Genomic DNA, 67,511 nt, shown 5'->3' on the forward strand with positions numbered 1-67,511 from the left:
CCTATTTCCAAATAAGATCACATTCACAGGTACCCCAGGTTAGCATTTCAGCATATTTTGTGGGAAGGGGTACATATTTCTACCCACTAAGGCTAATATATATTCATTTCTTTCATTTATAGAATACTTTCACATTTTTTTTTTAGTGTGCAGTCTTTGTAGGCAGGGTCTCCTTTTAAAATGTTATGCTCACATTTTGTTTAGGAGTGCATATTGCCTGTGCACGAGAAATCTCATCGTGGGAAGCCCCACAGTCAATGATTTGGTGAGCCTTTTTTGTCACGAATAGCATTTGTGTGCATTCTATTCCCAGCTCTCTCTGTAGAGAGTCTTGCAAGGGATAAAGAGTATCTGGGTGTCTTGCTCTGTACCACACTCAGCAGAATGCTTCGTGCACCTGGGCTTTTATTATAAATGTTTAACACAATGATGATAAAAATTAGTTCTAACAAGGCATGTAATTATCTCTCCCTCATCTTCACCCCATTTATTCAGCACTTTGAGCTGCAGGCATGTTTCTTATGCTTCTGTTGATTTAAACTTTCTTTGCCTTTCTGCATTTTACCATGTTGGTTCTTACTTTTTTCTCCAAATCTGGCAATGTGTCACATCCAAATTCATACTGTGCAATGGACACTTTATCTCATTTACATAACTGACTGCTATCTTTACCGGCAATTCCATCATAAGCTTTATTTGAGTAAGGGGTTGGGAGATAAATTCAAATTGGACTCCCAGCCCCAAATCCCAGGTGGGCATCTGTAGTGACCTGCGACTGGCTCACAGAGCATAGGCCTTAGTTGCTTTCAGCTGTAATGACCGAGCTGCCTTACAATTCTGTTTTCCCCTTTGTCTGTTTGGACAGAGAGTCTTATGCAGAACAGAGCATGACAAATTGTTTTTTTACTATAAATGCAAGGAGATGATCCTCCATGCTTCTCTCTTCCTTTTTCTCAATAAGCGGTATTTTTCAGTGTTTACTGCATGTGTTTTTCACTAAATTCTGGTAGAGTGCCTTTTGACTTTTCACTGCCACTTCAGCAGGGATCTGCATTTGGCTTTGGGAGTGGTGTTCTCCTACCTCTGTCTTCCACTTCCTCCCTCCTCTCTCCTCCCCGTATGATTTCACTTGCAAATGTTCACCGATATGCTAACTGCAGTGGAGCTCTGAAAAAGCACGGGGCTGGTATACTGTGCTGATCCTGAGACAATCTAACAGCTTGCTTATGCATCTATTTGGCTTGGATGGAAAATTAGAACAGCTTTAATCTGCTACCAGCATCAAGCAGGGAAGCACTCCCTGGAGTGAGGAGTTGGGAGCATCACAGCAGGCTCTGATGAAGGCGGCTGCTGCGGTGTCAATCCAGGCAGCAGAGCTCCAGAAGCAAGGAGGGTGCTAGCTTGTTTTAAAGAGAGCGTATTATATTTGAGGGGGGAATAATCATTATACTGAACTGTCCCAGAGCTGAGTAGCTGCATCATGGAAAAATACAAACAGGGATTTTTTTTGGTTTGTTTTCGTTTTTGTTTTTTCCTGGGTGCCCACATCAGTGAGGATAATGGAACTGAGGTCTTTAAAAATGGACACATAGTGCAGTTCGGTCAGATGAGCATTTTAGATGTTAGTAATTAGTAGTTAAGGCTTGATGAAGTGTAGGAGGTAGGAGGGAAGCAAGCCTATTTTAGGAGATTAGAGTGATAAGGCCTTTGCATGTTTTTATCAGTTCATGTAGAATTTGACATATGGTAAACAGGAAAAGATAGTATTTTAAAACCCCATAAATACACAGAGTTGGAAAAAAAAAAAGAAGAAGAAGAAAAAAAAAAAAAAACAAATTAGAGAAAGGAATACCTGCCAGCAGCACTCCCCCTTGGCTTCAATAGTGGGGTAGCAGGAAAGGGCTACATATCATTGTGTGAACCGGATCCAGCAATACAGAAAGTCAGCAACGTGAGGCTCCTAGATGGCAAGTTAATTAATTCCAACCAGTTGTGCCCAAGTTCGCCAGGCTCCATTTGGCATCGCCCACTGGTCTCTATATTTGGAATTATGAGCTTCAATAATACTCCCCACTCTCAGGGAAGCCAAATTTTAGGTTGACTTGATTTGTCACATTCCTTTGTTTTATAGCTTTCTGTCAAAACTCCCCAAATTAATGCAACGCTATGTTGACTGTTTTGTTTCTTAATGCAATGAAACTGTCTTGAAATTACAGTTGGATAGAGCTTTTTAGAAATTTACATTGACATCATAATCAGATCATAATAAAACTGTAATTGAGTCTCATAGCTTTGCATGGACATATCTATTGTCAAGGTATGGTATTAAAAGTCTTTTATGTGATTTTTAATGTGATTTTTCTACTGAATTATTTTTTAAAGTGTCAAGGCATACACAGGCATCATAAACAAATGACATTCGCTTCTGTTGCTTAAAAAAATCTAGTTAGATATTGGGTGAGCCTAACTCAGGCTTATTGTAAGGCCAAAAACGATATTTAATGAGAAAGTGCTTTGGAAAGTTAAAAGTATTAAGAAAATATTAAACCCAGAACAAAGTATTTTTGGTAAATGAGTAATAATGGCAGTGTAAAATAGTTCATTTTGACTGGAGCTAATTCAGTATTACAGGAAATTCTAACTATATATCTTCCAAGTAAAAGTTTCCATATTTCTTTGAGACAGGAAATTGTACCACAATGAAATATGGAAAAGAAAAGATTTTATTTTTAGTATAACCAAATCATGTTAAAGTACTGTACTAAAATTCAACAATGTCTTTATATGTGTGTGTATATGAAAATAGCTCTACTAAACAGCGGGTAAAAAACACATACTCACTATTTCTTCACCTAATATAATTGTAGCCAACAGGATCTTTTGTTACTAGTTTCATTTTCCTTTTCCTCCTTTGGAAGGCATTAGCCGCATTTTCTTCGGCGAAAATGGAAAAGAACCGTCCAGTAAATTGTGCCGTGAGTCTAATGCTGTTTCTGGAGCAGAAACTGGCTGGCGACCCTATTTGCTGTCATCCTTGGGCCTGATGGTGGCTGATGAGAGGCTAATGACGCCTGTAGGAGTGTGGAGCTCGGCCTTGGACCACAGGACCAGGTGGGGGTGTTCTAGACAATTCCACGGGGCCTCATCCTCTGTACATGTCTCACGCGTGCTCCAGCTGTGGCCGTTTCCCCAGACAGTCACATCTGAGGTGAAATGGAGGGGGAACACGCGGCTTTCCTCATCTAACGTCCGAATGTTCTATATCATTATAATCATGCAAGTTATCTAGTTCATCTAAGTTGTCCATCACAGTGTGTAAGAATCAGTTTCTATCTTCTTAAGATAAATGATTTGGATCCCGAATGATAAAAAGAAATCCCTAGTAATTCTGAAGGCCGTGTAAACAGCGAACGAAAGGAGAGAGGGAAAATAATCCCGGCTGCCTGGAAGCGAGAGGCGGCCACAGACACACCGTTCCGGAAACCGCGGGATGTGACCGGGAAGCCCCAGAGGCGGCCACAGACACACCGTTCCGGAAACCGCGGGATGTGACCGGGAAGCCCCAGAGGCGGCCACAGACACACCGTTCCGGAAACCGCGGGATGTGACTGGGAAGCCCTAGAGAATGACTGGAACCGGAAACCATTACAGTATGTAAGAATTAGTTTCTATTTTCTTAAGATAAACAAATGATTTGGATCCTGAGTGATCAAAAGAAATCCCCGGTAATTCTGAAGGCCGTGTAAACAGCGAACGAAAGGAGAGAGGTAAAATGGTCCCGGCTGCCTGGAAGCGAGAGGCAGCCATAGACACACTGTTCCGGAAACCGCGGGATTTAAGTGGGAAGCCCTAGAGAGTGACTAGAACCGGAAAGGGGGTGGACGCTTTGAGGGAGGCAAGCGCGGGAACAAAAGGGCTGCAGCCAGCAGGCTGGGCTGAGGTTACGGGGGTGATTTGTCTCCGGTGTTGAAGCAAGCTGGCTCCTGGCTGCTTACCTAGCATCTTGTGAACTCTCACATGGCATCATCAGGAACAAAGCACAGCCATTCAGTCAAAGCGGCCGGCTGGAGAGAGAACAAACAGGTGGAGCTGTAGCCATAATAAGGACCCTCAAGCTCTGAATGATTTGCTGGGCTATAGAAATATATATCAAAATAGGCCTGTAATCCCAGCACTTTGGGAGGGTGAGGCAGGTGGATCGCCTGAGCTCAGCAGTTTGAGACCAGCCTGGGCAACATGGAGAAACCTCCTGTCTAGTACAAATACAAAAATTAGCCGGACATGGTGGCTGCTGCCTGCAGTCCCAGCTACTAGGGAGGCTGAGGAAAGGGAATTGCTTGAACTCGGGAGACGAAGTTTGCAGTGAGCTGAGATGGCCCCACTGTACTCCAGCCTGGGCCACAGAGCGAGACTCTGTGTCAAAAAAAAAAAAAAAAGAAACGAAAAGAAGTATATATCAAAATAGGGAAAATAGGGAGATGAGTTGATTTAATTTAGGGTAAGTAGGTAGAAGTATTATTTGACAATTATTTAGCAATAATAATAGCATTAGGATTATTGTCAATAACCCAATTATTATTGTCAAATAGTTTTTATTTGACAATAATTGTCAAATAATACTTAATTTTAAAATACTTTTAATTGTGGCATTGTCAAATAATACTTAATTTATAATGGACAACAGTTTTTTTGCCTCCAAATTAGATGAATTGATCAGCATTGATATTTTAAGATATAAATTACAATCTCAGGTCATAGCTACATGACACGCAGCAACTGGTTAGTTCCACACATTCAGATTGATATGATATTACAAACAATTAGTCTAACAATTTATTGTGACCTAACTAGTTTGTCAGCTGTTTTGAAAAGCACCGTTTTTGTTTTGGAAATCAATTAATTGATTCAAAACACTTAAAGCAGTTGTTATCTCCCCCCCCATAAGGAAATTTGCATTCCCTCAAATTAACGACATTCAATTACTCACAACAGTCCTATGAGGTATATGGCCAAGCGCAGATATTGGAGCATTCATTAATTCAATAAGCAACCTCATATTGAGAGTTCGTCGTATGAGGCACTGAGAAAAGCCCTGGATAATTTTCAGGCATCTATGCTTATACCATCATTTCTAAAACTAATATTCACTTGGCAACTACGCTACTGATCTTGTCCTTCTAAACTTAATTCTGTGGCATTGTCAAATAATACCATATAATTGGAAAAAGCAGCCTATCCAACTACACATAAAATTATGTTGAAGCCACAGCCCGTGCAACTTGTTTCCCAAGGACCTAGTCTTCATTAATTGTTCTGTTAACAAGAATTAACAAAATCTACTGATTCCTTGATACAATCTTTAAAGTGTCTGTATATTTGATTATGTTTCTGAATATTAATATATTTAAACCTAATCAAAATAGAATCTTGTAAAAAACTCCATGTTTATCTATCATTTATCTTCAACAATTATCAAATTGTGATCCAACTCATTTCATCCATATCTTCTACCTACTTCCCCACTCCAGACTTTTTTAACTTGTAGAGAATTATAACATTCACTGTTTACTATCGTCTACAACGTTTTTGTGCTAAAATATCTATTAAAAAATTTCTATTGGTGACATACACGATGTTTTGCAACAATCTCAGCTGTCTAGTTCCAAAACTTTTCATCTCTCTAAAAAGAAGCTCTACAAGCATTAAGCAATCGCTTCCCATTCCTGTCCACCTCTGGCCCTCGGAATAACAGATATGCTTTATCTCTATGAATTGGCCGCCTCTGGATATTTCGTATGGATGGAATCATACTACATATAGCCTTTTGTGTCTGGCTTCTTTCACTTAGCATAATGTTTTGAAGGTTCATCCATACTGCAGCATATATCAGAACTTTCATCCTTTTCATAGCTTAAGAAGGGTTCCATGTACTGTGTTTCATATTTTGTTTATTCATCAACTGATGAACATTTGGGTTGCTCTGAGTTTTTGACTGTTGTGATGAATGCTGCTGTGACATTTGTGTAGAGACTTTAGTTTGAACACCTGTTTTCAATTATTAGGGTATATACATAAGAGTGAAACTATTGAGTCATATGGTAATTCTATGTTTAACTTACTGAGGAACTGCCACACCTTTTTCAACAGTGGCTGCACCATTTTACATTTCCATCAGCAATGGACAAATGTTCCAGGTTTTCCACGTCCTCACCAACATTTATTTTGCATGATTTTCTGTTATTCTAGCTATCCCAGTGTGTGTGTAAAGTGGTATCTCATTGTGGTTTCGGTTTACATTTTCTGATGGCTGATGATATTAAATCTCTTATGTCATTATTGATCATTTCTATATTTTTCTTAGGGACTTGTCTTTTTATTATTGAATTATTAGAGCTTTTTTGTATATTCTGGATACCCTTGATCAGCATTGATATTTTAAGTTATAAATTGTTATAAGACACAGGATTTGCAAATATCTTCTCTCATTCTATCAATTGTCCTTTCACTTTCTTGTGTGTCTTTTAAAGCACAGAAGTTTTTAATTTTGATTAAGTCCAATTTATTTACGTTTTCTTAAGATACTGATGTTTTTGGTGCAATATCTAAGAAACCATTGCTTAATACAGGGTCATGAAGATTTATGCCTGTTTTTTTCTAGAAGTTCTATACTTTTAGCTCTTACAATAAGGTCTTTGGTTCATTTTGTGTCAATTTTTGTTATATGTTATGAAGCAGGGATCCAAACTAATGCTTTTGCATGTGGATATCCAGCTCTTCCAGCACAATGTTTTGAAAAGGCTATTCTTTCCCCTTTGCACAGTCTTGTCATCATTGTTAAAAATAAATTGACTACAGATGTATTGTTGTTATTTTTTTCTGGATTCTTAATTCTATTCCGTTGATCTAATCCTTTTGGGGTGAACATAGCTATAAACGTGTATTTTCTTAATAAAATATATCATGAGCTCTTATTAATACTTTCAATTTAAGTTCAGGACTACAGTGTTCTCACTCAACCTCATGGGCAGCATCTATCTCTTTTAGCCTATGCTGACAATTCCAGTTCTTAATGACAACAACATAATTACTTACTTGCTGTATCTGATATACGCATACAAAAGCTTCAGAATAACGATGCAAAATCTACCACCAACAATATAATAACTAAAAAAGTTTTTGAAATATATTTTCACTAAGAACCCTAGGTTGACACTTTTAACCTTCAGTATTTTGAAGATGCTATTCCACTGTCTTCCAGCTTGCATTGTTGTCAGTGAGAAATCTGCTGTCATCTTTATTTTTCTTCTTATTTATATAATGTGACATTTTTGTCTGTCTCATTTGAAAACTTTATCTCTGGTTTTAAGTAATTTGATGATGATGTGCCTTGATGTATTTGCTTGGGTTTTCTCAGATTCTTGGGTCTATAGATTTATAGTGTGTATCAAATTTGGAAAATTTTCATACATTATTTTTTCAAATATTTTTTCTTCACTCCTCACCATCTCTTTGGGAACTGAAATTCCACAAATCTTAGGTCACTTGAGGTTGTCTCACAACTCACAAGTCTTTTCTTGTTTTTAAATTATTTTTTCTCTGTGTTTCATTTTAGATAGTTTCTATTGCTATATCTTCAAGTTCACGAATCTTTTCTTCTTCATGTGATAGGTTGTTAAACCTATTCAGCATATTTTTAATCTCAGGTAATATGTTTTCATCTCTAGCAGTTTAATTTACATCTGTTTTACATCATTCATGTTTCAACTTCAGATGTTTAATTTTTGCTATAATATCCTGAGCACATGGGATAAAATTTTAATTATTGTTTTAATGTTCTTATCTACTGACTCTATCATCTGAATAATTTCTGGATTAGTTTTTCTTGATTGGCTTTCTCCTAATTGTGGGCTGTGTATTTCTTATTCTCTGCACACCTGGGAACTTTTTATTGGATGCCTTTCATTCTGATGTTTTGTTTTGTTTTGTTTTTTGTTTTTTGTTTTTGTCTTTGGCTACTGGGTATTTCTTTATACCAAAAAAATTCAGAACCTATATTCTGGGAGGTGGGCTACTGGAATTACTTTTATGTTTATGAATCTTGCTTTTAAGCTTTGATTAGAAGGACTAGAGTAGTGAAGTGTTTAATCTAGGGCCATTTTGCCTTACTACTGAGGCAAACCCTTCTAACTACTCTCCCCAATGTCGTTGAATTAAGATATTTCTTCTTAGGCTGATAGGAGAGCAGGTACTACTCTCAGCTCTGTGTGAGCCCCTAGGCTTATTCCCTCTTATTCTATTGATTTCCCCTTCAGTTTTGGAAAGTTTCCTGACATGCATGCATTGATCATCACTTAGTTGAATACTCAAGAGGACTTTTCTGCTGCATACTTGCAGGGCTCCCTCAGATCTGTAGTGCTCTCACTCTGCAACTTTCCTTGTTCTGTCTCCTCTGCTCCTGTGCCTGCAAACTGTAGATGCTTTGGCTTCTGTGACAGGCTAAATAATGGCCACAAGCTCCTTTACCATGCAAAAATGTCCACATCCTAAACCCGGGAGCCTGTAAATATTTTACCTTAAATAACAAAAAAAGCACTTTGTAAATGTGACTAAATTAAGGATCTTAAGATGAGGAGATTGTCTTGGATTCTCTCATACTATGTAATGCCAATATAATACTATGGGTCCTTGTAAGAGGGAGAGAGGCTGGACAGTCAGAGACAGAGAAAGGGATTATAAGGTGCTATGCTGCTGGTTTACAAGATGGAGGAAGAGGCCAAGAGAAAAGGAATGCAGGAACCTGCTAGAAGCTGCAAAGGACAGGAAAACAGGTGCTTCCGGGGAGTCCCTGGGAGGAACACAGGCTTGCTGATACATTTTAGACTTCTTACTTCCAGAACTGTAGATTATAAATTTGTGTTTTTTTTTAAGGCAGTAAGTTTATGATAATTTGTTACCACAACATTAGGGAACTAATACAGTCTCTTTGATCTCCCTGGCTTATCACCTCAGTACATGAAGACTGTTGGGCTCCCCTTCCCTCCCTTAACTTGAATGACTGCCTGGAGAGAGTCTCCAGGCAGTAAACTGGACAACTATAGGGCCTGTCACTTGGTTTCCCATTTCACAGAGGTCAGTGTCCTTTGCTACCAGATGATGTCCAGTGTTTCCAGAATAGTCAATTTCTAAATTGTGTCCAGTTTTTTTCAGTTGTTTCAGATAGGAGGGTAAATCCAGTCCCTATTACTCCATCATGGCCATAAAAGGGAAGCCACCTGTAATAGCCACACAGAAAAGGTGTGGGTGTATTAGTCCATTTTCACACTGCTATAAAGAACCGCCAGAGACTGGGTAATTTATAAAGGAAAGAGGTTTAATTGACTCACAGTTTCTCATGGCTGGGGAGGCCTTAGGACACTTACAATTGTGGTGGAAGGGGAAGGAGAAGCCAGTGCCTTCTTCACAAGACAGCAGGAAAGAGAGAAGGGCAGGGGAAATAGCCCCTTATAAAACCGAAAGATCTCGTGAGAACTCACTCACTGCCGTAAGAACAGCATGGGGGAATCCAACCTCATGATCCAATCACCTCCCACCAGTTCCCTCCCTTGACACATAGGGATTACAGTTTGAGATGAGATTTGTGTGGGGACACAAAGCCAAACAATATCAGTGCCTGTGCCACAAATTTGATACACAGTGAGATACACATTGAAATGTTACTTTATAATGTTCATTATTTTTAAATTGAATTTAACTTTCCTATGTTGTTAAATATTTTTAAAGTTATTTGATTTTCTAGCTTAGCTTTCCTTGTACAAGGTTAGGTCTCTGAATGCAAGAAAAATACTTATTCTCTATCAGATGCCTAAATATCTAGATCAAAGAGGGTAATTTTCTATTGCTGGAAAATACTGACAACATAATATTTTGCTAAAATCTGAACTTGGGAACAAAGACCATCCCTTCACAAGAGGTTCATCATTATTATAGCTGTTGAGAAATATACATTTCTGAAAATTTGGGGTGTCTCCTTGACAAAATAGTTCTACATTAATAATAGCAGATTTGACTCTCTTTTTCAAAAATGTCAGTATTGGGAGTCTTTTGTTTTCTGCCCTCTACCACCCCAGCATCAGTTTTGTTAGTCTTCCTTTCCTTAGTCTCCATCTACCTTTAGATGCCTAAGAATACTTCAGCCACTTTGGTGGAATTATCTAGCCTCGTCAGTCCCAGGATCACATTCTCGACTCTGTCACTAAATAAAGCAACACCCTTATGCTGAATAAAGCCACTTACCTACTTATGAAGGTGGCCACAGCCCTCTTGGTTTAGGTGTTAAAGACTTGTAAAGGCAACACCAAGGCATTTGAACAACTGGTTCATTCTACATCATGGTCCTAGGCTTTAGGAACTAATGGATTTGACAATTATGATGTTAAACTCCATGACTGGGTAAGGAAATAAAGGCTGATTTAGAAGCAAACACAAGCCCTAATCTCCACATGATTTCAAAAGCCAGGTTGTTTCACTCATACATTTTTATTGGTATTTCTTTTCCCCACACAGGTTTTTTCTAAGTTTGGAATATTTTCTGATAAAATACATGCCTGTCTATCTTTTATGCTCCATCTAATTTTGGAGAATAGACAGGACCCTCTTGAAGGTACTCTGTTTAAAATTGTGTGTAATAAGAATAAAGAGTTAATGCCATTTTTAGCACACTAAAAAGTTTAAAATGTCCTCAACAAGGCGCAGTGGCACATTCTATAATTAAATGCCAGAAAGCAGTAAAATGCATTAATTACTGCAGTTGATATAACTGAGAATTTGCTTGCCATCCATTTAAAAATATGGACTATTCATTTATGCTTTAGGAAGAATTAAAGGAGAACAGTATCGTTTATGGAAAAGAAGTAACAGGGAACCACAGTCTCTGTGTCACATATGTTTACCTGTATGCCTGCAAACTCCAGTGCAACTGTTTGGGGATCCCTTACGCTACAATGAGCTTTATTTATAATCTGATAAAATCCTTAGAAATTAGCCATTCATGCTTTTGTCTTATCATGTGGTTCCCACTCTCATCTTGTTTGAAAGTCAAAGTCAGACCTTCATGGCACGAGAACGAATCTTTGATCTATGCAACTCTTAACTGATGCTGAGATGCATGATATTAATTTCTTTCTTGCATGTGTTTTACTATTCCTGGAAATTTGTTTGACAAATTGTTCTAAGTGTAATTTTCAACCAGAAAGATAGAGTCTTATGTAAGCTATTGGATCAGTCTACATACATTTTTTTGCAAGATCTTAATAAAATATTGTCAAGTGTTATTTTAAAATGCATATTCAAAAATATACACTTAACCTTTTGTACTCTTATTTGGAAAAGGACCAATAAGAGTACTCTCCTTTTTCTTAAATATATATTTTAAATTATTCATTACTCTTTTTATGTTTTTGTCTCCTATGATGCATTGACTATATTGCTTTAAAATGATTTTTATTTTGGTGTATGATAACTTCTTGTGTTTCTCACAAACTTAAAGGCAATTATAACACTTTGAGTTTTTTCCCACCAAGTTTCTGCAAGCTATTTACACAGTATTCAACTCGTATTACTTTGATTATCAAAACAGAACTTGGTCTGTATTGTATTACACATCCTCTTAGCATTAAACAACTCATTTATTACTACTAAAAATTTTTGTCTTTCTGCAATTTCTAGATTTTCACTTTTGTATCATAATACTGAGTTGTGTTCTATGTAAAAATGTGAAATTGAAGAATTTAGAGGAGAACCATAAATATTACTTTTTGATTAGGACTTCTGTTGAAAGCTAAAGAGTAGTGTCATTTTGCATATTAAAGAGGGAACATTAAGATACCATAACAATTCTGTTAGCACTTTGTTCACAGTCCCACAAATCCACTCCTGTATCATGGCACACACACTCACCAACAGGTTCTCCCTTGTTCCTGTGCGTCAGTGCACACAGCCAGAGCCTGGTATGGGTACAGCCCTGGCATCTTGGACAATCTGCCATAATTTTGAGTTCCTTTCTGCTACCTTTATTTCCCTCCATAATTTCCTCATGATGCCTTTTTTTCAGGAATTATTTTAATTACATACTGACTAATTTTACAATGGTTTCATAGGTAAAATAGAGATATCCACTAGCTTCTGTGAAGAAAGCAGAACTGGTTTAAACAACTGAATATAAATTTTAAGTTATTCGCAAATAAATCTTCCACCCCAGAAGTGCTTTTCTTCCATGTCCTTTGGGATTTTGTTGGCATCCACTCTTATGTGATAGCACATAATTGCCAATGGAGGATGAGAATAAGTTTTCCACCTCATCCTCGAAATTTCCTTTCCAGTTCTTAATTGATTAACTTATCGTCTTGTCCTTGCATTATTCTGGAAATAGGAGAATCAGGGCTGCTGAATCGTAAAATGTCATTAGAAAATGACAGCTGCTCACACTGGTGGAAACTGGACAGGGGCAGTCCTCCCTCTACAATGTGGGTGTTGCCACAATAGCAACAGGGTGCTCTGCTCACTGAGGACAGCGAGAGGCTCTATTTCAGCCCCCGCCTCTCCTCCCCAGGGTACCCGTGTTCAGAGCACAACCTTCACAATATGTGGGAAGTACGGTTTTTTCTTGTTCTTAATGAGTTTCTATTTTTATGGGCCCATTTTGCCTAATTTATTAATTATAAATAGGGCCTAAATCCAGCCATGTCCCAAATTAAGGTAAACTTTGCTAGTATTGTTCTAGCAATTATTTCCCTTTATTCTCTTCTCCTTTCATGCCTTTTTCCCTGTGAGTTATTATCAGCAGCTTTAACCTTGGGCCTATGGAGAATTGCATGGAGAAGCTGAGCTGTGATCATCCAGCATACAGTGGGTCTAAAGTGGAAGCCCTCCACCCTGAGTCCCACATCTGGATTTCTATTTTCATTTATTTCAAGGGCGAAGAGGCACTAAATTAATCCTAAATCCCTCATTTAAAAATTATATGAAGGCCACACCATTACATCTATGATCGTTATGTTATTGTTGAAGCCAAAGTTTGAGTTACAAAGAATAGTATCCATGATCCTTCACTCTCTACCTAGGGTTCGTGAGGGTTACACCAAGGAAGAGAAGAAGGAATGCACAGAGCAAGGACAACAGCCGTGCTCAAAATCTGAAGCTTGGGAGCTGATGAGAGACATTACATGAAATATTTTGTTGACCTTTGTTTTTTCTTCCATTGGAAGTAACTTCAGCCTGTTTGCTAAAAATATGTAATGGTTCAAAAATTCAAACAATACAGAGAAACAAAAAGCAATATGTGAGATTAAAATATATCACATGTGAGACTCTGCTGCCGTGAGATGACCACTGTGGACAGCCAGGTAGACATTCTTCTGGACCTCTCTGTATAATCACACACATACGTGCTCATATGCATGCCTACACCCGCAAACACACGCACACACACTTACTGAAACGGAGTTACACCGTACATGCAGAGTACATGGACACAACTTTAGGTTTTCATGTCAATAAGTACCTAACTCCTTGAGTTGTGTAATTATCATATTTACAGGTTTTTTAAATGAAAAGGATTGATCTGTCTATTCTTATGTCATTATTTTGCTATTTTAATCACTAAAGTTTTACAACCTATTTTAATAACCTCATTTTTTTCGAGGCTCTGGATTTTATTAATTCTAAGAACAGGTATGGCATAATTTTATGTAAAACATCTACTTCATTTGCAATAATCTTAGATCCCTACAAGTTGCACACGGGAACTAAGCATATCTTCAGAAAATGGATCTGTTCCTCTTTTGTCAATATAATATTTCCAATCATTCTTCCTCTATAGACTTCAGAATTGATTATTGCATTTTCTCTCTTTTCTAAGTTTCTGTAAAACCCGTAATAATAGAAGATGAATAAAATGGCAAGCAAACAACCAAAATAATCAAACCAAACTAAAATAATGAAAACAAAATATGACTGTATTGTTACAAGCGATCATTAATCAATAGTTTTCTTTTTCTTAGTTGCAAGAACTATCACCTACTTTAACGATATTTTGTAGTCATTAGTTTAAGAGTGGATTGTATGCCAAAAATAAAAAGCCCAAAGTGATCAATACAGGTGTATAATAAATAACTTACCAAAGCTTACAAAATTACATAAAGTCAGGGACAGAACACTTTTATCAAATGTTTTAAGAATTGAAAGCGAGTCACACCATATACTTTCCTGCCCTTTTAACAGAATGTAACATTCAGACATACCAAGGGGTTCTAATTTAAGCATAGATATATTTGGTATAAGAGATTTATTTAAAAATAAAGTTGTGTCTGTGGGGCTCAGTGATATCTGCTCTGTTACAAAAGGTGAAATACCTCCCAAAGCAAAGAAGAGATATTTCACGCCTCTGTGGAAATCAGACTTGGAAGTTTCCTTTCACTATTGATACTGGAAACTGACTGGGGCCATGCTCATATCTGGGATGTAGTGAGAATGTGAGGGGCTGAGAGCTCACATTCCTCTTCTCCTAATCTCCTTGTTCAGTTCTGACTTTGGTCTTGGGCTGAGCACACACAGGAGACATGATGAAAATTCCCAAGGTGCACTTGAATCCTGTGGATTGGATACGAATGTCAAAGGATTCATATTCTTTTCATATGAATCCTGTGGATGAATGTCTGACCCCTTTAAGATTATCAGACAACCTAGGGTAAGAGAGACTTATGTAAAACTTCATAGGGAACCTGAAGGCATTTTTCAGGAGATAAATTAGAATTGAGGAGTCTATTGTCAGTCTGAATTCCCATTCTTACTGGTTGCATTTGTTGCATTCTGCTTTAAAATCACAAAGGGGAGCAAAATTAAAGAAACTATGCAAATATGAAGACAAGTACTCCCATCTTGCTGTCTTCTACATTGCATTCTTCCTGCAAAACTCAACTCATATTCTGATCTGCCTCAAAAACTACCCTAATTACTATCAATATGACAGAGTTTGTCCAAATCTGTTTTCCAACTGTTTTAAGTACATTGATTTTATTGCTCCACCTGGATTATAAACTTTTAAAGACTGCGACTATGAGGTTTTTTTTTAATTGCCCAGAATGCTCAGTGTAGCACTAGGCAAACAGAGCTCCTTAATATATACTCATTAATGGAAAGATGTGTAGAAACTCCAAGTGTTTATACTTAATGGATACTGGAAGTTCCCAATCATCAAGAGAAAAAAATCCCAGAAATAACTAGAATCATTTGATTGTGACCAATCAACTAAAATCTGTGCCCAAGACAAATTAATTGATCAATGATGAATTCCTTGGGAAATGCTGTAGCCAGTGGACTCTGTTAGACCTAATTATAAACTGCACTGGTTACCTCTCCTACAGTACTTCTGTCTTCGCATTGAGAGTTGCTACCATTTTTTCGGACCCCAAATATAACTGTCAGGCCACACTGAGATTGTAGGTGAGACTGGAGAATTTGTGTTTAGAATGACTTCTATTAAAATGTTAGATTTCTTCCAATAGTCAACAGCCCTATTATAAGAACAGATAAAGCAGATTTCTGAATTGATTCAAATTTTTTTATGGGAAAAACTGGCTAGCCATATGTAGAAAGCTGAAACTGGATCCCTTCCTTATACTTTATACAAAAATTAATTCAAGATGGATTAAAGACTTAAAATGTTAGACCTAAAACCATAAAAACCCTAGAAGAAAACCTAGGCAATACCACTCAGGACATAGGCATGGGCAAGGACTTCATGACTAAAACACCAAAAGCAATGGCAACAAAAGTCAAAATTGACAAATGGGATCTAACTAAATTAAAGAGCTTCTGCACAGCAAAAGAAAATATCTTCAGAGTGAACAGGCAACCTACAGAATGGGAGAAAATTGTTGCAATCGATCCATCTGACAAAGGGCTAATATCCTGAATCTACAAAGAACTTAAATTTACAAGAAAAAAACCAAACAACCCCATCACAAAGTAGGCAAAGGATATGAACAGACACTTCTCAAAATAAGACATTTATGCAGCCAACGAACATATGAAAAAAAGCTCATCATCACTGGTCATTAGAGAAATGCATATCAAAACCAGAATGAGATACCACCTCACGCCAGTTAGAATGGTGATCATTAAAAAGTTAGGAAAAAACAGATACTGGAGAGGATGTGGAGAAATAGGAACACTTTTACACTGTTGGTGGGAGTGTATATTAGTTCAACCATTGTGAAGATAGTGTGGTGATTCCTCAAGGATCTAGAACCAGAAATACCATTTGACCCAGCAATCCCTTTACTGGATATATGCCCAAAAGACTATAAATCATTCTACCATAAAGACACATGCACATGTATGTTTATTGCAGCAATATTTACAATAGCAAAAGCTTGGAACCAACCCAAATGCCCATCAATGATAGACTGGATAAAGAAAATGTGGCACATATATGCCATGGAATACTATGCAGTCATAAAAAATGAGTTCATGTCCTTTGCAGGGACATGGATGAAGCTGGAAACCATCATTCTCAGCAAACTAACACAGGAGCAGAAAACTGAACACTGCATATTCTCACTCATAAGTGGGAGCTAAACAATGAGAACACATGGACACAGGGAGGGGAACATCACACACCAGGGCCTGTAGGGGGTGGGGGGCTAGAGAAGGGAATGCATTAGGAGAAATACCTAATGTAGATGACGGGTTGATGGGTGCAGGAAACCATCATGGCACATGTATACCTATGTAACAAACTTGCATGTTCTGCGTGTGTATCCCAGAACTTAAAACGTAAAAAAAAAGAGAAAAGGATATACAATATTCAAAAAAGAATACAATCCCTTAAACTGAATAGCTTTTTCTAAAAAAAAAAATTTTATTGTATGTGTGTATACATATATGTATGTGTGCACACATATTTTGCATATCATATACTTGATATGCAAAAACATGTATATATGATATGCAAAAACATATATATGGTATATATATGAAATATATGTGATATAAAAACATATATATATCTCTCTCTGCCTTGTGTAGGCGCCATAGGTGAGAAGATGAGGAAGGAAGGGTAATCAAAGAAGTGGACGTTTTAGAGATGTTAAGAACAGGTAAAGTCAGAGCAAATGATCTAAAAGGAGGAAAGGTTGTGGTCAGTGGGTGGAACATTTGGATTTAGGCTTTCAGGGATGGAGCTGGTCCGGGTGAGGACATGATCCGAATGTGGCAATAGAACAAGTGAAGGCTGGTGGCTGACAGAGTTCCTGGGGTGGAGATCCTAACCTGGAGTGGAAGTGTTCCTGTAGTGGGGACAGAGGATGGTGACAGCAGTGTGTCTCTCTCATGCGAAACATTCTCCCTGCCATCCCCAGGCTCCCAAAATCTGATTCTGTACTGACAACAAGCTGGAGGTCTCCTTGTGGTCCAGATTCAGAACCTCTTGATCTGCTGACATGACCCACAAAAACTAGGTCCTTGCTGGCCCCTCCCTTGCCATTCCAATAACAAAAGGCGGCAGAGGGATAAGATATGCATAATAAACGCTCCCATACAGAAAGGAGAGGGTTGGTCTTTAGTAAGTCAGTAAATCTTAGCCTAGCTCGCTATTTGAGAGAGATTCTGTAACACTCAAAGGTCACTTTCAGACTCCAAATTCTTTCAGATATTTCAAACTAAAATACTGCTGCTGAAAACTTCCTACCCTCTTGTGAAGTCTTGTGCTTTAAGATTTTTTTTAAAACAGTTGTGTTTGATGATTACAAAGCAAATAATCGGTCCATTTTGACCAGGAGAAGTCAGCTGACAGTGTGACTATCCCCGTGGTCTTTTCCCCCAGGGAAATCTATTTGTTTGTCAGTATCTATTTGTTTTTATAATGCAGGAAACATGCATACACACACTCTTTTTTATAATCTTTGATATAAAAGAATTTTGTTTGATACAGAAGTTGCTAATGTAGCTATAAAATATGTTTTAGGAGGAATCTTTAAGATTGAGTTTAAATAGTTCACCTTCAGCTCACTCTTGGGATGGCCCTTGCCTGTCATTTACTTTTGGTTGGAGGAACAGTCATTGCTTGGGAGAAAACAAAGTCCATGGGGTCAGTGGAGAGGCAGAGCCCTGGGTCCTAGGGAGAGGGCACAGTCTCCATCCCGGCCCCCTTGTGTCCTTCTCCCTGTTTTCCTTTGAGTATCTCACTCCCAGCACCTCTGCATGTCTGCATGTAGGGAGGGTTTGCACTGAAGCTCAGAGTAAAAGGTCATTAGAGAGAATGGAAAAAAAATCTGCTAAAGCAGATTTTGTTCTTTTCAGATTTATTTATCTCAAATTTCTGATTTGGTGGTAAGTTGTGGCAAAATTTAGGTCTTCCTTGGTAAATGTGTTTTAGTCTCTCCTGGAAATTGGAAACTCATAAAGAATGTGTTGAAGTTCTGAAGAAGGGAAGATTTCTCCCTGTTTGATCTGGTGGAAGATAGCTATGAAGAGTTGACATAAACAGTCTACAATGACGAGGACTAACAGTAGCTTTGGAGTGAGGATAGGTCATTTGTGGTTCAGTGGAAAACCACGGATTGTTTAGACGCTAGAGAAGTTTAGAGGCTCATGGAGGGGAACTCTGAGTTAGTAGATCTTTATTCTGCACGGATTATTTTATAACCTTGCAAATTGTAGGTAGTTAATAGCAATGTGAAATAATTCTTGTTTACCGACAAGCTTTGGAGTAAGGATAGGTCATTGCTTTTTCTGACTAGAATTTCCCTCTACAATGCATATTTGAGACAGGTCTGGTGAGAGAGGCGAAGGAGGAACTTTTGGGTGATGAGCCCGAAGGCTGTAAGTTGATAAAAGAACCCCATGTATTGACACAACAAAAGTTGTTCCCTGGAAGCTGCAATGTGCCCTTGGAGATTCACAGCAGAGCTGAGGTTTAAAAACAGGGTAATGAAAGTTGCTGAACGGTACAGCTCCCTTAGCTTCCACCCTAGTGGTGAAATAATTGGGCCCAAAGGTGCTAGGGGAAGGGAATGAGGTTTTGGCGGTTTACAGGGAATGTGGCCTTTCTAGCCATGAAACATAATCCTAATTGGAAGAATTGTGTTGGAAAGTTGGCCATATTGGAAAGAGCAGGATGCTTAAGAAAGTGGGCACTTTTTAACAGCTCTGTCTACAAATGGCTTATTTTCAAGGGGAATAGAAATGAGTAATAGACCCCATCTCTCAAAAGCAGCAACACGTCCTTTTCAGACAGGGATCTTGAAAAAGCAACGGTCTGTTTTTCTTTTTCCCTCCAATAAAGACTCTTCTACCCTAAAAAGGTTTTCTCAAAACTTATCTGCTTATGCTGTTTGGGAACTTTCTTCTGCCCAGCTCCTCCTTGGCTCCTGGTTGGTTCATGGTGGGAAGAAAAAACAGTGGATAAGCAGCCATGTCCCAACCTAGGTATAGCAGGTGGAATGAACTTGCTTCCCAACTCAGAGCTAGTGTTCTCGGCTTCTTTCCTCGCTGCGTTCCCTCACTCTTATTCCTGACTCCAGGTTGTTCAGTGTTCTGAGCAACCTTAGTGATACTTACATGGATGACATGTTTATGATATTTCTTATTGCTGTTCAGTCTGCAACCTGCACAACTGTACTATGACAGTCTGGGAGGCAAATTTAGGAATTTCCCAACTCTATCAACTGTCCAGAAATAGAACTTCCCTGAAAAAAAACTTTCATTTGGACAATTTTAATTATAAAATATATACATTTACCCTTTCTTTAAGTAAATCGTTATTAAGTGGGCCTACTTTTGACCAAATGAGTTTACAGCTCTGGAAAGAGAGGTGAACTAAATGGTGTAGGGGAAAATGTGTGGTTCAGTGGAAAACCACGGATTGTTTGATGCTAGAGAAGTTTAGAGGCTCATGGAGGGGAGCTCTGAGTTAGTAGATCTTTATTCTGCATGGATTATTTGATAACCTTGCAAACTGCAGGCAGCTGATAGCAATGTGAAATAATTCTTGTTTGCCGGCACACAATTCTGTCAGTAGAGGTTCGATGGAACGCTCTCCTCTCCCTGTGGAAAAACCAGTTTTACGTCCATTTGGGCATCTCTTCCTGCGTTTTATTACACGGTAAAAATTTGTTCTTTTTTTTTTAACTTCTCTTTAGAACTACTTATGACATCCTTTTGGTTCTCTCATTGCTTGAATTAAATAAAATACTCAACGTGTCTTCATTTGATATCTTTATATTTCACTTTATAATAGCAATGTTTTGTTATAATAGTTATGATGGCAATTTTCAAAAAATTGCTTTTTACATAGACGATGTCCTCAAGCTTAGAAACAGAAAACTTATAGAACAAAACAAAGCAAAGCAAAAAGAAAAGTAAAAACAGATATTATTTATAACCCTACCATCCACAGGAAAGCTGATAATAAATCAGGGTTCCATTGTATTTGAATGAGTGTAGTTTTTTTTTTAATTGAACTTATTCCATATATGTAACATGTTTTATTTTTATTTTGTAATATAATGGGTAATAAGCATTTAAAAAATATCCACAAGCAGGTCTAGTTCATCTGAACAGCAGTTTGCTTTAGGAATCAGCTAAAATAATTATGAGCATTCTGACAGGCTAAAAAATTTAACTGTAAACCACAAATGTGGTGTAGGCGTCATAGCAGCAAAGGGGGACCTGGATACAGAATTAAAAGCATCTAACAGGGCACAGTCAAGACAAGAAGTCTGTGTAGGTAAGTGTGGTCTTAGAAAAGATACCAGTAACAAAGCCAGTACTCACCTAGGGGAACCACGAAGACTGTTTTCTCTTTTGATTTTTAAAGAGTTGTCGATTGTGTCCACCTGGAAACTGGGCTTACTTTCTTGTTCTTCTTTTAGGATGAATCTTGACAAACATATACATGTGTGTTATATGTGCAATAGATTCGTGTGCATAGGCAGTTTAGGAGTTTCAGCATGTACCATAGTGATTGTTTTATTGTCATTCAAAATTGGACATCTTGCTTCCAATCTGATACCCACTTGCTATAATGTCTGCTCTGGTAACTACCAATGCAGTAGGGTCCCAGCCAGGAGGGTCTAAACCTGCAACCAGGGGTCAGAGCTGTTCTCTGAGTATTCCTAGCTTGCTTTCTAGACACTAACCATAACATATTTGGGCAGAGCACCCATGGTTTATTCAACTTGTGGGATAATCCAACAGTGCCTGTTCAATTAAAGGGCATGATTAGGTTCAAGTCTTTGACTTTCTTAGAAAACTAATGTGGATATGTTGTTCAAATAGATCTGCTCTGTTGTTGAAGTTGTTTTCAGCTTTTATTACCTCTTGGAGTCATTGGTCTACATAGTTTACTTACTATCCAAAATAATATCACTTTCTATTTTCTCGGCCATTCTTTCAGATTCAACAAATAGTTTGATGCTGCAGTTTTTTGAATTTAGAGAGTAATCTAAGTTTACTTATCCATTTCTTTTATAGCTTCAAAAATTACATAGTATCCTGTTTTAATCCCTGTATTTTATCATCACTCTTTTCTTTGTGTTAGTGAATTGCTAAGATGCAGATATCTTGAGATTCTGTGTTCCTAGAGGGCAGAGGTCACAACAATAATCTGGAATCTTCTGTAAAATTTACACTGACTGCATATAATAGGTGCACAGTGAAGTCTTGTTGATCCATTCAATAACAAATATTGCAAATCTATCTTCCTCTTTCCTCAAATGTTTAACTCATTTTCAGAGATGTTTGTTTTTTAAAACATACCTGTCTAAATTTTGCCACAGGCCACAGTCTGATGGTCCCTGAGGAGTTCACCTCATCCTCATTCCAGTCATTTTTTTTTTTTTTCCAAGAGAGAGTCCCACTCTGTCACCCAGGCTGGAGTGCAGTGGTGTGACCTTGGCTCACTGTAGCCTCCACCTCCCGGGTTCAAGTGACTCTCCCGCCTCAGCCTCCCCAGCAGCTGGGATCACAGGCATGTGCCACCGTGCCTGGCTAATTTTTGTATTTTGAGTAAAGATGGGGTTTCACCATGTGGTCCAGGCTGATCTCGAACTCCTGACCTCAAGTGATCTGCCCACCTTGGCCTCCCAAAGTGCTTGGATTACAGAAGTGAGCCACTGGGCCCAGCCTCAGTCATTCTTTATACACGCTGCAGTAGGGTAGTGGGCAAGGCCACCAGAACCCACTTCAGGCCTTCCCTGTCTGTGCCCAAGCAGAGAGAACCAGCATGCTTGGTTGTCCTGGGTGCCCCTGACAATTCACTCCGCCTGCAGACTACAAAAGGTAGGGCTTGGCATAGTGCAAAACAAAGCATGCTTAGTTCCTGGTTTCTTTGCCTGTAATCCTGCCTTGCAAAATCCTAAAAAGCCTTAACAAAGAACAAAATTATTGGGAATTATCCTAGTACCTCTACAGAAGATTGTTCAATAGACTATTTTCCAAAACAGGAAGATTTCACTGGTCCTAGTCATGCACTTATTTGAAAAGGATTAGTTTATTTGGAAAGACAGAAGAGAAAACATGAAAAGAATTTAGATTAACTGTTTCTTTTTCTTTTATGTTAGAAAATGATGTGACTACATTTGTTATCTGGACACGAATGAGTGGAGGTCTAAGAATCCCAGGAAGAGACACATCGAGAAAACTTTGTTGTGATCTATTGCTGTTGATAAACACACTTCTAGTTCTCTTAATTGGAATTCACCTTTTTCTGGTGCCTTTGTTGGCTTCTCCACCTGAACACGCGGGGGCCTCTTGCTTTCACTGGGAATTGGTAAGACGCAGACAGTGGTGGGTTCCAGCCCGGGTTTTGGCACCTTGACAGCCTCTGGGACCATCCCCATCTCCTCCCAATGTGTGAGCATAGGTAGCCCCAGACAGTGTGCTTCCTAAACCCTTGGAACACGGGGATCTCTGACACTCTGGCAGCTCTTCTCATTAGTGCACTTTGCAGCTGTGGAACAATCATTTGGCCAAGATGATGCAGACGGAATATCAAACTGTGTCTTGGAGGGGCAAGGCCTGACGTGGGGAGTAGCCCTGTCCAGCACAGCATCAACAGGCCAGGCACCAGCATCAGGCACATCAAATGCAGTCACCAAAATCCCCTGAGCTGGGCAAGAGCGCTCATTTCTTTGTACTGATGCCTGGGCTGAGAGGAAATGATTTCCATCCTGACTGGTCAATTTCCCCTTTAAGTATTTATGACCTTAAGACCAAACATTATGCCCCAGGCATAGTATGTATATTTAACAGATATATTTTGAACATGTAATAGCACAATCCTAAATCTTCACGGGCCATCCAAGCTTTAGAACTCTGAAGACGCACTTGGCACATTGCACCCTGGAAAGTTATGGCAGATGCAGGCTCCTTGTGGAACCCATTAACTCTAGTGCCCTGGATTCACGTGCTGTCTCCCAGTTGCCTTTCAAAATTCAGCTGCAAAGACCTTTCTCTTGTCTCTTTTCCTTCCAGTCACATAAGGAGGTCACTGGTCCCCACTCTCTTCTTTCCTTATGGACTTCCAGAAAAAAGAAGGATGGGAGGCAACTGGGTCGTTTGGAAGACACACCCTCCGATCACATCTATCAGCGCCCTGCAGACTGAGTACTGAGCGCAGTCACCACTGAAAGCCGCTTTCCTCCCCTCTTTCTCTCTCTCTCAAGTTTTAAATTTCCCCAGCTAGTGCAGAACTTAATGAAAGCCCTGGAGTATACAATAGCATTTTGAAAACAGGAATTTGTGACTGCTGTGAATCATCCCTCACAGCAGGGACCCAGAAATGTGAATTGTGGGAGGAACACACGAGCCCCTCTCTTTTTTACTGGGAATTTATTACAGGCGGGTCATTATTTACAATGCGCCATTCACATCCTCTAAAGAGCCAATAAACTGGCTGCTGAATATGCATTTTCCTCTGTGGTGAGCACAGATGTTTCCAGCTCATACCCATTTCATTTAATTTCTTTTCTCCTTTTTTTTTTTTTTTTTTTAAATTCTATCTTGCTATTTCTGTAGCAGCTGGGTAACTATTTGCCCGTCTTCGGTTTGGGAATCACTCCTCATATTTATTATCATTGGTGCCATTCACGTTGCTATACTTAAGAGTCTGTCAGCATTTCCATTAAAAGCTGCTGTTTCTGTGAGTTCAAAACCAGGCTGGGAAAGGTTTCTGAGGGTTAAACGTTGGGCAGATGAGGTCCCAGCTTGGGATCACATCACTTTAACAAAGTGTAGAAATAAAATCAGTTAGGGTGTTTTAGTGTTATGGGTTTACAAGCTGAAAAAAAGGAGATGGAAACATTGATTTCAAAAGCTGTTTTGCATTTCTGTAAATGAAATACTGTCTTTTGCAACTTAACTTTTTTTAACCATTAATCTTTGAATTTTTCTAATGTTTGCTGGAGAGAGGAAAATTAGCAGTGATCATTTAGTGATTCACCTTAGAAGCAGATTTTGCATTATTTAAACTTTGGTTGACAATGATCATGCTCAGTGGTCTCCATCACCTTTGCAATAACATGATGTAATAGCATACACATCATATCTCAATATGGTCTTCAATCTTGTGTCTTCAATATAGTAGACAGTCAATGTACAGTGATCCAGTTGAACTCAGTCGTGATTATACTGTCTATAGTATATAGCTTAGCACTTAATTTTATCATTCTATCGTGTATATAATTCTAGTTTGCATATATATGATATATATGTATGTGTGTATATATACATGTACGTATATTTATATATGTGCATATGTGTGTATATATATGTACATGTGCATATATGTGTGTGTGTGTATGTGAGTATATATACATATAAGCACTACTATCCCATACGTGCAGTAGTATTTTTCCAACTGACCTGAAACCTCTTCCTGGTAAATACTGCAAAACAACAAACAAACTGACAACAAGTTTTTAAGCACTTGTTAGGTGCCAGCTTAGACTGTGTTTTGTGTTTTCATGAGTATTTTCTCATTTAATCCTCACAACAACATGGTATGATAAATAAGATGACAGCACTCTACTACCTGTTATAGAGACTACCTTCCGCCAGGCTGAGCAGAGCTGTTTGTAAATATTTTGAATTATTATTTCAAAAGTTATTTGCAGGTTATGTGAAGCTATGTCCATTACAAAAAGCAAGGACTAGCAACAAAATTAGTGTTATGAAAACTCTTGTTTCTGAATTAAGAAGATATTTCCCTTATTTCTGAAGTTTTCTTTTCTTAGAACATGGCTTGGAGCAAGGGGTGGTGTAGAGAATTCAGCCAAAATGAAATACACATCCAAGGATGAAGCCAAACAGTCTGTCAGAAAAAAATTTAGAAAACCAACTCATCTTGCTGGAGGTGAATTAGTTAAGGAAAATATAGATTTCTGTTTTCATGTAGTTTCCATACTTTATTACCATTTCATTTCCTAATACAAACACCACTTAAGGTTGTCAGTTTTGGCATGAATTCCCTGAGTTCTAAGGTCATCTCTATATGAGTTTGGTCATATTGTATGAGTTCTGGGATTATTAATGAAGCATTAACAGAGGATTAATGGAGAATGGTCAGGCTAAATACTTACTGAATAGGAAGAGTATATTGTGCAAATTTAGATGTTCAAATTATTCTGGACTTAAGATCATCTTAACATGCATTTTCATAGAAAATTGAAATAGCTCTTTTAGCTTGATTAAAAATGGTCAAGCTTATATTTTAAAAACATTTAATTTATAACTTTCTCTGATACTCATTAACCTTGAAAAAGACTTTCAGATTGAATTACATTTGTGGAAGGTCCTCAAGTGTATGTTTCTGTGATAATCAGGGCTTTTAAAATCTCTCTTCCATTTGAGCGATGGCCTCTAACTTCTGTCTTTGTATCTTGGATGGTCTTTTGAGCAGAAATAGTCTTTTGTCTACACTGCCTCAAATGTCCTCCTCACCTCAGGAAAATTTCTCATACTCTGTCTTTGTTAAGTGAACATCAGAAATAAATGAAAAAAAAATTCACTCTTATGCCAAAAATAAAGTTAACATAACATTAATGAGGTGGCTTAAACCTCTAAGTCCCAGGCCATTCATTGACGCAAAACTGAGACTTCATCCTTCACCACCAGTATGTGCATGGACATTTCCCAGGATGGAGTTCTCTCAGCTGAGGGTAACTTCACTTCTGGAAGGAAACTTGATATTGCAGGGTGAGACCTGGGAGATCCTCTTTCTTTCCCTCCCTTCCATCCTTTCTCCAGTTCTTTGACCTTCCTTCCTTGCTACTCTTCTTCCTCTTTGCTGGATCTTTTATTTTCTTTATGTTCAATTTGTCAAAAAGAGAAAATATGTATTCTGTGACTTTATTAAAGTGTAGATAAAGTGTTCAATGATAGTTTTCCTTGGATTTTTTTTATTCCTTTACACCTTAAACTGATTGGCTTTTAAATTTTTTTCACTCTATAAGCCAATAATTAAATCTTAGACTGAATGGCAATAACAACAATGTTTGTTTTAAGAACATTATACTTATGTAAAAACTCAGTAGATGGTAATTGATGGGTCTATTTTAGTCTACCATGTAAATAATATAGAATTTCAAACTATTTTCTCTAAGTTATCTTCTGGCAAAACAGAATGACTCATCTGATTTGTATAGTGTAAACAATCATTGTAACAAAAACAGAGTTTACTAGCTCCTTTAATTGTTCTATTGTTTGGTGAAATTGATTTCAGTAACAGGACTATTTTTTTAAAACCCTGGGTTCAGCTGGGCTCAGTGGCTCACACCTGTAATCCCAGCATTTTGGGAGGCTGAGGCAGGTGGATCACCTGAGGTCAGGAGTTTGAGACCAGCATGACCAACATGGAGAAACCCCCGTCTCTACTAAAAATATACACACACACACACACAAAATTAGCTGGGCGTGGGCGCACACCTGTAATCCCAGTTACTTGGGAGCCTGAGGCAGGAGAATCACTTGAACCCGGGAGATGGAGGTTGCGGTGAGCCAAGATTGCATCATTGTACTCCAGCCTTGGTTACAAGAGTGAAACTCCATCTCAAAACAAAACAAAAAAACCCCTGGCTTCATAGAAGCATAATGCAGTATCATAGTGGCTGGAGCTGGAATGGAGACCAGGTTGGAATGGGGATCACTGCCAACTCCACGTCTTCCATTATGCTGCTGAAATTCTACCAAAAAAAAAAAAAAAAGAAGAAAAAAAAAGAGACAAAACCCTAAAACACCAAAATCTAATCAAGTCAGTGGAATATTATCCAGCCCTAAAAATGAAGAAAATTCTGACACTTGCTTCAATGTGAATGAATCTTGAGGATGTCATGCTATGTGAAATAAGCCAGTCACAAAAGGAAACACACTGTCTGATTCCATTTATATGAGGTACCTAGAGTAGTCCAGGTGATAGAGACAGAAAGTAGAAGAACAGGAAACCAGCAAGCACATAAAAGAACTCAAGAACACCACTAACCAACAAGACCTAATTTATATTTATGAAATAATTCACCCCAAACCAGCAGAGCACACGTTGTTTTCCAAGGGCCTGAGAACATACAGCAAGATGGGCCATGAAAATCCAAAGCAAATTTAAAATAATTGCAGTCATATGCAATGAGTTCAACAAGGTTTCAGGATACAAGATCAACAGACAAAGATCAACTGTATTTATGTATACTAGCAATACATACTTGAAAGGTAAAATTAAAAATATAATTCCTTTTATAGTTTCTTAATACAAATGAAATACTTGGTAATAAATGTAAAAAAAATTAACACAAGCTTGTATTCTGAAAACTACAAAACATCGATAAAAGAAACCAAAGAAGATTGAAATAGAGAGAGATACTGTGTTCATGGATTAGAAGACGATGTAGTAAAGAAGTCAATTGATCCATTGACTAAATTGATGTATAGGCTTCATAAAATTTACATTAAAAACCAAGCAAGATTTTTTTTGTAGAGACAAGATTATTCTGAAATTTGTTTGGAAAGGCAAAGTAACTAGAATAGCAAAAACAATGTTGAATACAAAGAATACATTTCAAAGGGTCACTCTACCTGAATTCAATACTTCTTATATAGTGACAGTAACCTAAACTCTGTAGTGCTGATGGAAAGATGGACACATAGATCAATGGAACAGATCAGAGAAAAAGAAATACCCCTAAACATACGCCCAGCTGATTTTTGACTAAGACGTAAAAGCAGTTCAATGGAGGAATCACTTTCAACAAATGTTACTGGAACAACTGAATTTCCGTAGGCAAAAAGTAAACTTCAGCCTGAGCCTCACACCTTATACAAAAATTAACTCAAAATAGAGAAAAGATTTAAATGTAAAAATAAAACTAAAATTTTAGAAAGGCACAATTCAAAATCTTCAAGATTAAGACTTGGTGCAGAATTCTTAAACATGGCACCAAAAGCACAATCCATAAAAGGAAAACATCCATAAATTGGACTTCATCAAGATCAAAAAGGTTTGCTCTGCAAAAGACCCTCTTAGGAGGATCAAAAGACAAGCTACAGACAGGGAGAAAATATTTGCAAATCACATGTCTGAGAAAGGACTCACATCCAGAATACATAAAGGACTCTCAGAATGCAACAGTAAAAATCAAGCAATTCAATTAGAAAATGTGCAAAAGACATGAAGAGACATTTACTATACAGAGTGTACCTGGGTCAAATAAGCACTTGAAAAGATTTCCAACCTCATTAGCTATTAAAGAAATGCAGATTAAGACCACAATAAGAAATCACTACGTACGTATTAGAACAAGTAAAATAAAACAGAACGGCAACACCAAATGCTGGCAAGGATGCAAAGAAACTAGATTTCTCACATATTGCTGTGCAACGTCAAGTGGTACAGCCACTCTGGAAAGCAGTTCGACAGTTTCTTAAGAAACGAAACATATATTTATTATATTTCCTAGCAATCATACTCCTGGGCGATTATCTCAGAGAATTGAAATCTTATACCTACACAAAAATCTGCAGTGGTTGTTTATAGCAAGTTTATTCGCAATAGCTAAAAACACTAAAATTACCAACAATAGGTGCATGGTTAAACAAACTATGGTACGTCCATACCAGAGAATAATACAGCAATAAAGGAAAACAAACTGCTGACATGTGCAACAACTTGCATGCATGGCAAATGAATTGGGGCAAGTAAAACAAGCCAGTCTCAAAAGGTCACATACTATATGATTTATAGAACATTCTCGAAACAACCAAATTAAAGAGGTGGAGATCAGATCAGTGATTGCCAGTGTTGAGGGATGGTGGGGCTGGATGGCTTGACTTTAAAGGGAAGCACAAAGGATATCTTTGTGATGATGGAGCAGTTACATATCTTGTCTGCGTGGTGGTAACAGAAATCTACACATACCACCAATGACACAAAACTATTTGCGCAGAGTCTGTACCAGTTTCCTGACTTTGATATTGTAGGGTAGCTACATAAGATGTAGCCAACGGGGCGAACTGGGCAGAGGATTCATAGGATCTCTCTGTACTATTTTTGCAACTTCCTGTGAATGTATAGTTATTTCAAAATAAAAAGGTTAAAAAGAAACAAAAGTCAACATTATACTTAGTGGTGACATGCTGGAAAAATTCTCATTAGAATCAGGAATAAGGCAATTTTATTTGTTATCAACATCATCCTCCTAATTAATGCTGGAAGTCTGGCCAGTGTAGGGGAAGGAAGAATTATTATTAGAAAGAGACCTAATAACTCTTTGAAGTTTCTACAATTGTATGCTTCTAATACCAAATGAATCTAAAAGAGTTAAATTAAGCAAAGTGATAGAAGGTTAAATAAATATAAAAATATTTTTTTCTCTACACTGTAATAATAGGCTGGAAATATTTATGGCAAAAATTACATTAATCAAAAGAAAGTGAGTGGTCTCACCTTAAGAAAGGACTTAGCTAATAAAAATGAAGAATGTGACTCTAGTAACATAAAGACAGTTTAAGAAATAAGAATGCACATTATTTTTCTTGATACTAAATTATTAGTGTAAATATAAGTCTTCCTCAAATTTTAGTGGAATAGTGATTTTGGAAAATTCAATGAATGATCCTAAAATAATCTGAAACAATAAGTAGTGAAAATGACTTTGAAAGTTGTATTGAGGTCTAATTTACATGCCACAAAACTCTCTCCTTTTAAGTGTGCAATACAATGATTTTTAGTAAATTTACAAAATTGTGCAATCATCACCACGATCTAGCTTTAGAATGTCTCCATCACAGCAAAAAAAAGTGTCATCCCCATATTCAGTCACTGTGTGATACCACCCCAGCCCTGGTAACTACTCATCTACTTTCTATCTTTATACATGTCCCTATTCAAAACAATTTGCATAAATGGAATCAGGCAACATGTGGCCTTTGTGTTTGGCTTCTTTTACTTCGCATACAATCTTACCCTGTTGTAATAGGTGGGAAAACTTCATTCCTTTAGATAGCTGAATAATGCTCCACTCTGTAGACAGACTGCATCTTGTTTATTTATTCTACTTGAGTGGACAATTGGGTTGTTTCCATTTTCGGCAATTATGTGAAATGGATGTTTTCATACAGGTGGGAGAGAGGAGACAGCGTAGGAAGGTTTACTCTCTTTAGATCAACAATTTCATGCCTAAGAAAATATCCTAAAGAAATGATCAGAAATGTGCTCAAAAATTTATGTACAGAGGGAGTCATTGGAGCATGTTCACGAGAGAAAATTAGGAACCTTCTGAAGATCCAAGAATAGAGAAATGGGAAAAGAAATTGTGATACACTCCTTAAAAATGTTCTGTAGCTATTAAAAATTATGCTTTCAAAGACTACTTAGTACCATATTAAAATTCTCACAACATTACTTTAAATAAAACAATATGCAGTAGTACATACAGTGTGAAACCACCTTCATACAATAAAATTGTATTCATATTTACCTCGATTGTTCTTTTGGATCAACTATAATAAACATACAAATACATTTTCTAGAATACAACTATGGTTGTTTCTGGGAGGAATAATTGTGGATGGTTTTTACCTTCTTTATATTTTTCTGTATTTTCCAAATTTTGCACAAAAAAGTGTTGCCTTTATAATAGAAATAAAAGAGGCCGGGCGCAGTGGCTCACGCCTGTAATCCCAGCACTTTGAGAGGCCGAGGCGGGCGGATCACGAGGTCAGGAGATCGAGACCATCCTGGCTAACACGGTGAAACCCCATCTTACTAAAAATACAAAAATTAGCTGGGTGTGGTGGCGGCGCCTGTGGTCCCAGCTACTCGGGAGGCTGAGGCAGGAGAATGGCGTGAACCCGGGAGGTGGAGTTTGCAGTGAGCCGAGATCGCGCCACCGCACTCCAGCCTGGGCGACAGAGTGAGACTCTATCTCAAAAGAAAAAAAAAAAAAAGAAATAAATAAAAGATTATTGTGGGTACAAAGAAAAATGTTCACTTTGCAAGTTCTTTTTAAGGTATGTATGCTTTTTTCCCCCTCGCAACTTGTTGGAAAATTACAAAAGAAAACAATATCCCTAAATCCTGACACATAAAGAAAGGTTTAAAGCATGAATATAATGAAAGGGCCAGCTAAGCTAAATGGAAGACTGACCAGAATGGTTCGGAATGAGAAGGCAGGAAGGAGGGACTGATCTCAGTGTGTCTGCAGGTTATACCTTGGGGTATTATGTTATCCCTTGTGGCGTGTGTGTGTGTGTGTGTGTGTGTGTGTGAGAGAGAGAGAGAGATTTGTGGCTGAGCCTTCCTTCTTTGCTGTTCCTTACACACTTTCCTTCCTTGCATTCCTCCCTGGTTTTATGCGATCCAGGTGGTTAGAGATTCTTGCTGCTGGCCGCGTTTCTTTGGAGTTTGTTTTCACGGCCATTCCCGCGCACGCTCATGCCTCTCCTCTCTATCAGCTGGTGACGTGAGCGTTGGAAACACACTGAGCACTGGTTTCCATGGGGAAGAGATGACTTCCTCTATGGATCTTCCTTAGTTCGCAGGGGCTGGTGTTTTGCGCAGTTTGAGTGCTGACCCCACGCCATCAGAGCACAGGCTTAGTCCTTCCCTAAGCTAGTCGTACTTAACAAGTCCAGAGCACATAACTTAACCAGGTCCCCCAGCTTGCACATCATAGGAACCCCAATAATTTAAGAGGAGGGGTAGGAGAAGCATGCAGAGAGTGGGCTGTGCTTGACACAGGCCCAGGTCGCCCAGCCCAGAAACTAGCCAGTGGACTCTCTACGTTTTTCTACAGAAAACCAGGCTCTGGCCCTGAGAGGACCGGGTGTGACTGCCAGGGCAGGACAGTGTGATGCGGGATGAGCCCTGTACTGTGTCCACTCTCTGAACAGATGCTCCTGGCAACCGAACGCACAGCGTCCTGCCTGTGTCCTGAGACTCTCCAGTGTGTGGCCTGGCCTTCAGCTACAGGTGGGGGGTGCATGACTCCCACCGAGGGCATCTTTGATTATTTTGCGTAGCCAGCAACCATGAGGCCGAGCAGAGTCAGAGCTTGATCTAGGAGCCGTGGAGGTGCGTGTGGGAGCTTGGGGGAATCTCCTGGAAAGGAAGTGAGGGAGAATTCCCCTGGGGTTTGCTGCCCCCAAGGAAACCGGCCCTGCAGGACTCATCCCGGGAAGCCCACAGCATCTCCCCTCCACCTCCCTCACTCCGTTTTCCATCTTTAGGGCTTGTACCACGCAGGCGTTGACGTTAGGATGCGAAGTGTCTGATTGGAGGGTTTCCTTGTAGCTGCAGTAACAATGGAAATACATTTTGAAAAATCAGTTTTAATAAAGCCCAGGCACTGACCCCAGCCACGTAAGTATTTATATTATTGACTTCTGTATGAGGTGATTTGTTAGGAGAGAAAAAAGTCTTTCTGCTCTTGTCTTGAGACCGGAGGAAAAAAATTACAAAAATTAGAGAAACTGGAGATAAAAACGCAGTGAGTGGAATCACGCCAATGCCCCTGGGAGGCTCGCCTGCCGTGCTCATGCTGCTTCTCATCCGTTATACGAGTGTGATAGCTCTTTCCCGTTTGATGGTGTCATTACGTAGACTCTACACATTCGATTCCATTTACAAGTCAATGGTGTGAGATTTTATGACAATTCTTTTTTAGTGAGTCAATTCTGTACGATCCTACTCAGTTAAGAAAAAATATATGAAAAGAATTCCTAAATAGTTGCCTTTTGGACCTCTCCCCAGAAAGTCTCAACCCACTAGGCATTTTTTACTGCAGGCCTTTGGCCTTCTGTTCATGGGAAATGGGCAGAAACCAGGTCCAGGTAGCCTTGCCTTTGAGGCAACAATATTTCATAAATGTAAAGGCTGGAGCTTGCCAGAACAAACATTCTGGATATCATGTAGAGGAACTTTGGATCCAATTTTGAAACCAAAAGGAGAAGTGAGAAGCCTGGAAGAAAATCTGGGGGTGGGATACTCACTAAACCCAGGATGTGGTTCCCTCTGGGGCAGGGACAAAGGATCTTACCAAGGTGTTTAGATATGTCTAACAGACGGACCCAGGTATGGGGACTGTAGGTCTCAATGGTGAAAGAGGCATGAGGTGGCTATTAGAAGTTGGATTGTGTCCCTTCCCTAAATCCGTAGGCTGAAGTCCTAACTCCCAGGATCTCTGAATGTGACTCTATTTGGAGACAGGGTCTTTAGAGAAGTCAGTTAAGTTAAAATGAGGTCATTAGGGTGGGTCCTAATCCCATATGACTGGTGTCCTTATAAGAAAAGATTTGAACACAAACATGCACAGAGCGAAGAGGATTTGAGGAGACACGGGGAGAAGGTGGCCACCCACAAGCTAGGGAGTGAGGCTGGGGACAGACTGCTCCCCCAGAGCCTCGAAGGAAGCAGCCCTGCGGGCACCCTGATCTCAGGATTCTGGCCTCCAGAGCTGTGAGACATTGCACTTCTGTTGTTTAAGGTCCTGGCTTGTGTACGGTGTTATGGCAGCCCTAGCAAAAATCATAGAGTGAGGAGGGAGATGTCTCTTGGGAAGCAGCATGACATCGGAACCCGGCTTTGAAGACAAGGCAGGGCTTTGCTTAAGTGGGGATGTTCACGGGAGGAGGCAGAGAGCGTGAAGGCAGCCAGGGGAAAGGCTGTGCGCAATTGGTTTGACTGGAAATGTGCAAGAATGTTTTGGGTGTAGTCTGAGTTGTAGCGGGGCACTCAGTAGCCATCCAGCAAGCGCTGATCGGGCATCTGCCCTATGCTTTGCAGCGGGGACAGACACATGAGAAACATGAGCTTTGCTAAGTTCACACTCTCAGAAAGGGCAGGCATGGGAGGGGGTGGGAATTCAGAGTGGCAGGAGCAGCGACTGTGAATTTTCAGAGAAGGGCGTGGAAGATTCCACCTCGAAGATGGGACAGGTGACCAGCAAGGGTGGTTGCTGGAGGAATGGACAGGGATAGATGGAAAATGGAGGGGAAATAGGAGTCCAGAGAGAAGGAAGGATGAAAATGAAGGCAGGAGTGCTTGGAAAGAGGAAGTTCCAAGCATGGCCGAGTAGAGGGGCACCCAGGAATGAGGACGGAAAATGAGGGTGAAGATCCCAGAAAGAGGACCCGAGGGTCCAGGCACAAGGACACAGGATTCACAGAGCTTAAACTTCTAATGATGGACAATTTCCATAGTGTTTTCATTTCTCTTCATTGACAGCATTGGCCCCAACTTTATTTTTGTGACGTTTAGGTACTTTTTTAGAATGGAAAGAAAATTACATCAAATGAATTCACTCATTGTTTTACATTTATAGAAAAAAATTAATAATTTCCACAAAACTGGAATTTAAAACAGATTTTTTTATAGGACTTGGAGTTTTAGTAGAACATTGACATATTTCTCTAATGAAAGATTACAATATTGTTACTTGTGCCAGAAAATATTTATTAAATGAAAGAAGTGAGCACATTATAGAAGTCACATAGTTCTATGTTTCCATGACTAACAAGTTGTTTTACTGATTTACAACTTGGTGGTTATGGTTTTCCATGCTCTTTCTAGCCATTTAGCTTTTTTCATTTCCTTTCCATGGGTCTTTTATCTTTGGGTAGTGGAAATTAAACTAACACACTGTCAAAATTCCCATCATGGAGGCATTTGGGTGGGAAGGACAAATTGTTGTTAAAATGTTGCATATTTAGGCGTGAAATACGATCCTTAGAAAGTATCATTAATTGCACGTATGTTGCTATGTCCTCGATTCTTGTGGGACATTTTATATTTGGTATGTTTGCCCCTTTAAGCATGTTTATCACTCAACCGTGCCTCTCCCACCCCCCAGGTGGAGACAGCCTCCGTGCTGGAGGTCAGAGCAGTGGCCCTGGAAATCTGTGCACATCCTTAGCTGAGAGCCTATGAGGCCACAGCTGTGACTGGGGAGTTTGGGAATAAACTTCCTGGGGCTGATAAAAAAGGACTCTTGGCAGCCGAGTTCCTCAGTCTCCAAATCCCAGTTCTGTCCCTTCTCGAGTAACTATTCTCCTGGCTCACAGCCTTCCAGGATTACAACTTTGGGACATCCCTTGAAGGGAGGAGTGAAGCCTCCAAGGGACACATTTGCCCTTCAAATCACCACCTGTCTCTCCCAAGTTCTCCGGTGCTGATCTCACAAAGTGCAGAGATTGCCACACGCATGGTCATCCTGGGTTCAATCATGTCTCCCCTAAATTCCTGTCCACCTAGAACTTCAGAACGCCATCTGATTTGAAAGTAGTCTTTACAAAGGTGATAAATTAGGATGGGGGCAACCTGGGTTAGAGTGGGTCCTTACTCCAGTGACTCGTGTCTTTTTAAGAAAAACAGACACAAAGATAGACAGAAGATGGCTATGTGAAGACGGAGATAGGGACTGGAGTAATGTGGCCACAAGCCAAGCTCCTGGGGCCACCAGAAGCTGGAAGAGGCAAGGAAGGATTCCCTGCTAGAGTCTTTGTAGGGAGCAAGGCCTTGCTGATGCAATGACTTTGGACTTCTGGCTTCCAGAGCTGTGCAAATGTGGTAATTTGTATGGCAGGCCTAGGAAAGCAATGAATGGGGTTGGTGATTTTCCTTGTTTCCAGCAGCCATTGTCTGCTCTTTGATGTGGCATCTTGTGCTCAGTGTCAACCTCAGAGTTTAGTGTGTGTCAAGCCCTTCCCCAATGCACTAGGGGTGAGTAACAATAGCAACTCCCTGACTCCACTCCAAACCACCCAGTTCCCCAGGACGCCTCTCCCCACAGACTCCCCACTACAATAAGTGCCTTGATCAGAGAATTGAGTGGTGTAGACTAGAGAAACACCGATTGCACAAGGATAGAACACACTCTCAATTTCTCACTTTTCAATTATCAACACCACATAGCCATCCTTACCCTTCCCCACATAAAAATGCTGTTTATGCAACTTTCTGTTTCTGTTTTTTTTTTTTGAGACGAGTCTGGCTCTGTCACTGGCTGGAGTACAGTGACCGGATCTCGCTCACTGCAAGCTCCGCCCCCCGGGTTTACGCCATTCTCCTGCCTCAACCTCCCGAGTAGCTGGGACTACAGGCGCCCGCCACCTCGCCCGGCTAGTTTTTTGTATTTTTTAGTAGAGACGGGGTTTCGCCGTGTTCGCCAGGATGGTCTCGATCTCCCGACCTCGTGATCCGCCCGTCTCGGCCTCCCAAAGTGCTGGGATTACAGGCTTGAGCCACCGCGCCCAGCCCCTGTTTCTGGTTTTTTCAATAGAGATAGGAAAATGCCTGGGTTCCAATCTGGGCTCTGCTGTTTATAAACATTTGTGTTTGCATGAGTTACCTTATCTTCTGTGCTTCCATACCCACAGCTATAAATGGATTAAAAATAACAGGCTGAGTCCACAGTTCTACTAGGACAAAATACATGAATATACATGGAACCCTCAGAAGAATGCTTGGCACATAACAAATGCTCAATAAACGTTAGATTTCATCCTTGAAAATTCCAAGATTGCCCTTCCGTGGACTCTCTGTGGGCCTCTGGTCGTATCCTGATCACCCTCTGGCAAACCAGGCTGAAAGGTATTTGTCTCTATATTAACAAGGCCACGTCATACTTGCTGGCAGCATTATGAAAACTTCTTAGTGGAGCTGGACAAGGGTTTGGCAACCCTGAATAATGAGCAACGGTTAGTTGCAGTGCCCACCTGCTGCGTGTTGGGCATGACTCAGTTTCCTGTCCTGTCCCCCACTCCCAGCTTTTCCTCCTGGCTGAACACTTTGGCTAAAATGAACTTGCCTCCTGCAACCAGTTCCAGGAAGGATTAACTGGCTCTGTTTGGAATGAGCTGCCCTGCGTAGCAGTATGGACAAGCTCCCAGATGTAATCATACAACAGTCTGGTTAGAGGGAAAGCTAATCAGAGGCCCACCTCTCACATACCTGAGAGTCCTGACCCCCCATGGCAGCACCTCTGGCACTAGTCTGGGGAACAGTCCCCAGGAGTGTGGCCATGCAGTTAGAAGACAGAGCCAGCTGCCCTCCATGTAGCTAAGGCAGCCCACTAGTGCAAGGCCCAGCCATGCTATTGTTGAAACCTGAGCAGCTGTTTGATGAAATCTTGCCCTGCTGGTTCAGCAAGGCTCACCTCTAGGTGCAAACCTTGTGGTGACGTTGGCTGCACCTACACTCTTTATGGCCATGGGACAGGAAGCCCTTCCTTGGGCAGGTCTTTTGGGAGTGGCTGACCTAGAAAGGGCTGTCCCTACTGGCCAACCTACTCCTGGAGCTCCGTCTTGCAACATCACTTTGGTGACCGTAGGGAGGTACAGGGAACTCGGTGTCTCAAGAGGAACAGCCCGTCAGTCCAAAGGGTATGGACTGAATATAGCAAAAGGCAAACAAACAAAAACCATGATGGGTTTTAGGAAAGATAGATTGGGTTTGGATCCAAACTCCAGGGCCAGTACTCTGCCTCTTTGAGCCTTGATTTCCTTATCCATTAAGTTGGAGATGATGATATGGTTCTGCAGTGATGGAGAGGAAAGAGCTCAGTGTAAGACCCAGCACATGGAAAGCAATCTGAGACACTCTGCATCTCCCCTCCTCTATTTCTTCACAATGTTGATGCCACCACCTCACCCGAGGCCACTTACCACCCATGGGTGCTTGGGGCTGCCTCTTACTTTCTTCCAAATCGAGAGTTTTACCTGATAGTTAGCAAGTGGGAGGTTAAACACCTCCCTGCCTTCTGAGAGGAAACAGAAAAGAAGCAGAGTAGAGCCCAGGAGGCTTTGCCTCTGTCCCCACAGCAATGAGCAGTTACTCTTGTCTCTAAGCCTCAGAGATATTTCATCCGTGAAACAGAGAGAATAATAATATGATGTTCCAGACAGTTTTCACAATTATTTGTGGTAACAGATACAGGGGACGAGCACAGTATCTGCCACATAGTAACTGGTCACAAAAGTAGGCAAAGATAATGATAAAACGTGGGCCATTACTCTCACCTACGAACTCCCCAAATGTCTACTCCCCATCTGAACCTAAAGTACAGATGGAGAATTCTAGTATAAAAGCTAAAACTCAACTCATGGGCCCCGCTGCTTTGCCTGCTGGGGCCTCTGCCTGTATCTGGAGAAATCTACGGCAGAAGCTGCACCTCTGTAATGATGATAGATATCTCAGTGTGCACGCAGTTATAGGGCGATCCTGCTGTCTCTAACCCTGGGCCTCCGAGTTCTCACACTTGTACATCTGCAGACAGTCTGCAGCTTTCTGAGCAATGCAAGGGTGTTGCAAACTTGTAAAGGGTATGTAGCTCCGTAGGATGCTGTTTCGACCCTAAAATGTCCACAAACTCTTAGATCTTAGTGTCCTATAAACCACTTATTAGTATGTTCTCACATTGCTATAAAGAACTACTTGAGAAGGGTAATTGATAAAGAAAAGAAGTTTAATTGGCTCATAGTTGACACACTGTACAGGAAGCATGGCTGGGGAGGCCTCAGGAAGCTTATAATCATGGCGGAAGGTAAAGAGGAAGCAGGCAGATCCTACATGACTGAAGCAGGAAGAAGGAGGAGAAGAGGGAGGTGCTACAAACTTTTTAACAACCAGATCTCATGAGAAATCACTCACTATCTTGAGAACAGCAAAGGGGAAATCTGCCCTCATGATCCAATCACCTCCCACCTGGCCCCTCCTCCAATATTGGGGATTACAATTCAACATGAGATTTGGACAGGGATACAAACGCAGACCATATTGCCAGGCCTCCCATGAACAGAGACCAGAGCTTGGTGCCTAGCCAGGCAGAATCCCCCTCTATTCACACCACCCAGGCCTTCAGGACCAGTGGGCTTGCTTCTGCATGTTTTTGCTATGTTGGGCCCCCTGGTGTCGGGATGGGCTCTGACATAGAACTTTTCCTTATAGCAAATCCAGGAGCTTTTGTCAAGTCCTTTTGTTGGAGTGTCAGGCATGTTAATAATAAATTCTGCATAGTAATTTCTAATAATATCTGTAATGTGTTCGGCATTTCTATTGCTTTATCTCTCACGTCTTGGGGTTAACCACCCTCTCTACAGAGCTTCAGAAAGAAAGTCAGTCCTTTCAATGTCATTCCCACAGTCAAGGAAGCCTTTTGCAACCTGAAGTTGATTTCATGTGAAAACCATCTTCGCACGGCCTCTGGCAGAGCCTCTTCAAGGAGGGAAACTGCAGCAAACCTTTGTTACTTTTTACTTCACATCATGGGTTACCCCATAGCACCAGCACCCAAATTTGGAAACCAATACTTATCCTTTTATTTGAAAGAAAGTGTATTATACAGCTGAAACCTGGGTTGGGAGCAGAGGTGTCACCTAGACTGAGGTAATCTGGTATATAGATGGTCCCTGACTTAACAATGGTTTGACTTACAATTTTTCCTCTTTATGATGGCCTGAAAGTGGTTCTCATTCAATAGAAATCATTTGATTACCCGTATGGACATTCTGTTTTTCACTTTCAGTACAGTATTCAATAAATTACAGTATTTGATAAATAAATCATTTCAATAAATTAAAGATATTCAACACTTTGTTATAAAATGGGGTTTATGTTAGATAATTTTCTCCATTGTGGGCTAATGTGTTTTGAACATTTTTAAGGTAGGTTAGACTAAGCTATGATGTTTGGTAGTTTGGTAGTTTAAGTGTATTCAATTCATTTTTGACTTACAATATTTTCAACTTATTATGGGTTTATCAGGATATAACCCCACTGTAAGTCAAGGAGTATTTTTATTCTGTTTCTTTCTCCACAGTAACTGGATTCCAGATGGCTCCATGAACCAAGTTAGATTATGAAAGTCAATGAAAATCATTTCAAGGACTTCAGTTGGAGCTGTGCAGGAAGAAAAAAATCCAAGTTTTTCACAGGACTGGGTGCTTAAGTATTGTGGAGAGAGAAAGTAAATGAATTCTTATCCAATTATTGATTAGCTGAGGTTTATTTTAATCATGTAAGGATGACACAAAGACCAGGAAGAATTATTGTTGCCCTCTTACAAGATCAAACCCTTAGATATTTGTATTAGTCTGCTCTCACGCTGCTGAAAAAGACAAACCCGAGACTGGGCAGTTTACAAAGGAAATAAGTTTAATGGAGAACTGACAGCTCCACGTGGCTGGGGAAGCCTCACAATCATGGCAGAAAGCAAGGAGGAGCAAGTCACATCTTACATGGATGGCGGCAGGCAAACAGAGAGCTTGTGTAAGGAAACTCCTGTTTTAAAAACCATCAGATCTCATGAGACTTATTCACTATCATGAGAAAAGCATGGGAAAGACCGGCCCTCATGATTTAATTACCTTTCACTAGGTCCCTCTCACAACATGTGGGAATTCAAGATAAGATTTGGGTGGGGACAGAGCCAAACCATATCATTCCACCCTTGGCCCCTCCCAAATCTCATGTCCTCATATTTCAAAACCAATCATGCCTTCCCAACAGTCCCCCAAAATTTTAACTCATTTCAGCATTAACTCAAAAGTCCACAGTCCAAAGTCTCATCTGAGAGAAGGACAAGTCCCTTCCACCTATGAGCCTGTAAAATCAAAAGCAAGTTAGTTGCTTCCTAGATACAATGGGGGTACAGGTATTGGGTAAATACAGCCATTCCAAACAGGAGAAATTGGCCAAAATGAAGGGGCTGCAGGCCCCAGGCAAGTCCGAAATCCAATGCAGTCTTACAGCTGCAAAATTATCTCCTTTGCCACAACAGGAGGTGGGTTCCCACAGCCTTGGCCAGCTCTCCCCCTGTGACTTTGCAGGGTATAGACCCTTCCCTGGCTACTTTCACAGGCTGATGTTGAGTGTCTGTGGCTTTTCCAGGTGCATAGTGCAAGCTCTCAGTGGATCTACCATCCTGGTGTCTAGAGGACATTAGCCCTCTTCTCACAGCTCCACTAGGCAGTGCCCCAGTAGGGACTTTGTGTGGGGGCTCTGACCCTACATTTTGCTTCTGCACTGCCCTAACAGAAGTTTTCCATGAGGGCTCCACCCCTGCAGTAAACACCTGCCTGAGCATCCAGGCATCCTAGATTACATCCTCTGAAATCTAGGTGGAGGTTCCCAAATCTCAGTTCTTGACTTCTGTGCACCTGTAGGATCAACACCATGTGGAAGCTGTCAAGGCTTGGGGCTTTCACCCTCTGAAGCAACAGCCCAAGCTGTACCTTGGCCCCTTTTAGTCACGTCTGGAGTAGCTGGAATGCAGGGCACCAGGTCTCTAGACTGCATACAGCAGAGGGACCCCGGGCTCAGCCCACAAAACCATTTTTTCCTCCTAAACATCTAGGCCTGTGATGGGAGGGGCTGCCACAAAGATCTCTGGCATGCTCTGGAGACATTTTCCTCATTGTCTTAGTGATTAACATTTGACTCCTTGTTACTTATGGAAATTTCTGCAGCTGGCTTGAATTTCTCCTCAGAAAATGGGATTTTCTTTTCCATTGCATTATCAGGCTGCAAATTTTCTGAACTTTTATGCTCTGTTTCCCTTTTAAAACTGAATGCCTTTAACAGCACCTAAGTCACCTCTTGAATGCTTTGCTGCTTAGAAATTTCTTCTGCCAGATACGCTAAATCTTCTCTCTCAAGTTCAAGGCTCCAGGAATCTGTAGGGTAGGGGCAAAATGCCACTAGTCTCTTTGATAACACATATCGAGAGTCACCTTTGCTCCAGTTTCCAACAAGTTCCTTATTTCCATTTGAGACCACCTCAGCCTGGACTTTATTGTCCATATCACTATCAGCATTTTGGGCAAAGCCATTCAACAAGTCTCTAGGAAGTTCCAAACTTCCCCACATTTTCCATTCTTCTTCTGAGCCCTCCAAACTGTTCCAACCCCTGCCTGTTACCCAGTTCCAAAGTCACTTTCACATTTTTGGGTATCTTTTCAGCAGCGCCCCATTCTACTGGTACCAATTTACTGTATTAGTTCATTTTTACAGTGCTAATAAAGACATGCCCGAGACTGGGCAATTTATAAAGGAAAGAGGTTTAACGGAGAACTCACAGTTCTGCATGGCTGGGGAAGCCTCACAATCACGGCGGAAGGGAAGGAGGAGCAAGTCACATCCTACATGGATGGTGGCAGGCAAATAGAAAGCTTGTGTAGGGAAACTCCCATAATAAATGCCATCAGGTCTCATGAGACTCATTCACTAGCATGAGAAAAGCATGGAAAAGGCCTGATGAATTAATTACTTCCTACCAGGTCCCTCTTAGAACACGTAGGAATTCAAGGTGAGATTTGGGTGGGAACCTCGCTAAACTATATCAATACTGCTATGGCTTGAATGCTTGTCACCTCCAAAACTTATGTTGAAATATAATTTCAATGTTATGGTATTAGGAGGTGGGTTCCTTGAGAAGTAATTATGCTATGAGGGTTCCACCCTCATGAATGGATTACTGCTGTTATCACAGGAGTGGGTTTGTTATAAAAGGGCAAATTTGGCCCCCTTTTCTCTTCCTTTCTGGCCCTCTCTCTTCCCTCTTGCTTTTCACTTAGTGAGGACACAGAAAGAAGGCCCTCACCAGATGCCAGTATCATGATCCTGGACTTCTCAGCCTCCTGAACTGTGAGCCAATAAATTCATATTCGTTATAAATTACCCAGTCTCAGACATTCTGTTACTACAGCACAAAACTGAGTAAGACAGACAGGAGTGACAATCCAGAGTCTCCTTGAATTTGCACAAGCCCTTGATCATTCAGGCTTAGATTGTGTGCAGTCCTTTTTCCCATTCCCTAGAGTCCAGGTCTGGGGCTAAATGGATCTCCATAGCTTCTGTTCTACTCCTGCCTCTCCTGCTGTCTTCCTTGATCCTCTCCTGTGATTACACAGCGACTCAAGGCAAGAAGTCAAGGTAATGCACAAATAGTATCATCATCCACTTTTTACAGATGAGGAAACTGAAGCTTGAGAGGTAACTTCTTACATTAAGCCAATAGTTTCCAAATGCTGAGCAGTGTTTCCTACACTACAGTTCATGCTATGGTGCACCATGCCAGACGTAGCCTTTGTGGCATTGCTGCCTGATTTGGAAAATATGTTTAAAATGTCAGCAACTGTGCCATACATCTTATATCTAAAGCTAACTGGGTCCCATGCTAAGTTTTGAGATCTTTGTGTTCAATTTACTGTGCTTGGCAACTTCTTGGTTGAGTAAAGCATGACAAATCTTAGCAGAACAAAATGATGTAAGGAAATATATCATTAATAAGTCTACCACAAATAAACCTTTTTATAGATTTGTCTATCTGTAACTGAACTCTAACTTAGTTGATTTGTAATAATGCTTTTTCTCTTTCATAAGACTGAGTGTGACATAAAAACACTGAAGAAGTGAAAAATGAAAAACGTAAATTCTTTTTCTATACTCCTGCCGTATCTGTATGTTCTGGGAATACCCAGATAGACTAAGATTTTCATTGTCCTTTCAGATAATTTTGCAAGTGGTTTGTTTAATCCCGTATTGTACAAAAGTTTACATTTAGTTTGCAGCCTCAAATTAAACATTTTTGACATTTTTTTGCATTTGAAAACACAAATAAGATAACTTAACTATAAATTAGATAACTTAATTACCTTTAATATCTTGTATATTTTTAAAGAGCCATTCTGTTTGGGTATGCAACTTAGCACAGGCCAAGCTGAATTTTTCCTTTTCATTGCCCCAGATGTTGGTATTTTCAGAAAGATTAGGTAGCACATACATGAGAAGAAATTTCTTAGGCATATAAAAGTCAATGTCATGAGAACCAAAATTGTCTACCCCACTTACTGCCTGGACTGCCTGGACACTGAGGACAAAGCCGCCCCTTTCTGTTTACATTACTGTGACTTTGCTGTTTTCACAGCTTCACTGTCCCTTCTTTACCTTTGCAGGACTGTTCCGCCCACACAAATGGTGTGATTACTCATAACAGGAACTTCCTTAAAATCCACCAACTCTTCAATGTACTGCACCATTTGGAGTCCTGAGATGCTTTCAGTCTTTCACCTCAAAATCCTCACCTTGTGATTCCCACAAATCCATGACTATTGTATTGGGATTCTTATTCAGTCTTCACCAGTTTCCTGTGGTGAAAGGCCTGCCTTAAGCCAAATTTTCACCTCTCAACAAATTCTGAACTTATTTTCCTATTTCTAAGATCCAAAGCTTTGCAGAGATGGTGCCTTCCTTCACTGCAGTAAATAATGAATTCAGCCTTGTCTTATAAACAGGTCGTGTTGGTCCTTTTTGGGTGTTGGTCCACTTTCAGTATAGAGGTTCACTTTTTCAGATATCCAGAGAGCCCCTCAGAGCTGACTCCCTGCCTGCCTCCCAGCCTTGTGTGCCTGGCCTGCTGGCCTGCTTGCACTAGCAACGTGAGCCACTCAGCTTCCCTGGGACACCATGCTCTTCAGTATCTCCACACCTATGCCCGTGCTGTTTCCTCTGCATACCCAGGAATCTTCATTTATGCTTAAGTTCCAAAAAAAGCATCAATTCCCTTATGAGAACTTCTCTGATTGACTCCACCCTCAGAAAGAGGTAATCATTTCCTTTTCTTTCCCACTGCTATTTTGTGCCCATGTATTTGCTATCAGATGAATGCAAAACTCACTCTCACATTGTATTGTAATTACACATTTTCATGTCCTTGAGGTACTTGAGATCTGAGAGTGTATGTGTGTGTGTTTAATATCTGTGTCCTTAATAGCATGTACAGGAAGGCCACTTGGATCAGTGATTCAAGAGAAAGCAAAAACAAAAGAAATAAATACATAAATGGAGAAACCAAGAGAAGTAGAAGCAAACAAAAGGAAAAGAGGGAATATGATTTGCCTAAAATCCAGTTTCTCCAACATTCATTGACTCATTTCATGTATCTGCCAACATGGTCAGAACTTTTGCTATTTTTATTTATTTACTGTTCATAGCAAGCCTGTGTGACATCTGCTTTACACTTTTACTTTATTCTGTTTTGCAAATAAAGCAGATGTAAAACCTAGGGACAGTAAAGCAAAATGTTCAAGGTCACAAATCAGTAGGTGGTTTAATAGGATTTCAGTCAAACAGCATTTGCACATAGGTAGCAAATAGTGGGCCTTTGCCCATTAGTATCTTGGTGGAAACTCCACAAAGATCGAAGTAAGTTTTCAAAGATATAAGCTGCACAGCATGCTATGGAGATAAAGGAGGACACACAGACATTTATTTCCAAATTGACTATTGGACAATGAAAGAATGAAATTTGAACCATTAAAAAAAAGACAATCTCTAAAAATCAAAGCAACATACATGCTCCAAAGAAGCACTGCATTTCTGACACTAAGAGTAGAAAGAAGGTCCCTGAGTCCCCTAGTCTGTCCAGCATCCTCACAAAGAAACAGTGAGTGCTGTACACCCAGCACTTTCCTGAAGTCAGTGCAGCAAGGTGATCCCCGGATTCTAGATTACAAGGGATCTCAATGCTGTTGAAAAGCATCACCCTCAAAATGTAATTTAAACCATAACCAGGGAGTGGGAGAGAAAATGCAGTCCAGGTACAAAGATCTGGAATAGATGTGTTTAATAGAGGTGCAGAATTCAGGTTATCTGGAGAAACGGACACACTGCAATTCCTGCACGTATGAGATTGAGAAATTTAATTCCGTAGAGCTCTTCTTGGAGATGGAAAAAGTTTGGCAAGCTGTTTGAGATCAGAGACAGTTCCCCCAGGACATGCTCAGTTAATAAAACATGGCCACTAAGCTACTTTTCAAGAACGAGTCTTGCTATTTAAATAGTTCTTGGTTTTGTGAAGCACTGAACACATTTGGTGTCTAGAAGCTATGGCTTCAAGAACTACTCCCTGGTAAGTAATCTATGCCGCCAGTTAAATGAAGACCATATGCGTTTACCATCTGCCAAAGTGGGGTAAAACAACAGTATAAGTGCCATATGCTTAGTGCCAACCGAGTGACAGAGAAGAGGTCAGACAAAGGAATGCAGTAAGGACAGATTGCTCCAAGTGAGTGGTTTAAGTGGGACATGGGTGGACTGGAAATAAAAGTCATCCATAACAAATAGAATACTTTAGGGTGAGGTTTGGATAGTTCACACATGTCCAAGGGCTGTACATTTATTTCATGCAATGTATCTAGTCTGGATAACCAGTGTCTATTCTTTATGTTACATTTAGTTCTGGAACAGTACATTACAATATCCATATATTTATTTTGGAAGCATATAATCAAGAAAAGAGTTTGGAAATGCAATTCAATTGACCCCACATCCCACTGGTGGCTAGAAAACACACAGGACACTGTAATTGTGTTTCCTGGCCCTAGAGGCCCATGGCACGTGTTTTGACTAAACTTCACAGTCCTGCCATGACTCATGTCTGCAAGTTCAATATGCTACACACAAAGGGCATGGAAAATATGGTGTAAGGTTACACATGATCATCTGCAGGTAGGCAGGGGTGCGGGTCTGGCTCTATGATGTGACACTCTTTCGACTTTGTTATTAAAGGATAAAGTTTGGCCCTCCCATTGTATATGTAACAGTCATGACACATAACTTCTTTGTAATGCTTTGGGTCTCCCACACTGTTGTAATCATGAACATGCCCAACGCATTTTCCAGAGAGTCACTCTAGTAGGATTGTTCCCACACTGAGGGAATTTCTACATGGGTAAAAGCCATAGAGAGTGAAGAATGTCCAAGGAGGATGAATTTGGATGACAGAGGCTCAGGTCTGCTCTGCTAAGTAGTAACTTTAGGAGAGTTACTCAATGGCTTACCCTCATTTCTTAACCTCTAAAAAGAAGTTAACAATATATGCCCCGACCACCTCAGAAAATATTATGAGAATCAAACTAATGTCATGTCAATGAGATTTTTAAAGCTATAAAATACAAGTCCAATGCAAGATTCTTCAGTGCCATGATTTTTTAAACAAATCTAATACATTTGGTCAGATAGCTGCTCCATTAAGAACTTCATTTGAAACAATTTTGGGTTTGATTGACTTATTTGATTGAATTGGCAGATTGACTGCATTGCTTCAATGGACGTAGTTCATGTGATCGACCAAATATCTGGGATAAGCTGAGCAGGCGTGTGATGAAATGCTATCTTGCTTTTGAAGGAGCATGGCCCACCCACACCCCACTGAGCTGCCCATCCAGACATCAGTTATTCTCTTGAGCCTCTTTTGAACTGTATTCCAGGGCTCTATATTCTCTTTCCCTATAGATGTTTCTATGGAGGGAGGAGTTGGAAGAGAGGATACTCCAGCGACAAGATAAAAATGGTGCATCTTCCTGGAGATTTAATTTTACACAAAGGTTTTTGAGGGAAAAACCCTACAAACATTATATTTATTATATACACATATAAGTATACAAAATATATGACTTCATAGAATAAACACTGAAGAAATTTCATATGTAGAGAAATCTGTCCAGACTGTAGAGCCCGCTCCATAGTCCTCTCATAACAGAGTGATGTTAGGGTGTGTAACTATAAGGCTGTCCCATTTGGCCCATCTTTGTTTGGCTGAGGCTTCCCTTCACACAGCTTTGAGATAATAAGATAATTGATATGGTTGGGCTCTGTGTCCCCACTCGAATCTCATGTGGAATTGTAATCCCATTGTGGGGGGAGGGACCTGATGGGAGGTGATTGGTTCATGGGGGCAGATTTCCTCTATGCTGTTCTCATGATAGTGAGTGAGCTCTCATGAGATCTGATGGTTTGAAAGTGTGTGGCACTTCTCCCCTTGCTCTCTCTCTCCTGCCACCACGTGCAGAAGGTGCTTGCTTCCCCTTTGCCCTCTCACCATGATTGTAAGTTTCCTGAGACTTCTCCAGCCATGTTTTCTGTATAGCCTGCAGGACTGTGAGTCAATTAAACCTTTTTCCCCCCAAATTACCCACTCTCAGATGGTTCTTTATAGCAGTGTGAGAACGGACTAATAAAATATCCAAGTCCCTTAACTTCATTTCTGAGACTGAATAATTTCCAGGACCTGGGACAGTATGTTGTTCTCTTGGGAGGGTGCCCTGGGAGTCTGTGCTGAGCAGGGTCCAGATGCTGATGGGCATCTGGATGCACGGTGGGCTCCTTGAGAGGACACTGGAAGGCTGTGCTAGACAGGTCCGGAGCCCTGATGAGTGTCCTCAAACCTGACTCTCTGTGAGCACATGGCTGATGATGCGAGTTTTTGGACAGCAGCATAGCCTTATCTCTTGGGTAATGACTTGGTTTCTTTGCAGCCCCCAAGTACTCCTGGTGGAAAGTCCTTTCCCCTGGAGTTCTCCCAGGCCTTTATTCTCCCTAGGGGCCACACGGTGTCTCTCACCAGCTGGCACTGCTCTCCAGCCTCTGGGGGCAGAGGAACCTCTCTTTGTCAGGCTGTATCTGATCCTCTCCATCATGCGGTGCTGCCAGTCTCTCAGTGTGTCTTAGACCATTTGTGCTGTTATAGCAAAATACCTGACACTGAATAATTTTTAACAAATAGAAATTTATTTTCTCACAGCCCTGGAGGCTAGGACATCTAAAGATCAAGGAGCCACTAGGTTCACCTGTCTGATGGGGATGATCTGTGCTCCCAAGATGTCGCCTTGTTGCCCTTGTTGCCCTTCCTCTGCAGGCGAGGAATGAAGAAGAGAAAGTGAGCCAAACACTGCCTGCCGCCTCTTTAATAAGGGCCTTAATGTCATTTACGAGGCAAGAAGCTCATGTGGCCTGTTCACGTCTTAAAGACCCCATCTCCTAATACCATCAGAGAGGCCATTAAATTTCAACACCTGAATTTTGGAGGGAACACATTCCAACCGTCACATTTTCTTTCTTTTTCTGTTCTGTATTCCTGGAACTGAGGAGGAGGGAAGAGGTCTTTGGAGTACAGGTGCAAGAATTTAGTGAGTGGGCTGGAGGCATATGGTAATACCTAGAAATATGACCCACAATGAGTGATGATATTTCAGAACTCCTTTTTACAATGTTTATTAGTGTCTCTATTTGAAGATTTCTATATTTTAAAATATAAAACTTCCTTACACTATTCTAAATTATCATCCACTTCAGCCAACATTACTGAGGAGCCCCCACAGGGTGAGTGCTGAGTGAGGGTCCCCTGGGATGACAGAGGTGGGAAGGTAGAGTCCCTGCCTAAGGGGCTGCCCCTGTAGAAGGGCATGAAGTACACACATAAGCAGTGTATGAATAAGTGCGGTGGGACCACAAGGACCTCAGAGTCCAGGTCTGGACGGGATGCCCAGGGAATGGTCAATGTTCAGAAGGGCTCCAAGGAAGACGTGTCTTGAGATGTGGCCCAAAGTTGGAGCAAGATTTCTCCAAAGTCTTTATCCCCTTTCATTTCTTCTTCTCATGCACAGCATGCAGTGTCCCTGTGGACTGGCATCCATTGCCTCACATGCTCCCTTCACTCACTGCCTTCACATGCTCTTGCCACCATCCCACCTGTTCTAGGATGCATATTTTCCTCTAAAATGAGTCATTTCTACAGGCAGAGCCTGCTCTGTCCACAGCAGAGTTAGACTAATAGGCTTCTCTGGCTTTAGTTTTGACTGGGTGAGAATTCACTGGTTTGGCACATGGTGATCTGATTTGCTGAGGAATTCACCAGAAATGCCCATGGGCATATCACCACTGAGGTGGTAGAGGCATTGCCTCTTTTGGAGAACCACACCAGGAACATGTAGGTTCCCACACAAGCTGATTTGTGAAGTTCTTCTCTTTCTCTTTCTTTCTCAGTTAAATTCAATGAAACAAGCTTGGGAAAATCTTTCAAGCTAAGTAGCAGTAAGTGTTTTTGAATGATGTCATTGATCATTGGGGTCTCTGAAATCTAGGACACTAGTTCTACTCCTAGTGTCCCACTGACGTCTCCCAGAAGAGGAGTGAGCAGCACACAGTGCACGGTGGGCTCTGTAGGCCGAGGCTGGCGAGTCCAGGGTGACAGGCAGACATGCAGCATGGACGGCGTTCTGAGCAAGTGCAAAGTTCCAGGCAATGAAAGAATTCCCCTGCTCAGGACTCAATTCCCAGGGAGATGTCCATGGACACTGTGCATGGGAGCAAGAAAACCTGAGAGGGAGGTGGTAAGATGCCCAATGCGATCTTTACGGTCAGATCCGGGGCAGAAGCCCCTCCTCACAGGGGACTGTGAGGGCCCCTATGTCAGGAGCCGGGCTATGGCTCACAGGTCTGATGATGCAGTTGTGATCCATGGGTCCGTGGACGGCTTGCTGCGGGGTTTTCTCGTGCAGCGGGGATGGACAGGGAAGGGTCAGAGACCAGCTGTCCCGCCTTGGAGACCTTGCTGTGAGGCCTCAGGCTACGTGCATCAGGAACTTTCGTGGCCTTACTTCTCTTATGATTTTCTTCCCTTCACTTTATTGTCCCCAACATTTTCCTAACTGCTTGATAACTAACCAAAAACAAAACAATCACTTTGGATCATTTCTAATTTCCACCCTTCTGAAGTCTAGGCCATAAAAATTCAAACCTACATTTGCTTGGGATGGCAAAGCTGTAGTAAATTATGTAGATTTAAAAAACAAAAGGAATTTAACAAAACAGCCTGTATTGACTTTCTTGAATTGTGAAGACTGTCATTTACTACTAGTTTGGAAATATACCCTGATTGCTTTAGTCCTAGAATGTTTCAGATCTATGTCAGTTTCAGCCTTTAATGACTACAGAACAGGAGAGCCATTTTGTGCACACACATGCTCCATCAATGTGCAGAACTGTCTAATGCACCCAAGGGTTATGGGTGTGTATTTTTAAAATACAACTACAGGCTACTCCGCAGAGACAAGTATTTTATATCCTTGGCTTGATACGTGTTAGAAAGATACATATTTCTTAAAAGAGATAAATATAGTTGGGAATTCTATATTTTTATGCTAAGGCTGTCCTGGAACAAGACTCAGGATGGTCATGTGGAGGTTATAATAATATAAGCGATGGTGCTAGCCCTGATACTTATTTCCAAAATCAAGATGGCATTAATTTCGATCAGGCCTTTGAAAACTTTAGGATATTTATATTTCACGGCCCAGAAACATCTGCCACTCAGACAGGAAAAAGGTGCAGATTCTTTTGACGTAGAGAAAATAACGGCCTTAAAAAAAAATCAATGAACAGAGACAGGAGACCGAGAAAGGAAGTTATAATATCCAAGAAAAATGAACACTTTGGATCTGGCTACACAGAAAGATCTGGACAAAATATGAAATCCTCTGGCTGCCGACAGGGGCAGAATTCCTCGAGTTACTCACTTTCCAGGGCTGGTTTCAGTAGTCAGAGGACCAATGAATAAGAATAATTCTCTTTTAAGAAATTCCAAAGCATGCAACTCAGCTGAGGTGACTGCAGCTGTTGAGGAATAAGTCATGGGCTCTTTTTCAGCTGTTGGGGGTGGCAAAAATGCATTTCATACATGTCGTCTACAAACCCCGTCAACACCCATGCTGCCGTGCATGGAGCTTTGCGTTTCACCAGGAGCCGCGAAACCCACTGCCCTCCCTGGGCCCCCTTGTTCTGTGTATCCCCAGCATTCCTGGGGTTTCCAGGCTGCACCCCGCTCTGCAACTCACGCCCGTGTGCAGCATGTGGACGGCTCAATAGGGAGAGTGAGGGAAAGAAGAAAAAAAAGCATTTGGCTGGCGGTCAGAGCAGCAGGAGCAGTTGCAGATGCTGCTATTTACACTATTTTCACATTCTGGAGAACAAAGAGCAGGAGGCTGCCAACAAATCTCAGGAACTCAGCGTTGCCCCGCACAGCAGCTCAGCCAGTTCAGGAGCGTGGGACAGACAGGCCACGGCGGCACAGACACGGGGCATCTCTATCCTGATGGTGCACTCTGCCAGCCAGCTCTGCGCGAGGCCCAAGGTGGAAGGACGACAGGACTCTCCACTTGTCACTGCTTCAAATCTTCTTTGGGAGACAGTGCTGGAAGCGCCGGCTCTCGCCCGGCCGGGATGAGAGCACTGGGACAGATTGATGGCTTCAGCCCTCATTCCTCCTCTGAATTGTAGATGCACCGAGTGGGCCTCTCCTCCGTCCTGCACTGAGCGCCTGTTGTCGGGGCTGCATCTTGCTCCCTGTGAAACCCAAGGCAACGTAGAGAGACAAAAGTTATTTATTTGGGGACCAGATTAGCACAAATTAATTCCTGGACCAAATCCAAGAGAGCCTGTGCAAGAGACCGGGAGGAGGAACGGGGCTATTACTCACCATCAATGGCACTATTCTGAGGACACGTGCTATATTTAGCCCAACGATAGCACATCCTAGGAGACTGGTATATTATCGCGAAACCTAGAAACTGCCTGGTCTGGCTGCGAAACACTCACCAAAGTGGAACCGTCCCAGCTCGACTGGAGAGATGAATGGGGGCCCAGGGAATTGTGCTGGGTCCTGTTCACCAGTCATATCACTGGGCAGAGCCCGTTTGCTTTCCCTGTTAGGAGATCTGTTGAAAGCATTACAATAAAAGTTATTTAAGTCACATAGTCTTTAATCTTCCAGCACAATATTGCGCCCATGCCAGCAATGAATCATATTGCATTGTTATGCCTTTTTATAGTCTGATAATCTGTATTGTGTGTTTATAACCCTTGTATGCTGTATTTTATGAGGGGAAACATTTCTACAACTCGCAATCCACAACCCATGAATTTACCACCTTAACTACTTGGGTTGATGGTGAGACGTGGAAGAAAGATTCAAATGCATGGAGTTAAAAGTCGTCTCTACATCACAGTGACTTAGCTCAGGGCCTTCTCACCTTCTCTTTATTCCCACACAGTGGTTACCTGAAAGGAATGCTTTCCCAACATTAAGCCCTTGGAAAGGGTGGGATGGGTGAACTAGACAGAAATCAGCATCTTTTGACAGTAAACCCAAGGCAATTTTGTCTTTGAACTTCCCCTCCAGATACGGGCAATCTTACTGCTCTAGACGCCGATACAGAAGCCACTTATTTGACAAGCAGAATGTCCACTTTTCCCAGATCTCAGTGGTCTGCGTCCCAGGCTGGTACCTGGGAGCCTGTGCTGCCCTGGTCCTAGGATGCTATTCAACCTCCCTGTGTGATTGTGTTTCCAGGCGAACATGACTGCACACAGACCTGCCTGCCCACTCCTTTCCCTGTAGCCTTGGCAGTGGAAAAATAGGCTGTTCTCACCCAATTCCTGGGGGAGACTCTGGGACCCCACCGATCACAGTGCCCTCCAGGCCCTGGTGCAGAGAGTGGCTGGCAAGAGGTGGTGGAGTGCAGGTCTCCTGTGAGTGCAAGCCCAGGGTATGGATCAGCTGGGGTCCTCCTGCCTGGCAACTTTGGAGTTCTTCCAATGCCCCAGATTGCTGGCCTATCCCCCTTCTTGTCCCTCCTGCTCTGCTGTAAAATGGTGACTGGGAAGAGCCTGGTGTTCCACGCCCAGCATTGAGTATATTCTGGTGACATGACCATCATTTATCCCTGCTCCATGCCCCTAGGAGGCCTCATGAAGCCGCTCTTAGAAACCTTGGCCTAGTCTGGGCCTCCTTAGCCAGCTCCCCTGAATAAAATAGCTAGCAAGTCAAACACTAACTCATTCGCTTCCTATAAGTCTCTTCTCCTGGGTTTGGTATTTTGCCTGCTGATGCCCTGATGCTGACAAACACTAGTCCCACTCCCCCACCCATCCCAGAAGCCCACGGACGGAAGTTTTGCATTTTTGGTTATGAACCCCAGTTTTGATCAGTCCATTTTCCCTAGACTCAGCCTCACGGTGATCTTGGCTTGGCCTCAGCTCTCCTTTCTGGAGCACTGTCCCAGCATAAAGCTTCTAAATCATGGGCCTTACCAAGATCCCCCGCCCAGGACTCCAGACTCTATCCACCTGCTTCTTTATCCACAACTACTGCTGCCTCTGATTGGTGTCCTTCTTCTCTTTCCTTCCATTTAAACCTTACAGGGAAATATTCACCACTACAGAACATGGTGGCTGTTTTGTGCACTAAGGATGGTGCTCATATCCATTCACCTGGAGATGTGTTTGTCCAGTTTTATTCATTATCGATGGAGCCGTCGCTGTGCTGCGGACACCCTGCGACACATGCAGTAGTTGATGTGAATGGTAAGATGTGGGCTCCGTAGTCCTGCAGGGCAAGCACAGTGCATGTGATGGGGTGCATTCGTGGAAGTGGCAGGTGTGGGCAATTCAAGGAAATCTGATGTCTGATGGAGGAGGCTTTAGTGACAGGAAACAGTCCTCCAAACTAAAAGGGACTCAAGAAATGGGGGTTATGATCCCACCTGATAAGGAATCGGTAAATAAACAATGTGAGGGTTGGCTCAGGAGCACAACAATGCTGTCAGGGACCCCGCGTTTCTCTTTCCTTCCCTGCACTCAGCAATCTCCACCTGGTTAGCTTGGCCCTTAGGCTTGTCAGCTTTGGTCACAAAGTGGTCATCATGGCTTAAGCATCCTGTGCTCCTGTAGCCTTGTTGAAAAGGGGAAGGAGGGGCACTTTGCTCGGAGAATGCTTTTTCCTAATTGTGAGACAACAAAAACATCTCCAGGGGCTCCCCACACATGTCAATTCAGGCCTCCGTAGCCAGGGTTAGAGCAGATCTCCATGCTTCTAACATGACCACAAGGTAGGCATGTCCCATGGCTCTGACAGCTGAGACTGCTTCACAGGGGACTATCCCAGGCATTTGATGGGCAGAAGGCAGGGAACATTGGGGTGTGTGTGTGTGTGTGTGTGTGTGTATGTATGTGTGAGCACACGTGTGTGTGTGTGTGTGTGCTCGAGAAAACAGGATCTGTAGGGGAAACTCAAGAGGTGTGGGTGTAGCAGCCTCCCAAGTTTGGCAGCCACACCGACAGCTGTGGAAGGAAGAGAGGAGGCATCTGGGGAGTCTCCAGGACTGACAGCGGGTGTCCAGAGGAGGAAGAAGCTCTGAACTGCCTAGTGCTGGGGCACGTAATTTGGTAAGTCCCTTCATGTTGTGTTGTCTTCCTTCCCTTGGTCAGCTCTCAAACAGAGTTAGTGGAGCAGAGATGAACTGAGGGACAGCAGTGAATTTTTGTGCTGCTTTTATTGGTTAGAAGTGATTAAAGTACATATTCTTCTCTCCTCACCCAACTCCCTAACTCCTCCATCAACTACCTGAATACGTGCCATTTAATTGATTTATTAGTTTTTGAAAATCATCTTATTGTTTTTATAAAAATGATACCCTGCTTACTGTAAAACTTTCAAACAATACAACATAGAACATAAAATAATATTGGAAGCAACTTAAATCTAACCAGTTACTTTCAACATTTTGGTGGATATCATTTAAGAAATCTCCATCTATGTATCTACACATAGAAATTGATTGATTCAATGAACACATATTTATTGATCACCTATCATGATCAGGCACCATGAAGCTCTGGGGATAATGTTGCAAGAAAACCCACACACAGCATAGGCCCTGCTGTCGTGAAGTAACCTGGTCTTCATAGAAGCCATATATTATTCAGATAATTACTAACATGTGGCTATCATTGAAAAGCAAATTAAGAGCCACGAGAAATGGGGGATGTTCCATGGCAGCACAAAACAATATTATCTAAGCTAGGCTTGAGATCAAAAGAGAAGGGAAGCTAGCTGAGTAGATGGGGAGGCACAGCCTCTAAGGGAGGGGAAAATTCGCACTAAGGCACATGGCAGGGAGGAGCTGGCCAAGGCTGGAGCCTGGAGAAAAGGCAGCGAGGCTGGAGTAGACCCAGCAAGGGGGAGAGGAGTGGAAAGTGAGGCTGGAAATTGGACAAATGCAAGGCCAGTCAGGGCTCTCCAGGATTGTGACGCTTAAGCAGTTGGAAGACATCAAGGTGTTCTAAGCATACAGGGAGGGAGGAGGCAGGCACAATGCAGAAAAAGGCAGGTGATGATGACGTTATAGGATTTGGAAGCTGATGGTAGAAATGAGAACCAGTGACAAATGCAAGATACATGGGAAGAAAAATGGGTAGACATGACAGCGTATTGGAGAAGAGGTGTTAAAAGTCATCCGTGTGCTGACTTGAACAACTCCACGGCTGGTGGGTCATATGCTAACAGGAAATGCATGAAAACCGGGTTTGTAGGCAGAAGTTGAGGAGTGCGCTCAGGGCTTGTTCCAGGGGCCCTGTGCTTCCTTGTGGCATGGCCATGTGACAGCTGGATTGGGGAACTGGAGCTCTGAGGAATAGTTTGTGCTGGAGTTAGATGATATTTAAAAATTATTAGTAGCTATTCAAGCCTCAGGCTAGGTATCATCGCGGAGAAGGAGCGGATATACAAAGACTGTCCTGTGAAGAACTCAAGCGTTTCGTAGCCAACTAGGGAAGCCCAAGCCTGGACAGCAGGCTGTGGAGTAGACGGCAGGAAAAGGAGAGCCCAGGGAGGATGATCTCCAGAAGCCACGTGGGTAGGGGAGAGGCGGCCTCAGAACGGGGGGCGTGGCAACATTGCCAAACATTGCTGGAGGACAGGAAGAAGAGCCCAGTGAACCCTGTCCTTTGTGCTTAGTGACATGGGGGTTATTAGCATAGAAGAGTGTTAGGAAGTGAGCCAGGTGACTGATACTGCTGTGTGAGGCAGTCACTGGCAGGTTGGGAGATGCCATCGTCCCAGCTGTCCTTGCCCTCGCCTTTGCTTCCTTGCACAGTTCTGCAGGTGCACCAGGTCACGTGACTGCGCTCCTCTGCTCCTCACCCTCCTTTCAGGGGAAAAGCGAAGATCCCTTTGCTGCTTACCAGGCCTCCAAGAACTGGCCACGGAGGGCAGTGACTTCCTGGCTTTCACTTTCTTCTGCTCCTCCCTCACCCCTCAACTCCAACCTCGCTAGTCCCCGGCTCTTCCTTGATGGTGCCAGGGATTCTCCTTCCTCGGGGATTGCCCTGGTGTTTCCTCTGCCTGGAATGTCCCCCTCACAGATGGCTGCAAGGCCAAGCCCTCCTCCTTCAGTCTCTGCTCCGTCATCAGCTTCCCAGTGAGCCCACCCTGACCTTCTCATCCAGAAGGGCAACCTGCGCTTCACTGCACGCCTGGCTCCCTCACCTGCTGCTCGTTTCCACGGTGAACATCACCTTCTGACTCATACACTATCTAGGACTATTGTTTACTGTGGTTATCATTTATAGTTTGTCCTCCCAACTAAACGTTAAGCTCCATGAGAGCAGGATTTATGTCTAAACAGTGTCTGGTGCATGGTGGGCACACAATACACATTAGTTTAATAGTAAATCTAAGAAGCAAATGGCTTACTTTTCATCAAAAGTGAAAACCAAGAAGGTTCATTTTTGCTATGAATTGTGAAGCACTTAAAAGGTGCTCCAGTTCATTCAACTTATCTGAAGGCAATTGAGTGAGATCAAACAAATTGCAAAATGTGCTTTTGCCTTTGACTCTGCACCCAACTTCTAGGATTCAACTCGGAGGAAATAACTGCTTAGGGCCACGCAAATGCTTGCGTGAGGATGAGCATTGTGGCACTGTTTATAATAGTGAAAACGTGGTGGGGAAATCAACCCTTAGGAGACTGGCTATATGCAGTGCAGTATACAGAACAGGGATACAATGAGACATTCGGTAAGAATTAAAATGTGTGGTGCCTTGAATCAGGGTAGTGACAATGGGAGTGGTATGGAGGAGTTAAACACAGGATGCATGTGTGCACATGTATAAATATCTATATAAATGCACTCTATATAATATCTATATAAACACAAGTATACATAATATGCAGTAGATGTGCAATCCATATATGTAACATGTAATATATATCCAATCAATAAGTACAATGTCATGCATGTAATATATAATACTAATATGTAATATATATAAAATTTAATATGCGTGTAATACATAAATAATTCATGTACTATTATAATATAGAAATCCTGGTGAAATAGAGAGAGATTGGGTATGGGCCATGAGGAAAGAGGAGTGGAAGAAGACTCCATGAGTTTTGATCTGGGTGACTCATAAGGCAGGCATGGTATCAAATGGGAAGAGGAATTGCCAAGGGAATGTGCTTTGATTGGGAAGCTCAGAATCTCAGTTTAGACGAGCTACATTTGCAGTGTCTAGTAGAGGTACATTGCAGGTTGAATAGTGTCCCCAGGAAGACACATTCAGGCCCTTATCGCTGGTGCCTGTGAATTGGCCTTCTTTTGAAGCAGGGCCTTGCGGCTGTCATTAAGTTAAAGGAAGGCATACTTGCTGAGGGTTGGCGGGCCCTCGCCTAATGTTACTGGCATCTGTATACGAGGCGGGAATGCCTAGGAGGTGAGGAAGAACAAGGAAAGGCTATGTGGCAATTGAGGCAGAGAGTGGAGTAATGTCTACAGGCAGGGCACACCTAGGGTTGCCAGCAACTTCAGAAGTCGGGAGAGACGTATGGGGCAGATCCTTCTCAAGAGCCTTCCGGTGAGGGTGGCCCTGCCAACACCTTGATTTCAGGCTTTTGCTCTCCAGGCGGCGAGAGAAAAAAATCTCTATTGTTTTAAGCCACTTGGTTGGCAGTAATTTGTCATGGCAGCTTTCAGACACTCAGGCGACACCAAGTGTGGATGGGTAGCAAGGAGGCAGCTGCACGCATCATTCTGGAGCCCACGAGAGTTCTGGACTGGAGCGATCCGTGGATGTATTTAAAGCTGATGTGCAAAGTCGTGAGACTGGGGACCATCCAGGCTGCAAGAGAAGACAGAGAACAGGGCAGAGGGACCGGGCCCTGGCATCCAGGAGGCCGAGGTCGAAGAGGACTGGGTTGAGATTCAGACATCACCTGGGGAGAGCAGGGGCCGTGGAGGGGTGAGGGTGTTGAGCTGACTGCAGTGCATCCAAAAATGAATGTGGGAGGTCTTCTGGGTGGGAAGCACAGACAATTATGTCACAGAGTTTGCCACAAAAGACAGAAGAGTTAATGGGGCAGAAGCAGGTGGGGAGGTGTGGACAAGAGGAAGTCATTGTTGGTTTTGTTTAGAATGGGAGAAATAATGACATGCTGTCGTGTTTGGGGAAAGGACACAGAAGAATGAGGAGCATTCCAGCACTGGAGTGTTGCCTTGAGTAGGCAAGGGAGCACAGGTCCAGTTGAGAAGCAGAGGACAGGTTTGAACGGGGGCATGGAGCCGGCACCTCCCAAGCAGCCAGGTGCAGGTGCTGGAGGGCGAGTGGGTGCTGGGGAGAATCTGCGCATGAGCTCCTCCGGCCGCTTGAATTTCTCAGTGGAGCAAGAAACAAGGTCATCACTGAGAGAATGGAAGAGGAGGTGTTGAAAGTTTGTGGAGGGAGGAAGGTGTGAAATAATTGTCTAGAAGACTTAATTTGCCTTTCAATTAATGTGCAAAGGATTTCTTTTCTAATTATATGAAATTCAAAATAGAAAAAAGTACAGGGAAGATATAATAAACACCCATAATACAATATAATAGGCATTAAGAAAGGCTAAAATTTTGTCATATTTACCCCAGATATATGTCAAGCCATAAAACGGCCGAAATGAAATTGAGTTATCAGAATTTAAAGTTAATTATTTCTTTACTCTTCTTCTGAACAAAACTTAGAAAGCTTTAACTCTTAACTTTCATCTTTCCTCTCTCATATTTTTGCTTTCAGTATTGTAGTTCTATCATATGTTTACTATGCCAGATTAGATAGCATTATTATTTTACTGCCAATATTTATTTAGATTTGCCAAATGTTGACCAGTTTATTTGTGTGCCTCTGCTGTATGCATTTTTCTTCATTATTTGGATTCAATTTCATGCTGTCTGAAGCTCATCCTTTAGTAGTTCTTTCAGTGAGTCTGTGAGTAGTAGAATGTCTTAGTCTTTGCATGTGTGGAGATGTTTTCTCCTTAATTATATATAATATTTTAGGTGGGTACAGAATTTTAAGTTGGCATATTTTTCTAAGAGCACCTTAAAAATACTATTCCATTTTCTGGTGTATCTTACACCTTGTAAGTATTTTGTAAATTTGATTTGCTCTTTCATGGTATTCTAATTACCTGAAGTCTTTCTTTTCTTGTTCTCTTCCTCTCTCATGTTTTGTTTTTCCTTCTTTCTTTCCTTTCTTTAGTGTGTAAGTGCCTTCTGAGATGGACATAGGGAGCGAAAGGTAAGTACTCGTCCATTCTCCTTTCCATTAAGTATGATGCTGATAAGAACAATGATAATACAAAAAGGGGAAAGGCTTCTTTTAACTTTAGATGTGTCATTTTTGTTGTGTGACCAATATTCTCTGAGAAATCTCATAATATATAAGACAATCTATGAATCGTTTTAGGAATTCATGAGTGGTTAATATATGCCAGGCATTTGATTAGGCACTTGGGAGACAACACCTGAAACAAATCTGGTTCTGTTTTCAGAAATCTTTCCGTCTAACAGGAGAAACATACTTTAAAAAAAAGAGCTCAAAATACTTTGAAATCATGGTCCTTGGGCAGGAAAACTAAAATGATGGAACAGAGACAAAGGAACTAGGGGTGGCTGCCCCTAGATGAGCATCAACCTGGGTCTGTGGACAAGGTGGTGCAGAAAGACTCTAAGAAACCGGGAAGATGAGGAGAAACCAGCTTTGAGGAGAATAGGGGAAGGTCACTCTAGATGCCTTGGCTCTATGATCTGAGAAATATGGAGGCTTAACCACCCCAATTATTTTTTTTTCTCATCAAAGCAGTGCATGTATTACTAGAAAGCTTTATACATTTCAGCCCAAGAGCCAATATGTTGGAAGGTGTACACTGGTTTCGTAAAATTCTCACTTGCTTCATGAAAAGCACCTCATCTTTCCACAGGGGTAAAAAGCACGTGAAGTTATAGTGAAGTTATACCAGTCTCCAAATCAGCCTTCCTCCCTCCAACCATCTCTCCCTCCATCCTTGATTTCCTTCCCAACCCTCTCTCTAATCTCCTTCCTCCCTCCCTGCCCATGCCCTCTTTCTCCCTCCCTTTCTTCTTTGGCTTGGTTTCTTATAACATGATTCCAGGAATGCAAGGGAACGGATGGCGTTTGCCTTAATCTGCTTTTTTCCTAAGCTGGGCCCTAGGCAAGTGCTGAAGAGAAACTCTTTCCCTATGCTCTCCTCCGTTTGCCTGTACTCTCCTTCCCTTCCCCTCCTTGTGCTGCTGTACTTTTCTTCCTTCTTTTTCGTTGTGATTCATTCATTTATTATTCATACATAGACTGTTTCAAAAAAGAATTAGAAGCAGTCTCTTTTCTTATTAAATTTTCCTTCCAACCATTTTCCTTCTTTCCTTCTTCCTACTACCCTAATCATGTCCCTTTTGGCAGGACAATGCCAAGATAATTAAAGAATGCTGGTTCCTGAGCATTTCACTAAAATTGCCTTCTAGAAAATGGAACTCCCTGTATATTCAATGAGATTGTGTGAGAAAATAACTCATCTTATGGCTCAGCTGTTTCAGGGTTCAGATTCAATTTGGCTATCCATCCAAAAGTTGGGATTTTTAATAAAAGCTTTTTACAAACCACTTGGGTATTCAAAAGTTTAATACATAACAAACAATAAAAATCATACTTGGAAATATGGGAGAGTAAAAATGCTACAAATATTCATGTTCATACATAATCTGTACTCCCTAGGACTTGGTATTGAAATTTGGAAAACACATTGTAAATTCCATTAAGCATATCATATTTGCCTATGTAGTTGTTGTCAGAGCAAGATTTGGAGAAAATTTGAATTTTTTCATAGTTTAAGCATCTCACATGATTTCCTCGCTCTGTGCTGAGCTAGAAAGTTTGACATGCTCCCTTAGGTAAGGCGGAAGGGCGAGCTTTTTTTAGTTGTTTTGAAATAGGTGGTAGAGTAATAGAAGGAACCCTGGTTAGCGTCACATCTGTCTCCACTCCTGCCTCTGTCAGGTACCCTCAGCTAGTGATTCATGTCCCTGGGTATCTGTTTCCTCTGCACTATGAGAATAACAACAACTTCCACAAATTTTGATGTGGTGATTAAGTGATAATGTACACTAAAATGCCTTAAAACCGGTCGAATTTGTCCAAAAAGACTCCATTTATGATGTATTTAACTATCTTTTGTGACTGCCAAGTGATAGTAGAGGGAGATGGACACATAACCAAATAAGTCTTGTGTGTGTATGTGTGCGTGTGTGCGTGTGTGTGTAAGTGTGCATGTGTGTGCATGTACATGCGTGTGTGTGCGTGCATGTGTGCATGGGTGTATGTGTGTATGTGTGTGCATGGTACATGCATGTGTGTGCACGTGTGTGCATATGTGTGTGTGCATGTGCGTGTATGTGTGTGCGGTGTGTGCGTGCATGTGTGTGCATGTGTGTGTGCATGGATGCACGTGTGTGCGTATGTGTACACATGTGTGTGCCTGCATGTGTGTGTATGCATGTGCGTGTGTGCATGCTCCTGTGTGTACGTGTGTGCGTGTGTGTACGTGTGTGTGCGTGTGTGCATGTATATGTGTGTGCATGCTCCTGTGTGTACGTGTGTGCGTGTGTGTACGTGTGTGTGCGTGTGTGCATGTGTATGTGTGTGCATGTGTGTGCCTATATGTGTGTGTACATGTGTGCATGTGTGTGTGTGCATGTATGCATGTGTGCATGTGGTTGGGTGTGTGTGTGCGTGTATGTGTGTGCATGTGCCTGTGTGTGCATGTGCGTGTACGTGTGTGTGCATGTGTGCGTGTGTTTGTGCATGTGTGTGTGCGTGTGTGTGTGTGTGGCGTGTGTGTGCGTGTGTGTGTGTCTGTGCGTCTAAGAAGTCTAAGCGGTGTGCAGAACGGCATGAGAACAGCCATTATAATTTTTAGTCATCCTGATATTCCTTGTAAACATCTCAGAATACCTTTGGGCATGGTTGCCCTATGTTGCCATTCCTCTTCATTCATTCATCTGTGTACATCTATTCATTGAATATTATTATGTATTAGGTACTACTCCTGGCAAAGATTAAAACCCCTGCCCTGGTTGAATTTTCTTTCTAGCAGAGAAGGGGCAGGTGGGGATGGAAGACAAAATTGTGTAGAGGCCTCTTCTGCGTTTTCTGAGGATGTGCACGAGGGAAGGGAAGAGAGAGAAAGCCTTCGAAGGAAGCCAGAGAAGAACAGAGTGTTTCCCAGGCAGAGAGGAGGTGAAGCCTGGTGCAGCCACAGAGTCATGGCTGGTTATTTCCTGGGTTCCTGGCATTACTCCAGGAAGGTGGTAAGAATCAGGGTGGTGGTGGTTAGGCTCTGGACGCTGGGTTTCTCAAACCTCTTGAAGTGTCCTGTGTCCCTGCTGTGCCCAGAAGCAACAAAGTGAAGCGTTCTGAAGGAATACATCAACTGGTCATTGCATCTCTCAAGGGTAAACCAGGGGACCTGACACTAGTGGTGACTCTTACACAATGCTTGAGGGGTGGGAAAAGAAGCCCAGTGGGAGATTTCTTGCCAGGATAGTTCTTTTTGTTAAACTCAGCTTGATTTTAAGAAAAGAAAACAAAAAGACGAGCAACTTTTCCTGTGAAGCAGATTTAAGATTGTGAATTCATGCCGTACTAAGAGGTTAAATGACCTGTTTTAGGTCACATAGATGGTAAGGACCAGAGATGGGGGGGAAAAGTCACATTTTCTCATTCCTGAACAGCCATTTCCCTCCATAACTCTTGTCTTATGAGGTCACGTAGGGTTTTGTTAATGGAAAACCACATAGGACATGGAAGTCATAGGATGTTAAGATTGGCTCAAAATATTGAAAATATACAATAGTAACTACAGTTCTGCCCTCAATTTCTAAAGCAAATAGGACATTTTATTCTATCCCAGACAAAACTTTCCATAACTTCTCTTAGATTCAGTAGATTCTTGTAAAGAGAACAGAGAGAAAGAGTATCTGCTAATGTATTTCATTGGCTATATTCTAGAATAAATACAATGACTGGAAATCTCAGCCACTTCATAATCAGGTTTCTCTACATAAAATCATGAGAGAGAAGGCTCATTGTAGGTTCAGGTTATATTTCTAAGTGCATGTGTGTGGGTATAGCTCATTTCCTACTGTACTGCTCACTTTCCGCCGGCTGAAGCTTCACCTGGAAACACCTTCTTACCTTACACCTGCACCTTGTAGAAAAGCTAGAGGCAAATCCTCCATCTCTGTCCCTGAGGAATTCTTGCTGTCTGTGCCCCTTGGGGAGCCCCAGTAGTCTGCTCAGTAAATACTGTCAGTTTTAAGATTTAATGTCAAGAAATAGACCCCATTATGGTACACGGCACTGCAGAAGAGGTGTCTGATACTCATTCTTTAGTCATCACTCATTGCTTACCCTGTGTAAGGGTAGCAAGCTACTGTCAGAACAGGGTAGGTAAATGAAGGAAAGCCAGAAATCCATGGGTTTTGGTCAAGTGATCATTGGTAAATGGAAAAACAAGCACGATACTTAGGGGAGTGGGCTCTGTTGCATTACACATTTTATGTTGGATACTGCATGCAACAAACCGAAGACACCTGTATACCTCGTAGGAGTTTATCATCTGCAACAGAGGAATACATAGTAAATGGGTGAAAGTGTGCCTCCTTTCTAGGGAGCTTTGGGAAATTTACCTCTTTCACAATGTTTGCCCAAACCAATTACGAATAAGGAGCTATTTTTCTCTTTCCAATCTACCATTTTATCCTGATGAGCCTTTTTTCATTATGTGGAAATTACTTGCACTAATACTTTTACAAATTGGAAGTTCAGAGTTTGTGTCTGGGGTGACACAGTTGCATGTTTCTACATGTGTCACCATTTCCAAGATAAGGCCAAGAATCGTGCTTCCTTCCTTTTGCAGGCCCTCTGTGGCAACCTGGAGGGAGTTCCATGCCAGTAGACTAGGGAGATCTGTTCAGGGCACCACGTGGAGATTTCACAATCTGTCCTCACTCTGTCCTTGTTTTCTGTTCTTTCTGTTACTCTGTGTGCCTCAAGAGCCCCTATCAGCTTGTGTTGTCTAACTTGAACTCTTTCTCCTCCACCTCTTTATTACTTAGCCTGTTTTTTGGTTCAATCTCTAAACCAGCATCATTTAGGTTATTTTGGCGACAAATAATGGAAGATGCAACTAAAGTATCCCAAGCAATAATGATATTTATGACTGTGCCTAATAAGTTCTTTGTAGGGTGATTTCACGACATCATTGAGGATCCAGGTTCTTCCAGATCCTTCTGCTCTGAAATCCTCAGCTTGTGGACTTGGTCCCAAGGCAACACGTGCAGATGGAAGCATCAGGGGCATATGAATAGAAGGTCTCTGCTTATGCCCCGTTTTTGGGAGCAAGATGAAGCCCCACCCAAACTAATAGCCAGGATGGTCTCACTGCCTAGGCCTAAGTCAATCATGATGACTAGAATGAGACCACAATGGTTGATTTTTCTTCAGCCAAAACCTACCTTCACCACCCCCCAATCTTAAGACAGGGCTGTTGGAAGGTGAACAAGATTCTATTCTGTTTCAGCCAGAAAGACGACAGGAAGTATGGCTGAAAATTGGGCAGGTGACTTATTCTATGTGCCAAGACCCTGCTCAGACCATAAGTATGAACTGCTCTTCTCCTTTTCAGACTTCCCTTGATATGTTGGTGCCACTTTAACCAATCCCTGATTCAAGAGATTCTACTTCAAGAACCTCTCCTTTCTCTTTTAGCTCCACAATCTTCTGATACCAACTGTGATAAGAAAGATTCTGGGAGTTACTGGATAATTATTTATTTACCATATTCTAGAAATCTCTGAAAAACAAAAGTGAAAATATAAATTATCTCTTTGGTCAAATCTCTTAGCCTTTAAGTCATGGTGTCGCTCAGCCTAAAATGTGCATTTATTAAACTCATGAGTTTCTATGGTCTCTCAGGGATTCTCTCATTTAATATCTATAGATACAGAAAAGATTCCCTTGAGAGAAAAAGGGGTATGATACTTAGTTGAATCACATGAGAGGCAAGAGGAGTGTTTCTTCAAAGATTATCTTAAGCATCACCAATTTTGATGTTTGTAGGACCATGATGGCTTCTACCTAAGCACCATGCCTGCATCCGAGCTGCCTCTGTAACCATGTGTAAAAATACCGCCCCCCTCCAACTTACTCTTTATAACTACCCAGTCCGGAGCCATAATCTTATGGTGAGTCAAACATTACTTGTGCCAACCTGTTGGTAAAGAAACTGACAGTGGCGCAGGTCAATGGTGAGCTTTGGAGGTGGGACAGCAACTGGAGATTGGTGGGGGATGTGGGTAAAGGAACATTGAGAAATGTAAGAAAGGAAGCACTGGAAATGTAGACCTAGGAATCAGTCCTCGGACTTTGTATCTTATCTTTACAACATATTGCAGGCCCTACAAATAAGAAGAGTATTGACCAGAATGATCAGTTAGAAGACAGCAAGGCAGGGAAGGCCTGGATGGTATACACTAGTGCTGTCCTCAGACGCAAGTGGCGCAGTGACCCAAGGCAGGATGATCAGAAACAATTCAGCAAGGTATCAAGGGCCCACTCTGCAGGCATCAGGTTCATAAAATCACCCTAGAAAACAGGGGTCCACTAGAGTTGAAGGAGAATGACTGCATTCTGCCAGCCCACTCTGGGAGTGCACACAGTGAAACCAGGGCCCTCATAATATGGCGATCTTTCTGCAATTTCTTTTCTCTGAAACCACACATAACTTTTGAAGATGTAAATTTGTAAAACGTCATGCTTTATGCATTGCATTTTTGGCATCTACTTTAGTTTTTAAGAATGGATGTTGTCTAATTATGCAGAGGAGCTTAGGATGAGGAAATATACTAAGTGTGCATTAAATAGACAACTTTAAATAATGGCACTTGTGCTAAGAAGTGTATTTTCTGG

At 41.5% G+C, this 67,511-nt stretch overlaps 2 long non-coding RNA genes across 2 annotated transcripts; both read left to right on the plus strand.

Annotated features, from left to right (window-relative positions):
- Positions 1-2,741: 2,741 nt before the first annotated feature.
- On the plus strand, positions 2,742-26,868 carry LOC110741830. The gene is made up of 5 exons (XR_002518769.2): positions 2,742-3,650; positions 13,119-13,400; positions 17,086-17,156; positions 22,620-22,828; positions 23,533-26,868. It is a non-coding gene; the product is annotated as an uncharacterized LOC110741830 (long non-coding RNA).
- A 4,675-nt stretch (positions 26,869-31,543) lies between these two features.
- On the plus strand, positions 31,544-40,525 carry LOC110741831. The gene is made up of 4 exons (XR_002518770.2): positions 31,544-32,617; positions 32,773-32,905; positions 36,919-37,132; positions 40,359-40,525. It is a non-coding gene; the product is annotated as an uncharacterized LOC110741831 (long non-coding RNA).
- The last annotated feature ends 26,986 nt before the right edge of the window (positions 40,526-67,511 follow it).

This window comes from Papio anubis, chromosome 19 (assembly GCF_008728515.1).
Source record: "Papio anubis isolate 15944 chromosome 19, Panubis1.0, whole genome shotgun sequence".
In the NCBI taxonomy this organism is placed as follows: Eukaryota; Metazoa; Chordata; class Mammalia; order Primates; family Cercopithecidae; genus Papio; species Papio anubis.